General features: G+C 41.1%; 1 protein-coding gene and 1 pseudogene across 1 annotated transcript in view; one reads left to right on the top strand and one right to left on the bottom strand.

The window, feature by feature from the left end:
- LOC126051811 (uncharacterized) overlaps positions 1 to 23,002 on the top strand; it is a 25,864-nt gene extending 2,862 nt beyond the window's left edge. Inside the window, 13 exon segments of the mRNA XM_049831501.1 lie at positions 2,844 to 2,960; positions 3,443 to 3,537; positions 13,863 to 14,013; positions 14,386 to 14,466; positions 14,937 to 15,066; positions 16,625 to 16,674; positions 18,290 to 18,420; positions 18,966 to 19,083; positions 20,245 to 20,364; positions 20,462 to 20,518; positions 21,060 to 21,171; positions 22,010 to 22,091; positions 22,811 to 23,002. Of these exon segments, the coding sequence (XP_049687458.1) occupies positions 2,844 to 2,960; positions 3,443 to 3,537; positions 13,863 to 14,013; positions 14,386 to 14,466; positions 14,937 to 15,066; positions 16,625 to 16,674; positions 18,290 to 18,420; positions 18,966 to 19,083; positions 20,245 to 20,364; positions 20,462 to 20,518; positions 21,060 to 21,171; positions 22,010 to 22,091; positions 22,811 to 22,916 (1,350 nt within the window). The 3' untranslated portion in view covers positions 22,917 to 23,002.
- A 2,335-nt stretch (positions 23,003 to 25,337) lies between these two features.
- Positions 25,338 to 70,429, bottom strand: LOC126051810 (protein ELYS-like; annotated as a pseudogene).
- Positions 70,430 to 72,089: the final 1,660 nt, after the last annotated feature.

Here is a 72,089-nt window from a genome sequence, read left to right as displayed (position 1 = left end):
CAATGCATCCGTGCTTATAATTTATCTCAAGGTTTGTGCAGTTCAATACCACTTACTGGTTTTGATCTTGGTTTTGCTGAGGTGTTGGATTGAACAGTATCATGAGTGTTTGCAGCTGTTTGGTCTCAGTGCCATACCAGGAGGACAGACTTTTTTTCTCTACAACATTTCTGGCGTGGCCTATCAGGGAGGAATGTTTGTAGCAGCAAAGCTCTCTGCAAGTTTGGAGCATGTTGGTCTTCTCACTGGGTGAATATACTAACAAATCGCAAGACTTGCATATGATTGTAAGCTTAAAATGATTATTATGTACATGCTATGTGTTTTCTCTTAAGAAATGTCAGTATGCATCGGTATGGTCTCTCTGACGTGGTCTATACTACTGAGTGCTGGATATACTAACGCAGGTTTATTGCATTCCAGAAGATAGTTTTTGCTTTGGAAGTAGTGTATGATAGTAATGTCTGAAGGGTTATGCATGTATTCAGAAGATTAATTATTCTGCTTTTCAGATGTTTATTCAAATATTTAACAGAAATAGCTGATGGGAGATGGTAGATGCTTTTTTGTGTAGACCTTACTGTATATTTTTTGCAGAGAGGGAAATGTTAGTAGGATAAGAGGTATAAACTACAAGGTCACTCGGATCAGTGTATCCTGTAAACTTTTCCTTATGCTTCATCCCGGTCTGGTTCAGAGAACTCATTAGGTGCCGTTCATTTTAAGACTTGCTTTTGTGTTTTGTTTTTTACTGTTTCTTGAAACATCACTGAAGTTTAGTATCCACTTAATTTTACAAATCATTTGCTTCAGTCACCACATTGTAAAGCTAAAGTAGGTAACAATGTCTGTTAAATCCTACGTTGCAGTGTTATATTGCTTTCTTTTCTTGCAATATGGTGTGTGTGAATATATTTTTCATTATTTTAACTTCCATTGTTTGTATTGTCCAAGCCCATAATGACTTGATCCCCTTTTCATAGTTCCGTATTTTAACATGGAAAATTCTGAGTTCTAGCCAGGAACATTTAATAATTTCAGATATCTGTAGACACGTAGGACACTGCCTTTAGTCTCTAAGATTCACCTTGTAATTCTGATTGTTAACTTTTTTTTTTTAATGAAGAGAAAGATGGTGCGGGCCTATTGACACTGAGGTTGGTTGACTGCCAACCTAAGGGCAGAAACGTGTGCCTTTCTGCTGATTTGCAAGCTCCTTTGTAGTCCCTTGCTGCTGAACCTGTGTCTGTGTATTGCAGTTACATAGTCGTTGCAGAGGTGAGCCTTGTTGTACTAAACAGACAGATTGTCCCTTGTGGGCTCTGAAGAGCAGCCAATTATAAAGGCATCTTTGAGCTGGGGTTAAGCACAAACTGGGTTTAAGAGTTGGCTATCACCTATCTATGTGAGAAGCATTGTCTTTTTAAAGTTCTGATTGAGATAGTATTTTTATAGGATATGTTGGGTGGGTGTATGTCTGTAAATAACACAAACAGTGACACTTCTCAGACATCATGAACATCCTTCCATGCACCTCCTGCAGATTGTAAGTTGATCTTCTCATTGTTTAAGAGAATGTCAGCTTTGTGGTGTTCTTGCAGACAGAATATATGCAACTATTTACTTGGTCACTTCCTACTCTGCTATCAAGAACTAGGTTGTATTGGGATAGTGCTATCTGTGGGGTGCATGGTAGCCTGGGTTTCTCTTCATTGTTTGATTTACAATGTATGTTGTGTGGGTTGGTGTTAATAGGAGAGAATCTATCCCTGATTATCAAATGGAATTTCAAGTAAGGCAGATGCTATTTAATAGTTTTGAATCTGCTTAAGTAAATTTGTTCAACACCAGTAGTGAATAACTTGGAAATCATGCAACCAACTCGGGTCTAAGTTAATATGCTATTCTTTCCAGACTGCCATGCAGATTAGAAATGATAACATAATGGGCTTTCAGCCATTGAAAATGTAACTCAAAACTCAAAATACATCTAGTACTATTGTAATCTAAATTAGCAGGGCTCATTCAGATCTGTTTCAGGGATTATTTGTTTTGCTACTCTGCAGTGTTAGTATAGTATTAATTTTGGCTAGAGTCCTGAAATGTATGATGTCTTTCTGTACAACTCAATGTAAGTGCAAATATCACATGCTTAAATCACAAGATGCTTCACCTTATATACTTAGGTAGTTAGCAAAACACCATCTTTCTATTAATGCTAAGCAACGAGTCTCCTGGAGAATTCAGGAACTCTCAAATAATCTGATAAATCTGAGTTAAATACATTTAGTCACCTAATTCTTACTTCTGTTTTCATTCTGCTTTCATCCAAGCTACTTTACAGTAATTTCTGAACGCTTCCAGGGGAACCATTTTAGGTCTTCTGGGCACTGTTTGGCTAGTATGGTAAATTGGAACTATTCAGATCTTTATGTGAAACCCATAAAGTGGGAAGGGTGCATGCCATAGGGAATTTGTTCATTTGCTTCCTTGATTACCTACAACCATCCAGCCATTACATCTGGGAACCTTATTGGAAGCTCTTCACTGAGGCCATGCAGCGTCTTAGTTGGCAATACCAGCTCTCTGAAACAGTGGAATTAGCCTGGGTGCTGAAAAGCAGGTGATAAATTTTTTTTTTTTTTTTTTTTTTTTTTTTGGCGTGTGTGGCTACTGCTGGAGGCAGGTTCTGATTTCTAGAGCATTATGTCTGTCCTGCCTTGTCTTAGAGAAGTGTTTCCTTCTGTTCAATTTAGGAATCAAAACCTGCTAATGAAAAATCCAGAGGTAGAAGCCCGAAGCCAGCAGAATCCTCTTCACAGTCCTCCAAACATCCTTTCCAGTTGGCCAATATTTATGAGTATTATGATGCAGGGAACCACTGGTGCAAAGACTGCAATACCATCTGCGGGACCACATTTGACTTTTTCACACACACGCATGATAAGAAACACAGACAGGTATGTTGCAGGCTTCCTTCACTAAGTGCATTTCATATCGCTATAAACGTTAACACTAAAATATACATCACAGAACTACATTTTACAAGCGAACCTGAAGTAATAATGAACCCAAGAAGTTGCTTGTCAAATTCTTTTTCCCTAATGTTGGACTTGAGCAGTTTGTACAGGTACCGGTGTGTTCTGACTAGTGTAAATGGGGCCTGTGTCCAGTTCACTCGGAAACTAGCATTTGATATTTGTGTTTCTTATGTTTACCTGTTCTTTGCTATCATTTACATTTTACCCTTTTCACAGGTTATTTTCTCCTTATAAATTGCAAAATGGGAGGGGAAGGAGAGGAAAACATAGTTCCTGTAAATATTTGCAAGTTGATTCTGATGTTCAGTGTTCTGAAAGGATGTTAAAAAGGAAAAAGACAAGTGTACTTGCCTTGCTAGTGTAATATATGAGCCTGTATACCTCTGTCACTGTGCAAATAGACCCTGGATCCTTACAACAGACCTTGGGCTTCGAAGACCCAGAGTGAGACCAAACAAGACTCCATAAAACGCATCGATAACTGTTCCTGCCAAAGGTACGTTAATTTCTTTTAGCTTGGGTGTCATCTCCCTTTGCCCTCCAGCAGGTTCCAGTTGCTCAGAGAAAGGAATTTCAAAACTTTACCTTGTTAGAGGAACACATATAGATGCTGTATTATTAGGTAAAAGACAAATAATTTAATTTCCTGGTTGTTCTTGTGGAAAAAGGTCATGAAGCAAGAATGCAGGAAAACATAGTGTGGTTCCTTCTCTTCTTTTTAGAGTTTAGTTTTTTCTTTTGCATACCACATGACTTTTTCTTTCTCCAGTATAGTTCTGAAGTGATTTTTGCTAACATATTAGAATTCAGAACACGACCACAAGAGCTTGCTGTGTTTGGGCAGAACTTGTGCAATACTCCACACAGTCTTGCAACAGACTCTTCCATTCAATACATTTTTAGTAGATGTGTCCTTGAAAAGTCACTGATAAGTACTTGGTTGTTTCGGAGGATCCACAGGGGACATCACACACAGACCAATGTGATCAAGTGAAGCCCATTTACTACAACTTTTAGCCCAGTTATATACCTTATGCGCTTGTGCATGTGCCTTATACAATACTCTAATGGGTACAATACCCTGTCTCACGCGACGCTATCTTATCCTCTGTTGGCTGTGCAAGCTTCTTCACGAGGTGTCCAGCAGTTACTTATCTCGTTCTTCGGCATCCAGGAGTTGTTTGTCAGGCTCTTCTTATCTTCCTTTTTCCCAGCGTACAAGGACACAGCGTCCTTGTCGGCTTCAGCACTTTGTAAACTTATGCTTCGTTCCCAGCTAACGGCTGGATTGCTCACGTGCCCTCGCCCAGCCAAGAAATCCTCAACAGGGAGATACTAAGGTAAAACGTGAATGCTTCAGCATCCGTACAGCTGGACATTTAAATAAGAGTACGGAAGAAGTCTCAAAACTAGAAACTATTGCATCCATTAGGTTGGAGTCCAATAAACTTAAGAAGATGGGCATTGAAAAAACAGTGGATAAAACAGAGATTACTGATTTTGCTACATGGACTTCTGGTAGTCAGGAAGATAAATTTTGCACACGGATTTCTCAAAAAGATATGCCACAGCTTGGATTGCAGTCCTCAAATGCCTTGTAAGTCAGTCTGTTGAACTATTGAAAAAGTAAACAAACTGGAGATCATAATGTTACCAAAAGAGAAGTGTAGCTCTAGAACATGTGCCATTGGCAGGAATGGAAGGAAAAAGCTACTTGCAGCCAGGAATCTGCAAGTTGGATTACGGGCCAGGTAGATGTGTAGCTGAAGTCATAATTATCAGAGATAACACAGTAAAGATGTCATATCTGTCAAAGAAAAATTCTAGAAAAGGGGCCTCTGATGTGACCAGTGACTTAAATCCAGATCCTGCCAAAGCAAAAGGCTTGTCATCGCTTCCTTTCTACTTTGATCTATAACTGGATGTTTCTATTCCGAGTCCCAGATGTTCCTATACAAGTGTAGGTCTGAAACATCTGTGGGGTAGGACTTAGGCTTGCTCTAATTAGCCTGTTGGACTTGTCTAGCCTACTGTGGTAATATAGTAGGGTTGTAATACATCAAATTACAGTTTCCCACCAGCTGCTAGTAGATGAACTCTGTGTGGCTAATTGAGCTGCTCTGTGAGGTAAAAGTTATTTTTGAGTGTGGCTTCTTCATTTTGGTTGGATGGAGTAACAGGCTGTTACAGTAAAGACCAAATCCTTTATACGTGATGTTAAGCACAAGAACAAAGTATGGGGATTAACATATTAATTTGCTCTTTGAGAGATTTTTTTTTTTTTTTTTTTAAATTCTGAGGTTTGCCAAGAGTTGACTGGACTGACTGGGTTGCTGTGACATAGCGGGTGACTATACCTGGAAGTTCAAAAGAGGGAGTTCAGTCTTTCTGTTTTGGGTGCAGTGTATCAAAATAATACTGTGCATTTTTTCTTAAATACTCTGGCAAGCTCTGACTTTGTGCTTCTACCTGGTTAATAAGGCAGCCTTCTCCCTACTATTCCTCCTCCCCCTGACAGAGTATCAGTACACAGATGTCCTGAAAACTGTGTCTACTAAGACCTGATCTGTAGACTCATGCTTTCTTACACTAGGCCTGATCTTGGCTTGTTTACAGAAAGAGCTAATTCTGGTTTTTTTTCTTGTGCCCGCTTAAGAAGGTAATTTTTCAAGAGAGGATATTGTTTTGCAGATCACTTTTGTAACATTTGTATCGAAGGCTTTGTTTTGTGTGGCAACCTTTTGATACGAGATAAGAAATGACAGAAAAGATGCACTAGTTCAGCAGTAATTATTCAATGTACTGTAAAGCAGTGCTCAAGAATGATACTTTGAAACTGCAGTTGCTCTAGATAGCTATATTGTAAGTAACATATTAAGGAGATAGACGCAGAGAATTTGCCACTGCATGTGATAACATTCTCCAGGATGAAACCTTTGATGATGATATTTTGTGACACAGTCTCTTTGTCAGTAAGCTAATGTGCATGGAAATGCTGAGTTCACTCAGATGTTTTCAGTGTGCTTTTCCTTACAGTTCAGTGCGGGAATCTTATCAGTTTAGATGTTCAGCATTGCAGATGTGATGAGGGTGTGTTTCTCAATATGCACACAGCATAAAGTAAATCTATCGCAGGACATCAGTCATAGCAAAAGTTAATAAACTGTGCTTTTGTTTTACTTGTCAGTTACAAAGGTCCATTGTTAGATGACGGAGCGCTGGCTCAGGCAGTCTCTCGTGGAGCCAGTTCCCCTGAATTCACCAAACTCTGTGCTTGGTTGGTATCTGAGTTACGGCTATTCTGTAAACTAGAGGAAAATGTGCAGGCAACTAACAGTAAGTAGCCATAACTCTAGCACAAACGTGCACTTAATGTATGTTCTTGCATGCCATAAAGATTTGGGCTGACAATTGCCAAATTTGTTGTACCAGGGAGCACTGTCTGTGCGCTGTCAGATTTTGGTTATTTTCCACCTGAAACTTGCCTCATGAACAGCCAGTAGAGATTGAAATAATAGTGAGGCTCAAACAGTCTTTGTTCTGAAATTAGCTTTTTCTTTTAATTGTTCAACCATAGAACTTTTTTTTAAAATTCTTGGATGGATTTAACAAAACATTAGGTTTTTTGGGTTTTTTTAATTAGATCATGAGAATACTTGTATTTCAATGCTCCTGTTTGTAATTTTGATGTAAGAAATACCTACTACTGTTCAAGGAAATGTTCTCATGACTACAGTAACGATATTTTCTTTTTATTTTTGGTTACCTTAACTCTGTGATTACTATGTATTTTTCCCCCTTTATGAAATACTCTGGGAGAAGGAGCCTGAAAATGTTCGTTTGTTTATTATTTTGGCGGAGGAAGCAAACCTTAGTTTTCAAAAAATGTTGGTTTTGGTCAACTGGTCATGACATTCTACAGATTAAATTGGTGTGATAACCTGTACTTCTGAGTATCTAATGTATTAACTTGTAATGCTTTTATGAACTTAACTTTCAGTCTACTCGATGGCCAAAGATTGCTGCATTTCACCTCAATATCTGTTCTTTTCCTCTTTCTCTCTGTTTTTGACATGTCCATCCTTTCTTATTTGAGTGTATTTGACTCCCTAGCTCTGTAACAATACAGCATTTCACCTCTTCTAGCAGTATAAGGTTCCTACTATGTTTTGTGTAAAAATACAATCCAGAAGTACTCTAGCACCTATTTCAAATTCTTTAAACGCAGTGATAGAAACATTTTATCTGTAGTACCATCAAGCCCTACCTTCATTTTGTGGGACTTGAGTTTATAAATAACAGACATTTTGGGTTGAAGTCCCTTTTAAAATGAAGGAAAACTGTTACCTCTCATTGATCGCTATTTTTTGCATAACTTGGCTTAACAAATTCAGATTAGTTTCACTAATTTCTGACACAAATATCAGTCTAAGCTTTGATTTACATGACCTGATTATGAAGTAAGATCATTTGACAAATGTGAGCTTACAGGGAGAAGTGGTAAAAGCGTGAGAGCTCATAAACCATGTTATTTGTGACTTTGTCAGAACTACCTAATACATTTGTAGTGGGAAAAGTTAGTTGATACTTAAAATACCCCTGTAAAATTTGCGATGTTTTTAATGTCACTTCATTGTAGAAGTTGCCAGTGGCTCTCTGTTGTAGCTGGGGAAAGCTGCCAGTGAAACATAATTTTACAATAATGAGGAATATCATGGCTCCAAGTAGGTTGTGCTGTGTCTTTGAGAAACTCAAAGAACACATTTGGCTTCCATTAAAAGCAGGGTTTTAATGTTAAATAGCAACTGGAGCAAAGCATAATTTTTTATAATTTTTTTTTTTAAGTATCCAATTCATTCTACTCACAGCCAAAGATATATGTATTAAGTGTAAAGAAATTACTATTCTTTTCCTTCTAAGGTCCAAATGAAGCAGAAGAATTTCAACTCGAAATGAGTGGGTTGCTGGCTGAAATGAACTGTCCATATGCATCATTAACATCAGGAGATGTGACAAAACGCCTTCATAATCAAAAGAACTGTCTCCTGCTGCTTAGTAAGTTAAAGGGGTGCTTGCAAGCAAATCTGTTTTTGTGCAAGAATCATAGTATTGTTTCTTATACTTAATGATATACTGTTTTGTTTACCACAATGTATAAACAGTTACCTAAAATGATGAATTATTTCCCCCTGTAATTTATACTGTCAGAATGTTATACTTTTGGGTGTAATAAACTTACCAGTCATTCTGTAGCCAGTATAGGATGGAAGATACTCTGAATATTAACATTTTTCACATTCACTAGCAACAGGCCTGTCCTGTTACTTCTCAGGAGGTACTCTGAAGAGGGAATAATTTGAAGACTTCTGCCAGGATTTAGCCACTGAACTTTGTTTAGAAGGGTTGTAAAAAAGACAGCTAACACCAGATGCATCATCGTTTTGGAGTCCCCACCATGATGACTTGCAAGGTGCAATAAGACTTGCATTTTCCTACACTCCGACAACAACTGGAATTGTTGTGAAGAAGAGAAAATGTTTTATCCCAACTCCTAGTTCTTTTGATCATCTCCCTGAGTAAATAGCTTCAATGTTGCTTTCTGCTGATTGAAAATAAATTAGCAGTAGCAATGGTGATGTCTTCCCTTTACTTTTCCACCCAGCAGATCTCAATACCTAAATTGGTTTTATTCCTGCTTAGGAAATGTTAGAGGAGAAGAAATAGTACTTCAGTTTGGAAAAAGTGTGTGATGTTGATTCACATTTAAAAAAAAATAATAAAATTTACAAGTGTCAGAGTTAGAAATTGTAATACTAATTTTAATCTGATCTTAAATTCAACATAATGTTTTATTTGCTTCCTCAGTTGCTGCCAGTTCTTTTAACTTTTCAAAACAGAAATTTAGTTCTGCCCTCAGCTGCGATGTAAGAAATTAATTACAGAGTAGGTTCTAGTATTTCAACAGTAGGAGAGAGATGAGTAGTAAGACTTAATCTGAATTTGTTTTGATAGCATGTTCAAAAATGTCAGGTGAAGTGAGGTAATAATTGCGTTTAAAATATTTTGTAGCTCCAACAGTCTGCCCTTCAGCTTATTCTCTGTAAGCCAAGCCATTTAGTAAATTTGGCTTGCCTGTGACACACAGTTTATTCCAGAGGTCCTCTGTGATGTACATTTTGGTAATAAAAGGCCTTGTCCAGAAGCTGGCAGGAACACTGTGTTTACTGTCAAATATGGAATTGAAATAGATGCCAAACTCCTTTTATGTGTACTGTGATAGTTGCATAGCTTGCTTTACCTACATTAAGCTAACTTATTAGGTATCCTGTTGTACGGGAACCATAAACCCAGATTTTTTTCAGAAGAAACAGAATAACCCTCTTTAATTGAATGCCAGGTTATTTTATATTTTAACAAAATGCAGCACAGTTTATGTCAGTTGGAAGATGTAACAGTATTGCTGCGAGAGGAAAGCGCCAAATAAACATAAATAGTTAGATTGCCTTGGTGTTCAGCATCACTAGAATACAATATTAAGTACTGGCATCAGCAAAAATAAAAAGTACAAGAGTTTCAGGTTGGTTCAGAAAAGGTCTGCAAAAAAGAATCACTATCTGGAGAACATCTGTGTCTTACAGTGATACACTTAAAAATTTCAGTCTTTGTCAGAGGAGGTTGAAGGTAGCTTGAATATAGTCTCTGAATTCTTGAAACAAAATGCTGCTGCTAGTTTCTTTTTCAGGAGGTCCTAATGGGGTGTAAATAATTGAAAGTTGAATATAAGAAAAATCTATATAAAGTACCATTGAAAGAACTTAGAAAGGATTCTTCACTGCTTTGCATATTAAGAATGTTATAATTCATAAGGTGTTCTGTGTCTTTAGCAGAAGACATTCTAGAGATCTAGAAGAAATTCTAGAGATCATTAAAATGCTTTGTTCTTTTCTTAATCTTTTGATCTGTCCCAATTTCATAGGTGGCAAGCTGCTTTTGTATAGCCATGGGTTTATAGCCCTGCTCACAAGTCTGCCTTTATCAGTGCAGTATCTATTTTTCAATCCTTATTTTTAGAAATAATTATTTACGTTACTGTTATGGTCACACAGTATGATTCATGATAAAAGTGTTGTTAAACCTGTGCATTTCTTTCAGTTCAGACCTTGAAGTTGTGACAATCACAAGCAAAGGCTGTGTGCTAAGTTTATATATCACTGTAACCAACACCTAATGCTGAAATTTTGGGTGTGTACCGTGTTCAGAAATTGTCATTTTAATATTTTTTGTTTGTTTGATAAAGGAGTTCTAATGTGGTGGTAGGCTCTTGCAGTTCTGATATTGAAGAGCCCTGCAGGCATTCTAGCTTTTATTTCATCAGTTACTGCCTTCCTTTCTGGAATTATTATAAACCTGAATTCTCAATAGTACTTTTAAAAGCGGGGGGGGTTTTCCACTCTGCATCTTGCCTGGTGAAGTAGAGGAGATTCATCCAACACTTCACTTCTCTCTACTCATTTCCTTGCTTTGTTTCCTAGAGCCTCAAGGAGTGCTTGCTTGTCTAGCTTAAAGTGCACATCCAAGTCTCTCATCCTGCTTACTTCCATGTTCCTAGTCTCCTGTCTTTGCTGGGCGAAGCCCGAGGAAAAGAGCTGTGCTCTGTTGAACTTTGTGATTAATACCGGTTGGAATCATAAGGATTTTTTCCAGGATTTAATTGGTTGTATTAAACCTTTCCCCTGTTTGTTGTGTTCCTAGCATTGAGCTCAGTGCTTGTTAGAAATAGGAGCGTTCTGTGGATACCAAAATTGTAGCCCTGACTCTTTCTAAAACAGTCCATTTGCACACTCATTGGTTGTAAGCGCTTGAGTTCTCGCTGGTTCTAAAATAATTCTAACTCGGCTGTATCTGATGCCGAAATCTAGTTTTTCTTGCCCAGCATACCTCACCTCAGACCTGGAAGCTGCCGGAATGCTGTGTGTGAATGCCCCTCCTTAAAAAGCACAGGAAGGAGGTGGCAGTGAAGTCTTTCAGGAGCTAAAAGGCGTAAGTATTGCTTTAGGCACGTCCAAGCCTCCAGCCAACATAACGATGTTCCAGTTCTTCAGTGGAATTGGAAAAAAAAAGATCCAGAGGAACAAAACTAGAATATTTATGATGTTACTGTTTTGATGGAAAATAGTTCTGCTACCAGGGAGATAGTTACCTCTTGCGAAACTCCAGTGTTTGAACTGTGAAGGAGGGTTAACGTGCTTTACTGAGTATGCCAAGAGTCAGGATCCTGAAAATGCGTTTAAAGGCTTTTTCCATGCCAAGGCACGAGGTCAGGGACTACTGCTATCATTGCCTTACGGGGTGAGGTATTTCTTACTCTGCTGTAGGTTTTAATGTCATCCCCTGTTGCAGAAGACATGGAAACTGCTGAGCTTAAGCCTCAGGAAGAACATTAAGGAGAAACACATTCCAAGAAATACACCTAAACAAATTTTTACAGGAACCTACTGTTTTAAAAATGTTTAGGTTAACAGCTGTTGTAGCTGAAGTCAAGTTTACACCTTTTCCCTAAGGCTTCTTTGGTTCTGTTTATTTTTGTTCCTTTACATATATGTGTTCTCTAGGTTGTTGTGGGGGGTTTTAAAAGAAATTTACTTCTGTCTGAGTAATTTTTATAAAACAGAAAATTGAAGTGTAACGGACTGTCCAGTGCACAGACCAAAGGTGGAGGACAGAAAGTTTTTAAGTTAAGTAAGTTAACTTGCAGAGTAGAGGAGAGAGAAGAGAACCTTTGTGGACTTTAAAGAACAGATATGATTACAAAGCTCCCCAAAATATTTCAGAGAGTTTTTTTGACTAACCTTTTAGTTGCATTGTACTTAAATAAATCCAAGCAACTGAAACTAGTGCTTCACTTCTTTGCAAGAAATCGGTTTGGATTGACTTGGTTAAGAAGAGGAGGATGGTCTTCCAGCAGAAGTCCAACGAGTAGAATGGAAGCAGTTTGTTTTCTGATTTTGGCATTGTCATGGGCATCAAATAGTTAGATAAGAAAACTGTGCTTCCATTTTCTAGAAAAGGTAGAAAATATACATAACAGTGAACAATGCTAGCAAGGTTCGCTGGTGAAAGAGACTCTATAAAAATACAGACTACAAAGTAGATCAAGATCTTTTTAGTCTGGGAATTCTGTTATGCTTTACTAATTGACTTTTACACTGTCTTGCTTTAAAGTCGAATTTGCGTACACCTTGCAAAATCGTTAAGGTTAAATTACCGTTACCTCATTGGTTTATATCCATAGGTGGTTATACTAAAAAAACCCAACTGAACAGTCCTTATAGCTTAATAAAATACATCAGCAATTTCTAACCTACAGGGTTTTTTAGAAATCATATATAGCTGTGGTGCTTGCAGTCTGAACACTTCAGATGTTGGTAGTATCTGAGAAGGAAAAAGAAAATCTGACAACTGAAAAACTTAATTTACTTTGAAGTGAAAGTACATCACAAAGTCGAGCAAAATGTGAAAAATAACATAGAGTGAAAATTTTACTTGTCTGTAAGATGGTCCAAGCTTTTGTCACTGCTACTCCATTTCTTCCCCCTGAAGTCCTCAGAAATTTTAAGATGGGAAAGATAACCTAAGTTGTGCCCAAACTTTTAAAATGCAAGTTAAATTTAAATTTTCATATTGAAGATTTTCTCCTTTGGATTGTAAAGAGGGGTCCTTCTTTAGATTGTGTTACATTTCACATAGTCCCTTTTTGATACAAGTGTGGGGTGTTTTTCTGAACTAAAGAGATGATGTGTAGAATAATACTGCTGTCTTCAAGGGGAGCTGTACCTCATGGAATCTGTCTATTTTAACTGTAGATCTACTCTATAGCCCCTTCTCTTAAATAATTATAACTGAGACTCCCAGAAATATAAAAATACTTGCCTTCCAAAAGAAGTGTGCTTGGTTCTCTGTCCCAGAGAAAACAACTTGATATTGGAGGTTGCTCTGTCAAGGCTGTGACCGTCCAAGAGTCCTCTTCTGTAATTTCAATCTTGAAAAGCTTATTTTTTTTAGCCAATGCTTATATTTTGATACGTCTCCTAACAGCTGAAGGAAGCCCTAGCAAAGGTTCCACCTAATCACGTTGGAAAACCTTTACTGAAGAAACAACTGGGACCAGCTCACTGGGTCAGTAGTTGCAGGTGTTAGAGCCCGTTTCCCTTTTTCAGGTACATAAAGTATTGATCTTGATTCTGTGTGTAATGTTGCAAGATGATTTTTCTCATCTCTTTCTGAAGATAAGACAATTTCTTGCAGTATTTTACCTATATGTTGGTACAGTAAGTGTTCAGCAACTGACAAGATCTTGGGTTCGTTAATCTGTATGTCCAGATGCAGGCAAAAGTTTTCCAAAATAAAGGAGATTTACGGTGGTGGTGCTGACCTGCATGCTTGTGCAGTAGCTTAAGCCTTCCTCTCCTGCTCCTTGCCAGCACTGTCTGTGTGACCTAGCCTTGCTGAGATGGTGTCACATCCCCTCCTGTGGCTTCTTTCCAGCTAACCTGTGGGTCTCCCCATTGGTTCCTCGTCTCTTTCTGTCCTGCTGGAGTAGCCTGCTTCCTTCATAGCCTCTTCTCCAAGAAGCAGTGAGTGTGCAGGTGGAAGGGGGAGAGGCTGTACACCCAGGTGGCAGAGGCACAATCATCTCCAGCTGGGTTTTGTCACCTGCTCTTCTAGAATGATGGTGCCTGGGTTAGATACTGCTGCTGCACCAGCACAAAGCTATGGCTACTGCTGTGAGACTGCGAGTCTCTCTTGTGTCTCTTGCTTAAGGTTGAAGCTCTTCTGCTCCCAACAGTCGGCTTCCTTCAGTGCTTGTATTGAGGCTGAAAGTGGGCCCTGTTCTAAGTTCTTGGCCCCTTTAAAACTTTCGGTGGCGATACTTGCAGCGCGCTTGGAGGGGATCAAAGTACAAGAGCTGGAAGTTGGGTCGTGACGACGTCTTGGAAATTGGGGGTACTTAAGTAGAGAATATGCTGATAACAGGAGCGCAAAAAGCATACCTTGAGATTAGACACGTTGAGTTGGCCTTGGTGGTCTTACCTTTGGAGAGAAACAGGGTGCAGCAGTCTGTGCAGCAAACTGCACCATCAGTGATGAAGGTTGTTGTGCTGCTCCTTCTCCCGAGCCCCCCAAAACCCACAAGTACTATTACATTTTGGCCCCACGTAGCAAACCCAGTACCCACCAAGGGCTTACTTCTCTTGTGGGTGGCTCTGTCAGATGAAGCACGCTGGGTGAGTTGTGGTGGGTGGGTTTTATTTTTTGTAACGTGGGGTGGTCTTTCCTTCTATAGTATAGATTCTTTGGAGAGCCTGTGGTAGAAGCTGGTGTTGAAAACGGTGCGAGCCGCATTGACGTCTGTGGAGAACCCCAGGTACGTGACCGTAGAAAAATGCTACCTTCTATCAAAGAGCTGTTAAAGGGGTATTTGTGTAGTATTTTTCCACTAACGTTGCTGAGCGTGAAGACAAATTTTGCCTCCTGCTCTGCTGGTTTACGATGCATTACTTGTTTTTAAGTACATTAATGTGTATTAGTTGGATAGTTTTCTTACTTGGAGACAAGAGCCTCTCGGGTTCTCTCTGGAAATCCAAAATGCTTGAGTTCTGCTTCGAGTCTGGGTTGTGATTCTACATGGGAATTTTGTGCAGGCCACCTTTCTTTGTACTGCTGTGATACTTTCATGCCGTAAAACAGGAGTAGCATGTATCTGTCTTAAAGATGCTTGTAAGTGTTTTGAAGTATGCGGGGTGCTGTGATAAGACAGTAAAGCGCTGATGGCTCATATTGGGTGTGGCCGAGTACAGAGTTCTGCTTAAAATACTTGTTCTGACTGTGTTTTAGTTTCTGGAAGGAATGTGCCTGAAATACAACGAAAAAGCTGCGGAAAAGGGAGCGTATGTCATTGGAAGCTGTGGCTTTGACTCTATACCAGCTGATATGGGAGTACTGTACACCAGAGACAAGTTGAAAGGTGACTTATTTAAGTGTGACCTTATGCGGAAAAAGAAGTGCAGACCATGCTTTCATCTGGCTTCCCAAAGCAGCAATGCTTATGTGGAGACTCCTTCAGTCTCTCTTTTTGCCTGCCTTTACCAGCTGATCAGTTTCGACCAAACCTGGTAAATAAAAATTGAGAAGTAAATCATATTCCCATTAGCTTGGAGAAGATTGGTCATTAGGTGAAGGAGGGATTCAAGGTAATGCTGCTCGCTGAGAGAACAGAACCTGCAGCTGTCAGCAGCAGGCTGTTGAGCCAGGCTGTGGACATCCCTAGGCAAGGCTCAGCGCACTGCCCCTTGTGCAGTGCGGATCTTGTAGGGAAAAGACAGTGGGGACAGGAAGGCTGCGGGAGAGGGATTGGAAATTAGTGGGTGATCCGGTTTCCTAGGTTTTCTTTCTCTACTGGAAGCCCTGAGAAGCCATTGTCTGAGTGTAAGTAGACAGCCAGTGCCGTGCCGTGCCTTTGTCTTAAAGAGCAGCCAGACAGTAACTGAAAGAGGATAAATATATTTGAGGGAAGATGCGAGATGATTCCATTCTGTGCAAATAGTACTTGCTCCCAATCTCAAATGCGGATACTTCGTTCGTCAGGTCTGACTTGCAGTCGGAAGGGCTGATGAAAGCATCCGAATGTTTTGCTTTTATGTACCGTTAGAAGTGCTATGAAGTGGGATTGCTTTACGTTGGAGCGTGTCATCAGCTTTCAGTTTAATAAAACTCAATCTGGATCTGATTGAAGGGAGAGGAGAGGCGTGGAAATGAGGATCTGGTTGTTCGCGGGGTTATAATTTGATGTCGGATACTTGATTTGAAGAAAGATGTCTTTTATATCTTCCTGTTTGGCCTTTAGGGTATTACCAACTGTCTGTCCAGTTGCTTGCTATATTGACATTTGCCCCCACAAGTACAGTCTTAATGCTCTCAGAAGGAACTGAGCAAAGCAAAACAAAGCGGAATTTGGAGGAGTTGTTTTGTTTTGCTATTCATCACAACTAAGCATGCTTTGCAAAACACAAGCTATGCTAAACTTAAAGGTTTTAGGCTATCTTGTGTGTTTGGAGGTTTGGGGGAGGGGGTTGGGGGGGTGGTTTGTTTGGTTTGGGTTTTTTTGTAGTTAAGGTCTACCAAAATCTGTAAGTCCATCTCAGTTTTCACAGCCTACGTCATCCTTAATTTTGAAACTTGGAGGAAAACTGAATATGGCTCTTAATATTCCTTTCCTTTATTTTTTTTTTTTGGTGTGTATTATTTTTATTATGTCATTAAGTGGATAAGACAAATGAAAAATGTAGCGAGTAAAGCTAATATTGGTGACGCTTCTTGAAGTACTTTACGTAAGAAGTTTGATACTTGCTAACTAAAAGAGCTGTGGAACTTAATCGTAGTTTATTTTACTTTGAGGTAAAGATGTGACTCTGCCTTTTCAACTAACAGTGTCAGTGGCCTGCTGTTTGAGTCTACCAGAGTGTACTCTGGCTTTGTGAACTAATGACTGTATATGCCAAGTCATGTTTTCTCCTCCCTTAAAGGTACCTTAACTGCTGTTGAAAGTTTCCTGAAGGTGAAATCTGGGCCTGAGGTTGGTTGGTTTACGCCTTCTTGGAAACTGAGAGGTATTTGTGGTGACTTCACTGTAGCCCATTAGAATAACTGTTGTTACATTAATTCAGACCAAGGAACAAGCTGGCAGGTCTTTGGTGATGGCTCTAAGAACTTTAGGAGCTAACAGAAGTATGCCGAGCAAACACGCTTTTGTAAGGTTCGTTTGCATAGGCTGTCTACCTAAAGTTTGCTGTGTTAAGCCATTTCAGGAAATAATATTTGCAGAGATGTCGGAAGGATTCATACATAAATAAACTGTAACAGATACATAGTGTGTTGCCAGTAATCCTAGTGTTTGGCCGTTTGGTGGGTTTTTTTGCTTGCTTGCTTGTTTTGTTTGGGGGGTATGTTTCAAGGTACATGTATTAGCATTACAGGCATTAAAGTATAATAATTGCAACAAGGTGTAATGTATGTAATAACTGTAAGGTCATTATTGAAATAATGCAACGATGACCCAAACCAAGACAGTGTTGGTGCCCAGCAATGGAACATACTGCTTCTCCTGTCCTGTCCTGAGCACCCATATTGCCAGATGGGGCCCAAGTCATAGCCTGTTCTTATGAGCATTGGGAGGAGAGGAGGAAGTGCGTGGATTGGGAGAGTAATATCTGTCTGTTAAAGGACAGGGAATAGTAGTTAATGAGAGTGTATAAATCTGTATGTTGGGTATAAAGGTGGTTTAAGTATGTAGGATAAGTTGTAAGTGCTGGTAAGAAGGGATTTAGTAACGAGAATTAAATACAATGGGGCAGTTTTTTATATATATAGAAAAATAAATATAAAATCTTCTCTGTATTAACTTCCGTGGGACCTGAGCATGACACAAATGGTATGGCGTAAGGGGTGGAGATTGCATTGGGTCTGGCTGAGATGGAGTTAATTTTCCCCGTAGCAGCCCTCATCGTGCTGTGCTCTGTACTGGTGCTAGAAAGGTGCTGATAACACACCAGCGTTCTGGCTGCTGCTAAGCAGTGCTCGCACAGCATCAAGGCTGGCTCTCCAATATTTCCCCCCGCCCTCACCCAGTAGTCTGGGGGTGGGCAAGATTCTGGGAGGGGACACAGCCAGGGTAGTGACCCAAACTGACGAAAGGCGTATTCCGTACCATATGATGTCTGCTCGGTGATAAAAGCTACGAGAAAGGAGGAGGGGTGGGGGGCATGTGTTAGTACAAGGTTTGCCTCCTGGAGCAACTGCTCTGTGTCCTGAAGCCCTGCTTCCCGGGAAGTGGCTGGACATCGCCTGCTGATGGGAAGTAGAGAATAAAGCTTTTGTTATCCTTTGCTTCTGCATGCGGCCTTTGCTTTTGCTTTAGTAAACCGCCTTGATCTTGACCTATGAGGGGTTTTTTCCCATATGATTTTCTCCTCTCCCTGTCCTACTGAGGAGGGAAGTGATAGAGCGGCTTGGTGGGCACCTGGCATTCAGCCAAGGTCAATCCACCGCATTTCAATGTACTTTTATGCGTGTAATCGTAATACATCTATGTAATAATGTGTAATATATGTAATAATTGTAAGGTCATTATTAAAATAATACATGAAACCTTCAGATGCTGAATTAACTACGGTTTCATGGTATGTTGCCAGGGCTCTTGTGCACATGATGGGACCTGGAAGTCAGCGGTTTATGGCCTTGCGGATCAAGACAACCTGAGGAAGCTTCGAAAAAAGATAGGATATGCCCCTGTTCCAGTAGTTGGTGCAAAACTTAGAAGCAGGTATAAGAAGCGTAAGACGTGAAACACGCTGTCTTCTAACAGCTCCAGTATTCACTACATAGGTTGGCAACATATTGCTTTGCTAAATACTAAAAAGATGCATTTAGGACTTCAGTGTAATATGAATGGATAGATACTCATCTAGTAGAATTGAAGATAAGTTCAGTTTTACTGATTTGTTCCTATTTTACTGAAAAAAAAGAGAACATGTCCCAGCATTTACGGGCTCTCAAAGTTAACTTGTTCTAAGAGACTTTTGTTGACATGGCAAACTTTTGTGTTTGATTTCAGAAGCGATTGGTAGGAGGAAAAAAGAAATGTGAGGAGAGTATTATTTTGATTATCAAATTCATCCTCGCTGTAGTGCATGGGATTTTGAGTTGAGCCAGGGATAAATTTGGAATGGTTTGCTTTCAGTGGAAGGAGGTGAAGTCATAGAAATGCTTGAGGAAAAAGCCAGTATGGGTAGGGCTGTTATGATCTGTTTCTTTCAGCACGCGTGAACATGTGAACATTTTTTCTGACTTTCTTTTTTCCATTGGCAGAGGACTTGTGTTTTACAATCAGGAATTCAAAGAGTACTCCATTCGATTCATGGGATCTGATGGTTCCGTTGTGAAACGGTCTCAGTGTTACTTGCACACAGAGTTGCAGGAAACACCTGTAAGTTACTGGTTTTGGTATACTATGTCCTTAGTAGCATTTTCAGCGCATCTTTCCTTTATGTGATAACTGTTCTTAGTGCAGATCTGCGTAGTAGGGCTTCTGCAGTTAGGTAAATAGTAACGAACTGCGATGTGCTTCTGCTTCTGTAAAGAAGGAGGCTGGTGCTGTTGGTCTCCTTTGCAAGCTGTTTGACCTGATGTGGTCCAGGTTCTTCTGGGTGCACGGGCCTCTTTCATACTACTCGATGCTCTGCCTGATGAGCTTGCTTATTGCTGCTAGCATAATAGATACGAGAGTCTCTCGTAGGGTTCTTATGCTATCTGATTTCTGGGCCTGTATTTGTAGGGAATGGAAGCCTTGAGTCACGGAAATATTTGAAAGGTAGGCTTCCTTATTTTGGGGAATGATGAATACGTTAAATTCTGTTCCTGTGCAGAGGCTTTTCTTGTTTTAATCAGTGGAGCTTCTAAAAGCATTGTAATTGTAGTCTGTGCAACTATGGTCAGGTCAGGTCAGTGTAGTAAACATTCTGATAAAGAATTCGTATGCTGCTCATTTGTATCTGGAGACGTCTTTGATGCTTGGGTCTCTGGTGTGCAGAGTAAAGGCAAGGTGAAGCGGTGGTCGTGTTTAGTTTTTGTTTTCCATGGTTTCCTGAGAGGAGACCAGCCCCAACAACGTATAGAACAGCTGTGCAGAATCACAGGCATCAGTTAAGAGATGAAGGTGAGACAGTGCTCTGAAAATATACTTGGAAACTACTCATGAGAAAGGCTTCCCATTGCTATTCCAAAATTCTAAAGGAAGGCGTCAGTTTGTCTTAAACTAAAGCAGTAAGGGGAGGAAAGGAAGATCTTGGGAAAGCAGCCTGGAATTGGATACCAAAATGCACCTTTCTTTAAAGTGTTCCACTCTTGTTTACCATGCTCGCTCCCTCGCCATTCTGTAGTTACACTGTCTTCTCATAATGAATTACAAAGTGAAGCATTATTCAGAGAGTTGCTTAGAACCAAGACAATTGTCTAAGGCCCGATTTAAACAGCTATCTATTGTATCAAGCAGTTGCATCCTAATGTGGGGGTAGATTCATTTTTACAAATGAACTGATGCAAAAATTTTAATGTAAATTCTACCACTGGAAATATGGTTTTGCCTCAGGTGCAGTATGGCGCTTATGTGAACATAGGTGGTCTTGGCTCTGTTATCAAGCTGATGTTTGCTGGCATTTTATTTCTTCTTCTTGTGAAGTTGAGCTTTGGAAGAAAACTTCTGACAAAAGTAAGTGTTCAGAACACAAAAGAATTAAGTGTTTGGATATTTTTTCCCCCTCTAGTTTACTGTTGTTTGGTTGGTTTTTTCCCCTGTTCTTATATAGTACCCGGAATTTTTCTCTGCTGGATTCTTCACAAAGAAAGGACCAACCCAGAAACAGGTAGCTGACTGTTTTCCATCACAATTACTGAATAGATTTGTTATGATAATGGTGGAATAGTAATCTAGAGTCAGCTGCTTAGTCCCAAAGAAATAATTTCTAAATGCACATTGTGTGTGCCTGTTCAGTTAGCTTTGAATATTTAAATCATCATGCCTTCTGCTATTAGACATCAGAGTATGTGCAACTCATACCAGGAGAAAATGGGTCATGTTGCTGGGTCTGATGTATTTACAGGGATGGCTCACAGCACTCACATCTGTCAACGGTGATGACAGGGGGAGACTGAGTAGTACAAACCCAGGACTGAAAGCCCTGAGAGAATAAATGGACTTTAGGACAGTAACAGTTCCAACAAAGGGGAAGTGATTACAAATTTAGATGAGATTGTACCTTTTAAGCAATAACTCCCAATAACTCTTCTCATATTTAGATAGATGATAGTATTTGTGGCATAATAGACACCTGTATTTACTACTTGTGCTTGCCTGATAGAAGTGAGTTACTGTTTTGGTGGCCACGTTTGTCTTGTCCACTACAGATGGATGGAACCTCTTTTACAATGACTTTTTTTGGCGAGGGTTACAGTGAGGGGCAAGACCCCCAGTATGGCAAACCAAATGTCAAGATCTGCACTGAAGTGAAAGGACCAGGTATGTATGTCAGTAGCAGCTTACTGCTTTTGCCTTACATTCCCTGCTTGAAAAGAAGTTTATGGTTCCACTGCTACTCACCCTTGAGGAGCGCTTGCAGCATGGACAAAGTCAGCAGCCTTTACAGAGTATTACCTTGGATAGTAGCATTCACAGCCACTTCATTTGCTGCCTTGTCATTCGCTTTCCTTCTGACTTTCCCTGTTCCAATTTTTCATTTTTGCAGAGTAGAGCAGTTAAAGGGAGAGTGCTTTAAGGTTAGTTTTCAGTTGTTGCAGCCTGGACTTACTACTTGTTTATTTCCAGTCCCCTGTGAGTGAACGGAAGCAGATCTGGCATAGTATCATTTCTAGCCATAACATACCTGTGTTCAGGTCATTCCTTTGAGGGGAGGTGACACCTGAAGTCAAGTTTGGAGACAGCAAGAATGTGCATTCAGAAAGGAGTTAATGAAGCATAGCTTCTTTAAATAACTGCTGAATGCAACAGTCTCACAGCAAAAGTCTGAATTTAAGCACAGAATGGGGAAAGCTCTTGCTGTAATGGAGAGCCCTCTCTCACCTGTGAGGTGATTGCTCATGCTTGTTGTGTGGTTATAGGCCTGTAGTTGAAGCAGTATTTGTCCAGATTAGATCTTAAGGACTTCACCAGCTACTTGGGATGGTTACAAGGTAAAAAAGCTGTTCTTAAATGGGGAAGGCTGTTTTGTTGCCAAAGAGATTATTCTTCAGCACGCTGTGGGTAAGAGCGAGATTACATTCTACATTTCAACACGCTGTACATTGTTTGTTTGGGGTTCTTTGTTTTGTTTTTTTTTGTTTGTTTGTTTGTTTGTCAGAGCCTAGCTATGTTGCTATACCAATTGCAATGGTTCAAGCAGCTGTATCTCTTCTGGAGGATGCAGCTTGTCTGCCTAAACGGTAAGTACTTTCCCATGCAGAACAGCTTGATCTCCCCTAAAACTACTATATGTGTATGTTTCTCTTGGAAACTACAGATCTCATAACCCTGTGGATTTTTGTCTTGCCTCACCCAAATGGCTGTGCAAGGGAGATAACTTCACACACTTTGCTTTTGCTTTATTAAACCACCTTGATCTTGACCTATGAGGGGTTTTTTTCCATATGATTTTCTCCTCTCCCTGTCCTACTGAGGAGGGAAGTGACAGAGCTGCTTGGTGGGCACCTGGCATTCAGCCAAGGTCAGTCCACCGCATTTCAGTATACTTCTATGCGTGTAATCGTAATACACCTATGTAATAACGTGTAATATATGTAATAATTGTAAGGTCATTATAAAAATAATACGTGAAACCTTCAGATACTGATTCACAGCCATTTACTCTTCATCTGCCTTTCAGTTTGAAAAGATGTAGTCATACATAGAAATGCTTTTGCTGCATCTGTTGCATCAGTGTCTGCATTTCCAGTTAATGGAATGGTTTCTCTTGAGTTTGCTGGCTGCAGAAACGAACCTATGAATATAACCAGCTTGCTAAATTCTGCACACGCTCTCCTGTGGGAGAGAGTGGCTTTTTCTTTCTCAGGCAGTGAAATACATCCTTGACTTAAAAATAAATAAAAGGTCTCACTCACTCACTGTACCACTACTGTTTTTCTCTTTTGATTTTCATTAACAGGGGTGGTGTATATTCTCCAGGAGCTGCTTTCTCCAAAACAAAACCGATCGATCGCCTCAACAAACGTGGTGTTGAGTTCTCTGTTATTAGCAAGCCTGAACTCTGAAGTCAAAACATAACTGTATGAACTAACCCCTTTCCTGGGTCTAACTCCAATAAAACTCATTTGGCTGTAAAAGCCTAATCATAAAATGGTTTCAGTGTGCTATTGTTTACAGCAGAAACAGAAGAAAAATGGAGTTAAAAGTTACAGTACTATTTGCTATAGCGAGCAAGCCCATGAAGGGGCTTGAGTTTTAGTTCCCAAGCATATTAAATCAGTGACTTATTGGGTACTAGTTCTAGAATTTTCTTTGATCTCTTCTAGCTAAATTTTAAGCTACTACTTAAGAGAACCACTATGGCATCTGCTTCACAATCAGCCACAGCCTTCTTGCTTGGCCCCAGTCTGCAACTATTAAAAGCAGGCAGGCCCTGGATAACAAGTGCCTTAGCAGATGAAACAACTAGTTACTCCTCATGCCTGTTTGGGAGGGGCGCTATTGCTTTGTGGTGTTCTTGCTTTCAAAGCCTTCGTGCCCATAGTGAAATAAAAGAGTAGTTGTTGTTTCTCAGAGCTTAAGGAACAGTTTTGTCTCCTTTTTCCCCCTGGGTTATTATAGAGACCAGGTGACTCTGTACTGTTGTCATAAGGTATGTTGACTTTCATTCTTACTAGCTTGCCTGTAGTGACTTGCACTAAAATAGAAGAGAAAGCACAAAGAGTAGGGTTTGTCAATGAGACCGTCATCAGCAACACGGCAGTTCTTCTCCCCATGGTGGCCAGCGGTGCCAGGGCTGGGAGGCCTGAGTGGCCCTACAAGCTGGTGGTGGTTCAGGGTTTTTCTGGGTGGGGTGTTTGGTGGTGGTGGTTGTTGGGGGTGTTTTTGTTGTTGTAGCTAAGGTCTACCAAAACCTGTTAAGTCCATCTCGGTTTTTACATTCTACATCATCCTTTATTTTGAAACTTGGAGGAAAACGGAATATGGCTCTTAATAGTATTTTCCTTTTGGTTGATTACTTGCATTATGTCATTAACTAGGTAAGACAAATGAAAACTGTAATGAGTAAAGCTAATATTGGTGACCCTTACTGAAGTACTTTACATAAGAAATTTTCCTCCTAAAGTTCTGAAAATTACTCTTTTGAGATAGAAAAAATCTCTTCATCTCCCACAGCTGCATCACATTCACCATCTCTATTACCAGGCAAATCCCATGCAACTGTTGCTCTGTAGTATCACAGCTGTATTGAAGATTGAGATCACAACTATTCTGTTCAGGTAGGCAAAGCCAAAAAGATCAGCACCAAGAAGATTGGTCAGTTATGTCCTTACATGAGAAGAGTCTGATGGCAGTGAATGGAAAGACAGTTTAAGACAAGTAAAATTCCTACAAAAAGCCATCACTGAATTTGATGGAGACTGAGATTGCTTAACTGGCCTCGCTTAGGTTGTCATTCCCTTAAATGGATTAAGAAACATATACATTCTTGCTTGTGGGCACGCAAGTCAAACTCTACAGAGCCATTGAGCACTTAAATAATGAGACGGTTAAGCTACAAATTGCATCTCTAACGGCTTAAGTATATTGAGAAGTCCAATGTTAACTTACTTTGTTCCCTGCAATAAACACGAGTGTATTTCAGAAAGCTATGGGACAATGTGCGTACTGCAGTTAACTTAGAACTAAACTTCCCCTCTTCAAGACTGTTCCCAACGTCCTGCTTCCAAAAGGATTCTACATACGCTTGTGCTGTTGGTGCTCATACAAATCACACACCTACCTCCTCACCTTTCTCTCTCTGTGTATTGAAGTTGCAGTCGTAGTACCAAAATACAAGCAATCAGTCATTCACTAAGAATTCACGATTTAGGCTGGATTGAAACCAAGTTCAACAGCAACGCGCACCACACCAATGACTGCTGTGGGATAAGCCTGCTCTTGGACCTTGCCAGGTCAGAGTCACAGCCAAGGAGTGAGTGACCTGAACGAACAAGCCACATCAGTGACCGTAACTTGCATTTTTCCCACTACCTCACAGATTGGTCATCCGCACAGCACAGTGCATTGGAAAATGCATTGCATTTTAGGAACAGCTTTAATTCAAAAGGAACTGCGGTACATTTATCTCCAGGCATATCAAAGAGACTCATGATCTTGACTGCTTTGGTGAAAACAAGCATTCCTGGAATGGAAACCTGGAAGTTTTGCATAGAAGACAAAAGTACAAAGAGAATAGGAAACAAATGCTGTCTTATTACTTGAAATCCTATTCTCTCTTCATATTTTCAGATTGGCCTAGACTAATAGGTTACAAGGATTGCCTAACAACTCACAAGAAACTATGGACCGGTTTCTGCCTGTAGCTTGTTTTTTTCCCCACCAGAAATCAACACCTAGGCTATTTCTGATTAGTTACATGGGAACCGATGAAATTCCAGGAAATAAATGTATTGCACTGACAACCCTGAGAGTTATCTGCGCCTTTATTTACACACTAGGCATGTTCTTGTAATACGATCCATTACAGATCTTATTATTGCAGCACATTTTGATGGGTTTCTCTCTTCTAGCATCAAAGGACTGCCAGCAGGTCCTTGGGGGAAGGCCTCCTCCCCTGTGCTCTCCTCCAATACTAATCGTCTCTTTCTGCCCCGACGTCCTGTTCCTACTGTAGTCCTGGGTGTGCTTGATTCCTCGTTTGGCTGGGCAGCTCTTTGCTCAGGAGCATCCGTTTTTTCTAGTTTAGCATGTGGGACTCCTCTTATTCTTCTCTCAGGAGTATCAAGGATTCCCACTTTCCCACCTGCACACATGTCTTCCTGAGCAGAGAGAGATTCTGTGTCTGCCAGGAGATTTTGTGCCTGCTTCCTGGCCCTTCTTCCCGGAGTGACGGGAAGTTTGAATTCTGTTTGAGGAAGCGATGATTTAGACAGATCAAGGTCAGAATTTTCTGAATCTTCTGATGAACTCATCTTTCTTCTTCTGCCTCTTTTAGCTGGCACCGGTAAAAGGTGTTGCGCACTAGGCTGCACCTCTTGATCCTTGACAATATTTTGCATAAATTGTAAATTAACGCTTTTCAGTTTTCTTGTACTTCTGCTGGGACTGACTGACGTTTTTATCTTATGACCAGTGTCAATCTGGCCAGTGTCTTGACCTCCCGCTGAACTTTTCCCTCCTCTAGTCCTTTGGGAAGTAGCAGAAGCGATAATGCTACCTTCAGCAACAGAAGTTTCCTCATTAGCCTCTCCCAAGAGTTCAGCTGCAGCTTCCTTTGCTCTCCTTAATCTTCTTCTTGGAGTAGCGGCTACGGACTGTGTAGGGAGGGACAATGTTCGTCCATCAGAAAGACTGCTTTCTACTTTTTCTGCAGTACTTGGTTTAGGCTTCCTGCCTTTCCTAGGAGTAACAGGTATCACAAGCATTTGCTCCTCTTGAGCATTTTCTTCTGTTTGAAGACTAGAAGTCTCAGGCGCTTCTTTTGTTTGCCTGGTATTTCTCCTAGGAGACAGTGCAAACAGACCTGGTTTGCCTGTCTTCAGTAGCTGCTGAGTGCCTGCCGATGGAGCACTTAGACTTCTACTCAGCTGTCCCCTTGTACGTGTTCTAGGAGCGATGCCGTGCTCTACTTGACGTACGCTGGTTTCGTCTTCCACTCCTTCTGGCACAGTTCTTAAGGGAGCTTTTGCCTTCTGGAATCCAGTTACCTTTTTACCTGTGGTTTCATGAATAGATTGTTCTACAACTTCAGATGTAAATTCTTTACTTCTTGTGTCTTTGATTGCATCCAGTAAGTTCTCAGCAATAGCTGCCTTAATGGGTTCAGGCACATACGGGAGCGACTCTGCCATATTTTGAGATGCCTGATAACTAGTTACAGTGGACACCGAGTTGGTAACATGTTCTTGGGTTTCAGTATTTCCTAAACTGTTGACAGGTTTTTCCTCTGTTGTTGTGCCAGCTGCTTTAGAAGCATCTACTAATGTAGGGTCTCCCATCTCTGCTTCACCTTCTTCTCCTTCCAAGACTAAAGTAGAATTACTCTGGGATAGAAAAAGCTCTCCATCTCCCTCAGCTGCATCACATTCGCCATCTCTGTTATCAGGCAAATGACATGCAAGCTGTTGCTCTGTAGTATCATGGCTGTACTGAAGATTGCCTGAGGGATGTAGTTCACTATATGGTGATGTTTCAGGTGCTGCTTCTGAGGTTTGTGCCTTAACCGCACCATCTTCAATAACCTAAAGTTAAAAAATGTCTCTTAATGCATTATCAGTTACCAAACAGACTAACTTCAGGCTGAGCTAGATGAAGCTGAGGACAGTGAAATGCTGCTTTTCCTTTCAGATCGCCACCAAACGTAAAGTTAGAAACATACAAGGTACTCTCTACTACAGATAAAAGTTTATGCGTCTAAGGGACAGAGAACAGAGTATTCCGTGTATACAATCACATGCTCCATTTCTGATACTTCTGTTCCTGACTAACGATTTGCCACCCCCCGTGAACAAAGTGAGCAGTTTTACAATACAAGCTGTATACCCAGCTGGCAGCAATCATCACATTGCAGTACTTTCCGGACTGACTACAAATCCACACAGAGTGACCGACTCTGCATCTAACGAACGGGGCAAAGTACAACGATGTCCCCCAAGCTTAAAGTTTCGGTCATCATAGTTGTCACCGCAACACTTGTAGTCAAACTGGCCAGGTATCACATCGCACAACTCAACACCGCACTTTAAGGAATCACTTGGATTGAAGGAGACAACACATAGATTCTAAGTACCTCCCTCTCAGCCTTTGTAGCTCCCCATACTGAGCAATTATTCTCTCCTGCTAGAGCCACATGAGACACTCAAGCTTTTATGTTGAGAACAAAAGTAGTCTCTGTTATGTATTTCAAGTGACTCAGATGGCCAAGATAATTTAATCAACGCGTGAAGACCTTTGCCCAACCCTCTAAGTTACAGTGCTAGCCGAAGAGGGCAGTAGGAAGAAGCCACTCAGCGGGAGCCTCCATAGAATCTGCTTATTTTCTTGCCTCCTGCCTTGTCAAAAGTTGCTAACGCATCATCTTTTATCGTATTCTTAAACAGTTGTTCAACCCTAAACAAGACCCGAACGACATGCAGGAGACCTCGCATAGGACCATGCTGGTTTCCGCAGCCCAAGGATATGCAAATTTTCAAAGTCCTCAAACACTATTGTAATTAGCCTGGCAGAGAAGGGGAAGATGCGGGCAGATTTCTCCTCCCTAGGCTGGCTCCCCAAGGAGAAAAGGTAAAAAGTGTAATCATTAACAGTCTCCAGGCGATGGCACCCCAAGTACGGAGATGCCCCCCATAGGCGGGCTCGCCGAGGAAAAAAGCTAAAAGCTGTAATTACTAATAGTTTCCGATGGATGGCTCCCGAAGTATGAAGGTGACGGCAATACCGAGTACAAATACCAGACTAGTTTCACGACCACCAGCAATTCTACCCTGTCATAAGCCGGCGTTACGAAGTACAACAGGGTAACTCCAGCCCGGTTCCCACCGGCCATTAACAGCACGGCAGGGAGCACAGACCGCAAGCGAGGTATTAGCGCAAATTTGAGAACAAGTGCATGTAGTTGCGCAACACGCATCTAGCAACGTGCCACGCTTCAAAGCTAAATTCGAGAAACACTAGTCATAGAATCGTAGAATCGTAGAATCATTTAGGTTGGAAAAGACCATCAAGATCATCGAGTCCAACCATTAACCATGCCCACTAAACCATGTCCTGAAGTACCCTGTCCACTCGCTTTTTGAATATCTCCAGGGATGGTGACTCAACCACTTCCCTGGGCAGCACATTTCAATGTTTGACAACCCTCTCAGTCTGCATAAACTTTCCTTTTATGCTTATAAATCTACGACCAAGACAGTAGGAAGTAGTTTGTCCTAAATTCAGTGAAGGTAGACAAGCCAAAAAGACACCTTTACGTATAGCTCAGTAAGAACCAGTCATAACGAAAACAGGAAAACCTTCACTCTACTGCTACAGGAATGGCTGCAGCAGCTTTGTGACCGTCTCACATGCCGGCTCCCTTCTTCCCATCACAAATTTTCCATTTACTCCCATAAGTGCGTGATTTATGTATTCCCAAGTCTATAATCATCTTCTCTAGAGCATTGTCCTAAACCCCAAAGCCGAGACGAGCTACGCAAGCGACTGCCTATTCAAGTTCATCTGAAATCTGGGACACCGAAAAGCATCTTCTGTTGCTTGAGACCAATCTAGTTGTGCTACGCCTACCTTTCAGTTTGTATTTCACTCTAACTATTACTAATTCCTGTGAGAACAACCCTACAGGAAATCGACAGCATACTCTATATGCTACTTAGAGGACATCCACAATGAATCCAAATCACTCCTCGGCCCCAGCAGAAGTGAGAACAATGGGGACAACCTGCGACAACTGAGGAATCTCTGGCTCTGATTTTCAGCCCTTGTGAACAACCTTTTAAAATTCATATTTTACAAAGTTGAGATGTTAAAACCCCCACATTTTCACACACACACAAAAAGAGTTTTAGGTAGCTGGAAATATCTTGACACTGAAATTAACTCATTACTGGGAATTCTCTTTATGTTAATAAGGAACAAATAGCAAAGGACCTAAGCACCCAAATCATTCTGAAAATGAGTTTGGTTCCCACGTCATTTTGTCATTTGGTAAACGGCCTCCGGTATTGAAAAGCTGCGCTCCCCAGCTTTTCTTATTGTCTTCAACATTAAAACTATTTCTTTTTTTAAGTCAAATAAGAAACATTTACATTCTAGCAAACCAAATGAAGGCATGGTGATTTTAAAGAATATTTAGGCGGGTTTTAGCACTCCTACAGCTCTCAAAGGCCCAAGTCTTGGCAGGTTCTATTCTGTGTTCTAGGTACAGCAAATGCATAGGAGAAAAACCTATCTGCCCTTACCCAACGAGGTTTGGACTTGTGTTACCCAGCTAAAGAAACTGAGACGGTTTTGCGTGCCTTCTAATTGTCAGTTAGACAGGACTGTCCTCAATTTGCAAGGTGTTTTCTCTTTTGTAGAAAATGGGAAAATAGTTTACTTACATTAATTTCCTCAGTTTTAGGAAGATTGTTACAAACAGTTACCTCTTCCTGTGGAAAAGGAACGTTTCCTTCATCTTCAGCTGCTTCTGGGTTACGTTCTTCAGGTAAATCCACACACTTCCCCTCAAGGCAATTTTCTGAATGAGTACTGACCACATCCTCGCTGTCAAGGATACGTATCACGGCTGGAAGAGATTTATATGATTTTAACTTAACTGCTCTATAAATGAGATGCGTTTAAGCAACAGGAAGTAACAGAGGGAGCAGGAGCCAAGAATACAGTTCTCCATCCTGCCACATACATCGGGCTTTCCCCAAACGCTAGAAACCAGAACCATCTACCTGGTAGCTAGTTATTCTTCACAGCCGGAATAGTGAGGGATGCATCATCTTTCAAAATAGTAACTCAAGCAGCAGATCCCATAGCACACAAATTAGTAGTGGTGTACAACACCGAAATAAATACTGATCTCTCCTTCTAATATTTTACATTCTACCAGTGTTCTCAGTACCTTTATCCAGAACAGGAACATTGGCTATGCATTTTCTACAAGGACTTTCTCTGAGGAGGGTATTCTTCTCTCTACGGTTTAATGAAAGGTAGCAGTAACATGCTAGTACTACTTCAGTCTGAGACGCCTGTAGCGCTATGGCAAACTGCACGTTTTACTTGAGGCGTTCAGCTACCTTAACTCACATAACATCTCCCACATACTGTTACGTACATTCACCCTCTGCCTGCAGGGATTCAGAAAGCTGTGGGTTTGTTGCAACTGGTATGGCTTTTTCTGCTGATGAAGAGGACATTTTGGACTCCTGCTGGTTTGCTTCACTGCATGAACAGAAAGAGAGAAATCCATCATAAAGCTTCAAAACAAACCTTGAAGAGCTTTACAAATTACTTTCTCACTGTAAAGTCTTCAAGTTTCCAAACAGAAAAAAATTAAGAAAAATTAGAAATTCCTTTACCAACACATCGACATTCAATTCCCGACTCATCTTGTGCAACGAATCAAGTACTTAACATTCTTCCCAGCTATCTCACACTGGATAATAACATAACAACAGAGTTGTATTAAAGAATAATATATTATTTGTCTTCTGTAGAAAGAGTGCAGCTGCCATACTCGAGGTCTAGAAGCAACTGAACAAAAGTGTGTGCCACTGTAAGTTACCACGTGAAATTAAGGGTTATTTCATCGCTAACGTCTCTCACTAAGCAGTTGCAGCTTTTCAAGTACCTGGTGAGAAAACTGCTTCCCTTTCCAGAAACAAATAGATGCTAATTGACCACACACAGAAAATAGAAATTAAGTGTATAAAATACTGCCAGAAAGTATTCAAGCCGCACAATAAACCCACTAAAGTTACAGGAATCTCAGGTGTAATTTTCACCGACATAACATTCCGACAAAAGCAGGGCTTCTCTTCACAGTATCTGCTTAGTAGCCCCCTCAAACTATAGAAAGGTGCATACAGCCTGCTGAATGAAGTCCTCAGCCCACTACTTTGGGGTCTGCAATGATTTGAGAAAAAAGGCTCAAAGTGACAGCTCGTCAATTTCACTTCTATTCACACCACATTAGTTCTGTCCACAGACAGAAAGGGACAGGAAACCTGTTGTATTTAAGAACACAGGAGAGAACCAATACCAGCTCAAAAATCATAGTTTTCAAACACAGGAAAGCCAGCAGTCACACGTTGTGTGAACCTAAAGGTGTCTCGATTTCATAAACTTACCCTTCACTTGCAGTCCCAGAAGTAGCAGCCTCAGCAGCTTGAAACAACCATTTACCATCCTCAGGAAGGGTAAGACGTTCAGCATTTGATTCTTCCACAAATCCTACAAAAACAGACAGATGGGTGACTTCCCTGTTGCACGTAACATCATTTCTTTTAAAATGCTCATATGATTTTCAAGAGAGCCGGCAACGCATTTCACCTAGGATGGTGACCTAACAAAATAACGCTACCAAGACTTCAAATGCACAGAAGGTCTGAATTCTTCTTTCCAGTAAAAGAAGAAGTCTGACGCGTAATTTCCGTCAAGAAAACAGCATGGCCATTGACATTCTGTTTACAAACTCAACTTGATATGTTACTGACCTAATACATAAAAACCTCAGGAAACATCCCTCCTTCTTAAAATCGGGTCATAAGTTTTTCTTATTTCTCTTTGGATATTTAACTCATCCCAGCAATGCTTCTTTCCTCTCTTGATTTCGTTTGCCCTCTTCTACAAGAATGCATCTAAGGTCGTCTCCCGTTCTTTTCTCTAGCGATTGACTGGTGCTGTTGAAACCCAACTGCTTGCTAGCCTGTTTTTCTCTCAACAGGCCAAATTTTAGAAACACCCTCCTCCTTTTCTTCTTTGTTTCTGCCGTCTGCTTCCTGCAGATCCAACAATTACCTTTGCAGACAGTACGCAGGACTGGGATAATTTTGCTAGCTCAGGCCAAACAAGAGCTATACTGACTGCCCTCTAACGCTTCCAGAGTACTGAAATTGTACAGAACTCTTTGTACCATAGTCCGGCAATGACAAACTTTCTTCATAAGGTTATTCTTTAATGATTAGGACCTCATCATTGTTTTTAAGGAAAAGCACCCTTGATTTCTTGTCCAAACACAGGGCAGCTAAAATCAGACAGGCAAATGTTTTGACCTGTCTTACTAGAAACACTCAGACCTGGAGAACCCCAGGTCTGAATTCCCATATACACGGAGCCCCTGTCTGGGCACTCCTCTTATTGAAAAAGAAGAGGAGCTGAGGAACTTCAGGAGCAGCAGTCACTCTCCAGGATCCTCCGGAATCATCTCGGGCTTAGGACTGAATCAGGCTGCATATGATGCACTGATACCGGAGTACACGCTCCCCACTACAAACTGTTTCGAGACCTCGGACGCAGAACTCCGACACTTGCATACCTCTCCCAGGAATAGCAAACTTCTGTTATAAGGAGCTGAGCGGACTGAGCTCTGTTTGTCCAATCCTGACTGTAGCTGTGTTTACACATCTTCTCCCTGTTCCTGCACTACTGTCATTCCCAGCTCTTCATCACTGCTCACCACCTAGTGAGTGACATCTCTTCTAACCTGCCAGCAGACCTGCTCATATGAACACATCCTCAGCAGCCGCACTGGCTTGAATGAGTTGAATGGAGCTGAATTACCAAAGACCAGCTGAAATAGGTTTGGAAAAGGCTGCATAAGCTGTTGAGCCAGCAAAAGGAGCAAGCATAGCTGTAATGAGAAGCAGATACACAAGCAGACTCACTTCCCAAAGAAAACTATTTAACTGAGCACTAACGAGGGGGGTAAAAAAACAAAAGAACAACAAAAAATTACCTATCTAGTCAAAGCACGCCATACGCTAAACGTGCTGTAAAAAAACCTGCAGCCTACAGAAGTACCCCTAAAACAGAACCAGAAGCCTAAGTTTTCAACTTGTACCCCTCTCAAAACTCCCACAAGTCACTGCTGCCTCTCCGCTGCAATTACACACAAGAAGTGCCCGCCAAAAGCAGTATACATTCAGAATGTCCACGAGACCTAAAAAAGGACTCAAAACACAGTGGCAAGTTTAAAAGCCTAGGACAAGGAAGTGCCTGGGACATTTGTGAATGCTCATCATGGACTGTTGCACCCATCCGTAATTTAGCCTTTTGAAGTCATCCGAGAAATGCAGAAGCTTAGGTTATCATACCAGGAAACATACCAGCTGCTTTTCTTAGTTCTGATGAATCTGGTTGTTCCATCGGGAAGGGTTTCTCTTCAACTATTTCACTGTCTTCCTCCTTCTCCAGTTCTTCAAAATCGGCAGTTTCTTCAGTGGAAGAATTAGCTGGATTAACAGCTATAAAGATGACTTCATCTTCAAAATCGCCAGGTGATTTTGCATCATGATACTCCAAAGCAGCTTGGTCTGACCTGGCAGAGAAGTTACTGTTTTCTTTGCTGACATCCATTTTCTCCAAACCATCTCCAGACTCTTCTACTTCAGCACCATCTTCCTCGGGATTGCTCAGAGGAAACAGAGTTGGTTCATCTCTACTTTCCTCCACCACTCCGTGATGATGCTCAGATGAAACTCCAGATGGTGCTTTATTATCTTCCGTCACCTTTATTTTTTAAAAAGAAAGTTCACAATCAAGATCACACATATACTTTTTGTCAAAGCCAGACAAAAAAAAGAACAAATATATACCAATATCTGTCAGTATTACAAGTGTCACCTCAAGCAAGGTGCTACAAAATTAGTTCTCCTTCTAGCGCTATCTTGGCTTTTAAAGCGGAGTGTAAAAACCAATCACACTGTTGACTGCTTATTGAGTTTCCACAGCCTTGGAGAATTAAGATGAAGTGGGCCTTGTAAGTGCGTGCTTACCCTGTCATCTCAAGGCTGTTCATTGGGTTCACTACTGTGTTTTCAAGAAGAGGGAGCTTTGCATACCTAAAATCGTAACTCCAAGATTTCTCTTTTTTTATGCTTGCCTTTTCAGCTTGTATGCACTACTAACATATTTTAGCGTTCACTATGCCTGTGGCGTGGAACAAGGAAATTAATCCGGCCACGCTGCACTATTACTAAGAACTTCCTACAGGAGAGAGAGCCTCTTCTTACAGTTGAGTAGCTCTTTCTAACAGGCAATAACAGGTACGATAAAAACAGGTTAAGACAATTTGTTAGCACAGGTGCGGAAAGCTCCTACAGGTAGATACTAGCACATGCCCCCATCCGTTTGGTACGTTACTCTGGCAACTCCATGACGAGCTGAATCAGGGAAGCCACCCGACAGAACAAAAGGAGGAGCAGAAGGGGGCAACTTCCAGGTGGACAGACTTCATTTGACAACTATACGAATGCTATCGCTGGTGCAAGGCAAGAAGCAAAACCGAGAACTTTAGGGCTAGAGAAGAGACAGCCATACAGCTCTCTTCATCGGCAGTCTATTTTTACCATAACTTAAGGAAACCCAGTCCTTGCAAAAAGAGAGACTGAAAGTAAATGCAGCTCATGACTTTTGTTGCTTTCAGAGGTGTTTCGTTCACAAAGCTTAACGAACCCAAACAACTGACTCAATCTGTATTCCTTACCTTCCTGCCATACCACCGTTTCGAAAGGTATAGCGGGAAGCTGCACACATGCAATCTGGAACAACCACAGCGCCTAGCGATGCTGCAGTAAAAACCACCAAGGTCCCTGGTATTTGTTATGAATATGTTCCTGCAGGCAGGTGATGTTACAGAAGGTCTAACATAACCTTTTTTGACCAAATTCAAGTCTGCCGTTCTGATTTGCTATTCCAGTTCTCAATATAAGGAGTTTTGGAAAACTTGAAAAAACCTAAATCAAATCACAGTCTGTAAAGCCTTTAACTATAAAGATCACTAACTACAGGCCAGCTTACCCCAACAGTCCATTTTGCATTCAAGTTCTCTTCCCTGAAAGATATTCTGTGCTCCTTTGCTTGTAGAGGAGGAGTAACTGATTGTCCTGGAGATGCAGAAGGAGTTGCTAGGGGTGTAGTGTGAAGGCTGGATCTGAGCATAGACTGAGGAGTAAACGCAGGAAAACCAGAAGCAGCTGTGGCCAAAACTTTAGCTCCCTATGAAAAAAAATAATAATTTAAGACCTGCTAAATCTTCAAAAGAGAAGACTTCACTTGTCAAAAGTATTAGTTCAAATTAAACTGACTTTGTACCAGCAGAGAGGACAAAGATTAGCCTCTGCACTGCTCTTTTTCCAAAGGGACAAAAAACTTAATGGTATAAAAACCATGCGTTTTATGTTTCTTATGACTCTTTTGGCTTCTTTCTTCTTTTTTTTTTTCTTTTTTTATTAATGCAACATAAAATGTTAGTGTTCAAATTAATTTTCTGAAGAAACAAGGATGTGGCATCTTCTTGTCTGCAATGCTATCTCCCATCCCAGTAACTTTTGCCATATCTACACTGCTCTTCTACAAGGCATACAGCTTCAAATGCTACCCCAGATACAGCAACTGAAAACACTGCCATGAGAAATGGCAATCGGCAAAGCAACAGCGATACCTTCTTTCTTCTCTGATTAATCAATCCACGCACTGGACTGAATGAAGTGACACTGCTGTAAACATACCTACACATCTTCATCTAGAAGCGTTCAGGTCTCCTTACGTCAGCTCAGAAAAGATTTTACAGTATTGAATGGGTTTAAAAGGAAGAGAATGAAACCAGCTTAACGATATGGACAATAGTTAGTAAGAAGAAAAAGGTTATAATTCAGAGAGATCACTACTATTCTGTTCAGGTAGGCAAAGGCAAAAAGAGCAGCACCAAGAAGATTGATTGGTCAGTTGTTATTTCCTTACATGAGGAGAGTTTGATGGCGGTGAATGGAAAGAGAGTTTAACACAAGCATCAATACGTAGAATCCCTGCAAAAAGCCATCACTGAATTTGACAGAGACTGACATCGCTTAACTGGCATCACTTACGTTGTCATTCCCTTAAGTGGATTAAGAAACGGAAGCATATACATTCTTGCTTGTAGGCATGCAAGTCAAACTCCACAGAGCTATTGAGCACTTAAACAATGAGATGGTTAAGCTACAAATTGCATCTCTAAGGATCTATGTGTACTGAGAAGTCCAATTTATAACCTACACTCGTTTTTATTGCATGGAGCAAAGTATTTCACGAAGCTATGGGACAATGTGCGTACGGCAGTTAACTTAGAACTAAACTTTCCCTCTTCAAGACTGTTCCCAACTTTGTCCTGCTTCCAAAAGGATTCTACGTCCAATAACCACACGCATGCTGAAAATATTCCACAGTCTGAATCCAACAGGGTCTGTGTTAAATACTGTAGTGGTTTCATGTGAAACAAAGTTTACAGGCTTTTGCTTCGGTTGGTTGATCCTGTTTTTTAAAACACAAACCTTAACCACAAGAGGTGTCTCCAGTAAATTCAGCTCTGATGCTCCTGAAAAATTCTTTTGTGAGATGGAACCAAGCATATTTGGTTTCAGCGGGCTGGGTGCCATGAATGAAGTAGAAGCGCTGCATGGTGACTGCCAGCTATCACCCTGTGCTGCAGAACTTGAAGGAACAGGACGAACCACCAAATCCAGCGATCTGTGAAGAGACACAATTGAAACTGTGAACATAAATAAATACCTGAAATAAAATCATGCTGCGCTCAAGACATCTGAGGTGATACTTAACAAAGACATTCAAGGAACAAGAAATACAGGTGAACCCTCACTGCTGGGCTGATGTATCAGGCCCATGAACAAGTTACAGGCCTTCTCTTGTTTTTTCATTATTTCGTGACATGTCACACTGAATTTCCTAAATCCCTGCCATCTGAGGCAAGAGTAATGCAATTTTACGTGGCACAAGTGATGTGTAATTCTCATGTCAGAAGAAAATTCCTCTGCATTTCACTGCTGGGGCCACTTCAAATTCTCCACTTAGTTGTGTCCCCAAGCTGACCTTTTCTTTAACAGGTACAAAGCTAAATTTTGTTAACGGGTGTCCCAACAAATGCATTGGGCAGCTCCGCATCAGGGAGAGGACGTGCTATGACTGGTGGTTCTGTAGCTCTAGGCCTAGAATTAGACGGAAAATGTAACTGACTTTCACTCCCCTCAAGTCCAAACGTACCAGAATTCAAGTTTCACCTTGAATATACCACCGCTAGGAAAATCATCTGACAACTGCTAGCTTCTTTTTTGCTCTTTATAATTCTGCCTGGTTTTGAGTAAAAAAAAAACAAAACAAAAGGCAGAAACGAAGCAGAAACTGGGCCCAAAGTGGTAAAAGATTACTATTTGATCACACAATCAAGTCTACCAAAACCTGTACACCAACAGCTTGTTGGCAACCATGGTTTTCGTTTCAGCTACCTTAAATTCTGTAAACACATTTACTGTAATGTAAATAGATGTATTTGCACAAATGAGATTATCATAGCAGAAGAACTCTCGCTCCAAGTATTACTTACGATGAATTGATTCTCAAATGTTATATCTTGTAGGTGCAAAAAAGCCAAAGGAAGCTTTATTCAGGTGCCCCTTCCCTCCAAAACACTAACATAATTCAAGTGGATTTCTCTCTCTCTCTCTCTCTCTCTCTCCAGACACGCAGCTCAAGACTAAACTTTCTTAAAAGGCTGCTTACCTATCACGGCGTGAGCAACTGGTTTTCTGCTCATTTCCTACCCCTACTTCTCCACTTTTGGACAATATATTACTGATGAATGTTGCACTTGTATGCACATTTCCTGCATTTGCTTGTTTTGTTACTGTTGATAACGGCTTTGGTCTTGTGACTGTAAAGCAAGAGGGGAAAAAATATCAGCCTTGTGTGATCAAAGTCGTAGTCAGTTGTCCATTGTATTTCCCTCCCCTAAAAATTACCTTCTCTTGAGACCGATGAAGGCAAGTGGTAAGGCTTGGCTCTCTCTCTGGCCAGCTTCCTTTGAACTCTAGGAAGGATCTTGCCACACTGGTCCAATCTAGAACTTCTGGCAACTGCTCTCTCTCTCAAGCGAGGCTCACCATCATTCTGATGAACAAAAAGCATAAAGCAGGAAGGTAACTGATTACAAGAAGTTCATTGCACACAACTAAAGTATTAGCTCAAATTAAACTGACTTTGTACCAGCAGAGAGGACAAAGATTAGCCTCTGCACTGCTCTTTTTCCAAAGGGACAAAAAACTTAATGGTATAAAACCCATGCGTTTTATGTTTCTTATGACTCTTTTGGCTTCTTTCTTCTTCTTTTTTTTTTTAATTAATGCAACATAAAATGTTAGTGTTCAAATTAATTTTCTGAAGAAACAAGGATATGGCATCTTCTTGTCTGCAATGCTATCTCCCATCCCAGTAACTTTTGCCATATCTACACTGCTCTTCTACAAGGCATACAGCTTCAAATGCTACCCCAGATACAGCAACTGAAAACACTGCCATGAGAAATGGCAATCGGCAAAGCAACAGCGATACCTTCTTTCTTCTCTGATTAATCAATCCACGCACTGGACTGAATGAAGTGACACTGCTGTAAACATACCTACACATCTTCATCTAGAAGCGTTCAGGTCTCCTTACGTCAGCTCAGAAAAGATTTTACAGTATTGAATGGGTTTAAAAGGAAGAGAATGAAACCAGCTTAACGATATGGACAATAGTTAGTAAGAAGAAAAAGGTTATAATTCAGAGAGATCACTACTATTCTGTTCAGGTAGGCAAAGGCAAAAAGAGCAGCACCAAGAAGATTGATTGGTCAGTTGTTATTTCCTTACATGAGGAGAGTTTGATGGCGGTGAATGGAAAGAGAGTTTAACACAAGCATCAATACGTAGAATCCCTGCAAAAAGCCATCACTGAATTTGACAGAGACTGACATCGCTTAACTGGCATCACTTACGTTGTCATTCCCTTAAGTGGATTAAGAAACGGAAGCATATACATTCTTGCTTGTAGGCATGCAAGTCAAACTCCACAGAGCTATTGAGCACTTAAACAATGAGATGGTTAAGCTACAAATTGCATCTCTAAGGATCTATGTGTACTGAGAAGTCCAATTTATAACCTACACTCGTTTTTATTGCATGGAGCAAAGTATTTCACGAAGCTATGGGACAATGTGCGTACGGCAGTTAACTTAGAACTAAACTTTCCCTCTTCAAGACTGTTCCCAACTTTGTCCTGCTTCCAAAAGGATTCTACGTCCAATAACCACACGCATGCTGAAAATATTCCACAGTCTGAATCCAACAGGGTCTGTGTTAAATACTGTGGTGGTTTCATGTGAAACAAAGTTTACAGGCTTTTGGTTCGGTTGGTTGATCCTGTTTTTTAAAACACAAACCTTAACCACAAGAGGTGTCTCCAGTAAATTCAGCTCTGATGCTCCTGAAAAATTCTTTTGGGAGATGGAACCAAGCATATTTGGTTTCAGCGGGCTGGGTGCCATGAATGAAGTAGAAGCGCTGCATGGTGACTGCCAGCTATCACCCTGTGCTGCAGAACTTGAAGGAACAGGACGAACCACCAAATCCAGCGATCTGTGAAGAGACACAATTGAAACTGTGAACATAAATAAATACCTGAAATAAAATCATGCTGCGCTCAAGACATCTGAGGTGATACTTAACAAAGACATTCAAGGAACAAGAAATACAGGTGAACCCTCACTGCTGGGCTGATGTATCAGGCCCATGAACAAGTTACAGGCCTTCTCTTGTTTTTTCATTATTTCGTGACATGTCACACTGAATTTCCTAAATCCCTGCCATCTGAGGCAAGAGTAATGCAATTTTACGTGGCACAAGTGATGTGTAATTCTCATGTCAGAAGAAAATTCCTCTGCATTTCACTGCTGGGGCCACTTCAAATTCTCCACTTAGTTGTGTCCCCAAGCTGACCTTTTCTTTAACAGGTACAAAGCTAAATTTTGTTAACGGGTGTCCCAACAAATGCATCGGGCAGCTCCGCATCAGGGAGAGGACGTGCTATGACTGGTGGTTCTGTAGCTCTAGGCCTAGAATTAGACGGAAAATGTAACTGACTTTCACTCCCCTCAAGTCCAAACGTACCAGAATTCAAGTTTCACCTTGAATATACCACCTCTAGGAAAATCATCTGACAACTGCTAGCTTCTTTTTTGCTCTTTATAATTCTGCCTGGTTTTGAGTAAAAAAAAACAAAACAAAAGGCAGAAACGAAGCAGAAACTGGGCCCAAAGTGGTAAAAGATTACTATTTGATCACACAATCAAGTCTACCAAAACCTGTACACCAACAGCTTGTTGGCAACCATGGTTTTCGTTTCAGCTACCTTAAATTCTGTAAACACATTTACTGTAATGTAAATAGATGTATTTGCACAAATGAGATTATCATAGCAGAAGAACTCTCGCTCCAAGTATTACTTACGATGAATTGATTCTCAAATGTTATATCTTGTAGGTGCAAAAAAGCCAAAGGAAGCTTTATTCAGGTGCCCCTTCCCTCCAAAACACTAACATAATTCAAGTGGATTTCTCTCTCTCTCTCTCTCTCTCTCTCCAGACACGCAGCTCAAGACTAAACTTTCTTAAAAGGCTGCTTACCTATCACGGCGTGAGCAACTGGTTTTCTGCTCATTTCCTACCCCTACTTCTCCACTTTTGGACAATATATTACTGATGAATGTTGCACTTGTATGCACATTTCCTGCATTTGCTTGTTTTGTTACTGTTGATAACGGCTTTGGTCTTGCGACTGTAAAGCAAGAGGGGAAAAAATATCAGCCTTGTGTGATCAAAGTCGTGGTCAGTTGTCCATTGTATTTCCCTCCCCTAAAAATTACCTTCTCTTGAGACCGATGAAGGCAAGTGGTAAGGCTTGGCTCTCTCTCTGGCCAGCTTCCTTTGAACTCTAGGAAGGATCTTGCCACACTGGTCCAATCTAGAACTTCTGGCAACTGCTCTCTCTCTCAAGCGAGGCTCACCATCATTCTGATGAACAAAAAGCATAAAGCAGGAAGGTAACTGATTACAAGAAGTTCATTGCACACAACTAAAGTATTAGCTCAAATTAAACTGACTTTGTACCAGCAGAGAGGACAAAGATTAGCCTCTGCACTGCTCTTTTTCCAAAGGGACAAAAAACTTAATGGTATAAAACCCATGCGTTTTATGTTTCTTATGACTCTTTTGGCTTCTTTCTTCTTCTTTTTTTTTTTAATTAATGCAACATAAAATGTTAGTGTTCAAATTAATTTTCTGAAGAAACAAGGATATGGCATCTTCTTGTCTGCAATGCTATCTCCCATCCCAGTAACTTTTGCCATATCTACACTGCTCTTCTAAAAGGCATACAGCTTCAAATGCTACCCCAGATACAGCAACTGAAAACACTGCCATGAGAAATGGCAATCGGCAAAGCAACAGCGATACCTTCTTTCTTCTCTGATTAATCAATCCACGCACTGGACTGAATGAAGTGACACTGCTGTAAACATACCTACACATCTTCATCTAGAAGCGTTCAGGTCTCCTTACGTCAGCTCAGAAAAGATTTTACAGTATTGAATGGGTTTAAAAGGAAGAGAATGAAACCAGCTTAACGATATGGACAATAGTTAGTAAGAAGAAAAAGGTTATAATTCAGAGAGATCACTACTATTCTGTTCAGGTAGGCAAAGGCAAAAAGAGCAGCACCAAGAAGATTGATTGGTCAGTTGTTATTTCCTTACATGAGGAGAGTTTGATGGCGGTGAATGGAAAGAGAGTTTAACACAAGCATCAATACGTAGAATCCCTGCAAAAAGCCATCACTGAATTTGACAGAGACTGACATCGCTTAACTGGCATCACTTACGTTGTCATTCCCTTAAGTGGATTAAGAAACGGAAGCATATACATTCTTGCTTGTAGGCATGCAAGTCAAACTCCACAGAGCTATTGAGCACTTAAACAATGAGATGGTTAAGCTACAAATTGCATCTCTAAGGATCTATGTGTACTGAGAAGTCCAATTTATAACCTACACTCGTTTTTATTGCATGGAGCAAAGTATTTCACGAAGCTATGGGACAATGTGCGTACGGCAGTTAACTTAGAACTAAACTTTCCCTCTTCAAGACTGTTCCCAACTTTGTCCTGCTTCCAAAAGGATTCTACGTCCAATAACCACACGCATGCTGAAAATATTCCACAGTCTGAATCCAACAGGGTCTGTGTTAAATACTGTGGTGGTTTCATGTGAAACAAAGTTTACAGGCTTTTGCTTCGGTTGGTTGATCCTGTTTTTTAAAACACAAACCTTAACCACAAGAGGTGTCTCCAGTAAATTCAGCTCTGATGCTCCTGAAAAATTCTTTTGTGAGATGGAACCAAGCATATTTGGTTTCAGTGGGCTGGGTGCCATGAATGAAATAGAAGCGCTGCATGGTGACTGCCAGCTATCACCCTGTGCTGCAGAACTTGAAGGAACAGGACGAACCACCAAATCCAGCGATCTGTGAAGAGACACAATTGAAACCGTGAACATAAATAAATACCTGAAATAAAATCATGCTGCGCTCAAGACATCTGAGGTGATACTTAACAAAGACATTCAAGGAACAAGAAATACAGGTGAACCCTCACTGCTGGGCTGATGTATCAGGCCCATGAACAAGTTACAGGCCTTCTCTTGTTTTTTCATTATTTCGTGACATGTCACACTGAATTTCCTAAATCCCTGCCATCTGAGGCAAGAGTAATGCAATTTTACGTGGCACAAGTGATGTGTAATTCTCATGTCAGAAGAAAATTCCTCTGCATTTCACTGCTGGGGCCACTTCAAATTCTCCACTTAGTTGTGTCCCCAAGCTGACCTTTTCTTTAACAGGTACAAAGCTAAATTTTGTTAACGGGTGTCCCAACAAATGCATCGGGCAGCTCCGCATCAGGGAGAGGACGTGCTATGACTGGTGGTTCTGTAGCTCTAGGCCTAGAATTAGACGGAAAATGTAACTGACTTTCACTCCCCTCAAGTCCAAACGTACCAGAATTCAAGTTTCACCTTGAATATACCACCGCTAGGAAAATCATCTGACAACTGCTAGCTTCTTTTTTGCTCTTTATAATTCTGCCTGGTTTTGAGTAAAAAAAAACAAAACAAAAGGCAGAAACGAAGCAGAAACTGGGCCCAAAGTGGTAAAAGATTACTATTTGATCACACAATCAAGTCTACCAAAACCTGTACACCAACAGCTTGTTGGCAACCATGGTTTTCGTTTCAGCTACCTTAAATTCTGTAAACACATTTACTGTAATGTAAATAGATGTATTTGCACAAATGAGATTATCATAGCAGAAGAACTCTCGCTCCAAGTATTACTTACGATGCATTGATTCTCAAATGTTATATCTTGTAGGTGCAAAAAAGCCAAAGGAAGCTTTATTCAGGTGCCCCTTCCCTCCAAAACACTAACATAATTCAAGTGGATTTCTCTCTCTCTCTCTCTCTCTCTCTCCAGACACGCAGCTCAAGACTAAACTTTCTTAAAAGGCTGCTTACCTATCACGGCGTGAGCAACTGGTTTTCTGCTCATTTCCTACCCCTACTTCTCCACTTTTGGACAATATATTACTGATGAATGTTGCACTTGTATGCACATTTCCTGCATTTGCTTGTTTTGTTACTGTTGATAACGGCTTTGGTCTTGCGACTGTAAAGCAAGAGGGGAAAAAATATCAGCCTTGTGTGATCAAAGTCGTGGTCAGTTGTCCATTGTATTTCCCTCCCCTAAAAATTACCTTCTCTTGAGACCGATGAAGGCAAGTGGTAAGGCTTGGCTCTCTCTCTGGCCAGCTTCCTTTGAACTCTAGGAAGGATCTTGCCACACTGGTCCAATCTAGAACTTCTGGCAACTGCTCTCTCTCTCAAGCGAGGCTCACCATCATTCTGATGAACAAAAAGCATAAAGCAGGAAGGTAACTGATTACAAGAAGTTCATTGCACACAACTAAAGTATTAGCTCAAATTAAACTGACTTTGTACCAGCAGAGAGGACAAAGATTAGCCTCTGCACTGCTCTTTTTCCAAAGGGACAAAAAACTTAATGGTATAAAACCCATGCGTTTTATGTTTCTTATGACTCTTTTGGCTTCTTTCTTCTTCTTTTTTTTTTTAATTAATGCAACATAAAATGTTAGTGTTCAAATTAATTTTCTGAAGAAACAAGGATATGGCATCTTCTTGTCTGCAATGCTATCTCCCATCCCAGTAACTTTTGCCATATCTACACTGCTCTTCTAAAAGGCATACAGCTTCAAATGCTACCCCAGATACAGCAACTGAAAACACTGCCATGAGAAATGGCAATCGGCAAAGCAACAGCGATACCTTCTTTCTTCTCTGATTAATCAATCCACGCACTGGACTGAATGAAGTGACACTGCTGTAAACATACCTACACATCTTCATCTAGAAGCGTTCAGGTCTCCTTACGTCAGCTCAGAAAAGATTTTACAGTATTGAATGGGTTTAAAAGGAAGAGAATGAAACCAGCTTAACGATATGGACAATAGTTAGTAAGAAGAAAAAGGTTATAATTCAGAGAGATCACTACTATTCTGTTCAGGTAGGCAAAGGCAAAAAGAGCAGCACCAAGAAGATTGATTGGTCAGTTGTTATTTCCTTACATGAGGAGAGTTTGATGGCGGTGAATGGAAAGAGAGTTTAACACAAGCATCAATACGTAGAATCCCTGCAAAAAGCCATCACTGAATTTGACAGAGACTGACATCGCTTAACTGGCATCACTTACGTTGTCATTCCCTTAAGTGGATTAAGAAACGGAAGCATATACATTCTTGCTTGTAGGCATGCAAGTCAAACTCCACAGAGCTATTGAGCACTTAAACAATGAGATGGTTAAGCTACAAATTGCATCTCTAAGGATCTATGTGTACTGAGAAGTCCAATTTATAACCTACACTCGTTTTTATTGCATGGAGCAAAGTATTTCACGAAGCTATGGGACAATGTGCGTACGGCAGTTAACTTAGAACTAAACTTTCCCTCTTCAAGACTGTTCCCAACTTTGTCCTGCTTCCAAAAGGATTCTACGTCCAATAACCACACGCATGCTGAAAATATTCCACAGTCTGAATCCAACAGGGTCTGTGTTAAATACTGTGGTGGTTTCATGTGAAACAAAGTTTACAGGCTTTTGCTTCGGTTGGTTGATCCTGTTTTTTAAAACACAAACCTTAACCACAAGAGGTGTCTCCAGTAAATTCAGCTCTGATGCTCCTGAAAAATTCTTTTGGGAGATGGAACCAAGCATATTTGGTTTCAGCGGGCTGGGTGCCATGAATGAAGTAGAAGCGCTGCATGGTGACTGCCAGCTATCACCCTGTGCTGCAGAACTTGAAGGAACAGGACGAACCACCAAATCCAGCGATCTGTGAAGAGACACAATTGAAACTGTGAACATAAATAAATACCTGAAATAAAATCATGCTGCGCTCAAGACATCTGAGGTGATACTTAACAAAGACATTCAAGGAACAAGAAATACAGGTGAACCCTCACTGCTGGGCTGATGTATCAGGCCCATGAACAAGTTACAGGCCTTCTCTTGTTTTTTCATTATTTCGTGACATGTCACACTGAATTTCCTAAATCCCTGCCATCTGAGGCAAGAGTAATGCAATTTTACGTGGCACAAGTGATGTGTAATTCTCATGTCAGAAGAAAATTCCTCTGCATTTCACTGCTGGGGCCACTTCAAATTCTCCACTTAGTTGTGTCCCCAAGCTGACCTTTTCTTTAACAGGTACAAAGCTAAATTTTGTTAACGGGTGTCCCAACAAATGCATCGGGCAGCTCCGCATCAGGGAGAGGACGTGCTATGACTGGTGGTTCTGTAGCTCTAGGCCTAGAATTAGACGGAAAATGTAACTGACTTTCACTCCCCTCAAGTCCAAACGTACCAGAATTCAAGTTTCACCTTGAATATACCACCTCTAGGAAAATCATCTGACAACTGCTAGCTTCTTTTTTGCTCTTTATAATTCTGCCTGGTTTTGAGTAAAAAAAAACAAAACAAAAGGCAGAAACGAAGCAGAAACTGGGCCCAAAGTGGTAAAAGATTACTATTTGATCACACAATCAAGTCTACCAAAACCTGTACACCAACAGCTTGTTGGCAACCATGGTTTTCGTTTCAGCTACCTTAAATTCTGTAAACACATTTACTGTAATGTAAATAGATGTATTTGCACAAATGAGATTATTATAGCAGAAGAACTCTCGCTCCAAGTATTACTTACGATGAATTGATTCTTAAATGTTATATCTTGTAGGTGCAAAAAAGCCAAAGGAAGCTTTATTCAGGTGCCCCTTCCCTCCAAAACACTAACATAATTCAAGTGGATTTCTCTCTCTCTCTCTCTCTCTCTCTCTCCAGACACGCAGCTCAAGACTAAACTTTCTTAAAAGGCTGCTTACCTATCACGGCGTGAGCAACTGGTTTTCTGCTCATTTCCTACCCCTACTTCTCCACTTTTGGACAATATATTACTGATGAACGTTGCTCTTGTACGCACATTTCCTGCATTTGCTTGTTTTGTTACTGTTGATAACGGCTTTGGTCTTGCGACTGTAAAGCAAGAGGGGAAAAAATATCAGCCTTGTGTGATCAAAGTCGTGGTCAGTTGTCCATTGTATTTCCCTCCCCTAAAAATTACCTTCTCTTGAGACCGATGAAGGCAAGTGGTAAGGCTTGGCTCTCTCTCTGGCCAGCTTCCTTTGAACTCTAGGAAGGATCTTGCCACACTGGTCCAATCTAGAACTTCTGGCAACTGCTCTCTCTCTCAAGCGAGGCTCACCATCATTCTGATGAACAAAAAGCATAAAGCAAGAAGGCAACTGATTACAAGAAGTTCATTGCACACAACTATCTCTGCTATTTCTAATTAGTGAATACATTTCCTCCACAGATACTGTACAATACCGCCACTGCACAGAGGAGCAGCAAGTTCTACTCCTCGGCACACACCAATTCCACCCGGTAATTTCAGCAAAGGGCAAGGCAGACTAGGATAAGAACAGAACCTACAACTTCTGGTTGAAACAATTCCGGCACTCGGCAGAACCTTACTCCGATCCTCTTGTTCTCACCTGCAATTTTCAAATGCCTTACGAAATAGCAGGCTTTCCCTTGTTTTTCCTGTAACACCAATGTCCGAGATGACTGAATATTCAGGACAACTGCAAATTACAGTGGACGCAATGATGTGAATATTAAAACAGGTAAGAAAAGGCTACCTACACACACCTTCTGCCTGAAGTAAAGTTTTCAAATGCAGGACCTAAACCTTCCAAGACCACTTTATAAGTGCGATCCACTGGAAAACTATGGTTCCGGAAAACAGAACATGTATCACAGATTCATAACAGAAGTTCGCCAAACGCAAAATTTGTTCTGGCTGTTTTGAGAAATAGAAGTTAGATAGGAATTTCTGTCATCAAAGGGGTAAACCAGAAGTTGCGGATTCGCAGAGCTCATGCTATACCTGGAGGAAATAAAAAGAAAACCAAACCAGCACACAGATTTTACCTGTGGATTGGCATCCAGACTGCTGTCAGCTAGAAAAATAAAGTTGTGTGCAAGATTCAAGAGATGACATACAACATACTCTTCAGGCCACAGAAAGGAGTGACACAAACAGCGTTCAGCATTCTAAACCATTATTCCTTAGATGCAAACAAACTATGTTAAGTGGAGTTGACAATGGTCTGCAACACTTAATTTATAACTTCACGCAGTAGCTTTGGAGTAGTGAAATATTTTGTTCAACTTTTAGGTTCAGCTGTAACGGAAAGTGTAGAAACTTATTCCTAGTATTTCAAAGAATGGTATAGAAAACAAAGCATTGATTTTTATTTTATTTACTACCAAAAATGGTTAGTAACACCCAACAGAAACCTGCACACTTGACAGAACTTTCATGCTTACCGTAAGATTAACGTTCATTGAACGATTCGACTGCAGCGCTGGGATATAGTTGGCACGCTGCACATGGTGGTCTAAAGGAAATCTAGGATTCCGAACAGCAGCGTCGCTCTGTAAAATCTTCTCCAAACACTCCTATGCGAAATAACACATTTCAAAAATCTGTTATGATTCTGCCTCTTCTCTTTTCAAAGAGACCATTAAGATTTTTGTCGTGTCCACACTTACTTGTTCAGTGCCTGTGAAAGGTAGCTTCAGTAAGTCTTCCATTAGTCCCATCTCCTGACAGATTTCATACACGTGTTTTAACAGCTCTTCGATGTTTAACCTGGTGGCATGTTGCTGCAACAGACCCCAGGCCTCCACCACACACCTGTAATTAAATTTTTTGAGACGTAAAGGCTTATTACTAGTATAACCAAAAAGATGCCCCCAAACTACTGTCTTCAGAGTTTAAAGGGAATTTAGGGGATGGTGATTCGTATTATTTGTTCTCCACCTTTCACAATATTTGAATGCCAAAACGGTGGGACAGGTTTCTTTACCTATTGGACAACAACACAGCGAGGAAAAGCCGCACTTCACTGCTGCTTGGCATTGCTGGCTTCATCATCTGTAGGTATCTGAGGGCTCGCCTATGCTCTCCTTGGCACATCAGGGATTGAATAATTCTCCTGTGCTGCCATGACACAGTTTTGATTGTAGCTGGATGAAAGAGCAGGGCCAGTGAATTCTGTAGAGGTTAGAGGTCAGGTGTATTACGATATGCACATGCACGCACACCACAAGAACATTCAAAAGTACCTTAAGTAAGGGTGGACGTGTCTTAAATAAACTGAGATGACTAACTACTGTAAATAAAAATTCTCAAGTATTTGCAAAAAAGAAATCCAGTTAGCCGTACAGAACAAAGCGAGTGTTTTAAAAGGAGTAGTTCACACTTTTCCAGAGTAACCAAATCTCTGTGTACAAACACCACTTTTTATAAATACATTACCAAATAATAAGCTGTTCTCCCAGACAAACAGATATATTAACTTCGTGACAGGCAAAGAACAACCTTCAGCATCAGAAAGAACATGAATTAGGTTGAACAGTCACTTCTGCAGTCTTCTGCCTCAAACCTTGCTGCTATGATCGTCGTTTTAGTATTTAAAGTACCTAAAACACTGTCTTTGAGAAAGCGCTCCATCGGTCTGCTGAAAACAACCTAAATGGATGGCTTTGAAAATTCAAGTATCAAGCATTATTAAAGTTGATTTCTTCTTTGTTTTAATCAATTTCCTGTCAAAGTGGCTAAAAGAAAATTTCAGATTATAACTTATTGCTGAACATGTCGTAGCAGTATGACAAAAGGGCTTCTAATGTTGTAGCACCTGTTATTAGCTAAGCACCGATTTTTTTAAAATCATTTTACAGATTACAGCTTTGGACTGTAGGGGATGTCTAACTGAACTGTAACGTACTTACTTCGTAATCATTGTGATCTAGAAGCCAAAAGCCTTCAACAAGCTTAACAAGTCCCCAGGGGATAGCAAAGGCAGTTGGGAAGGAGTCGATTGAAGTCTCTGTTTTATTCGGAAAGGAATGCATGATATCTAGCAGCAAGTAAATTGTCTGACATCAAGTATCTAGTTAAGGCTAATAAATTTGGAAGACCAAACATTTATCACATCACATTTTGAAAAACACAGTGAAATCAGAATATACAAGTGGTAGGAAGCAGAAAATACTGCCGTATTAGTCTGGCCATTTTGAGCTATTATAACCTGAGGACGGTCAGGTCCTAACCACAAAACTGCATTCTGAATAAATAGCCAGAAAGAAATACTCTTTGATTTCTGTAAGGCATTCAGAAAGGTTAACTTTAGATACTTAAATACTTCCGTTGTTACAAACTCAGGCTCCCTCTTTAGTCACTGGAGCTACCAGCTGGACATTCAAAACACCTGAACATCCAATGCTTAATTATTAAAGCAAACAATTTCTACCGTTGGTTTTTTCCCTCATTTCCAGAGTATATAGGACAATGGAAATTAAGGTGTCCTTACAAGAGAACCTAGCACTGAATGATTGACACTGGATTTAAAACAGTATGCGGATCACTCATCAGTAGTGTCATTTTCTCTTTCTGACATCCGTTTTTAGGGACATATTCTAACAAGACAGCTCTGGGGTACAACCCTTTTTAAACCCCTTGCTCTCTAGGCTCCCCTCTCGGGTTAGGCAGCAAACAACAAAAAGTAATTCTGTAGATTTCAGCAGCTTAAAAATTAAGTTTCTGCCCAATGACTTTTCTCTTCTCTCTCTTTCTTATTCCGTGTGCCTGCACTTCTAACAGAACAAAAGCAAGCACTGCTATCTGGGCAGGAAGACAGAAGACTTGGGCAAAAATCAGGTACCGGTTAGAAATCCTTCTGCTCTCAAGCAGCACGTATTACTGCATCATCCTAGTAAGCAGTCATTTGCTACAGACACGGGTGCTTTAAAAAATTAAAAACTGTGCTAAGTTTTGAGAAAAACCAAGGGAGATTTTTAGCTTTAACATTTCTTAGTAAACCTGTTTTCGCATGTCAGAAAAGACTTTGCAACAAATAAATCATAAAGAATCCACAGTACAAAGAAATAAAACAACGCTCCTGTCCACATCTCCATTCTAAACTAAACGTGTTCACTTGCACTGTGTTGGAAGCATAAATTCAAAAACGTTATTAAACGCGCAGGTGACAAACATTTAAGAACATTTATGTGCGTATACTGAAGGTGTAGTAAAAATAACGAGAAAGGATACAATTGCATGTTTGTAGCTTTCTTCAATGCCTTCTAGCAAATAGAGATCCAGCAGTGCCTGAAAATGAAAAATCAAAAGTTTTTTAAAAACTCCTGTCTTTCATGAATCATTGGCTTTTGGGTGGGGCTTTGGGGGGTTCGTTGCTGTTTTCAGTGAACATAACACTCACGTGTAAACTAGCAGGTGGGTATTTCCCAGTTCCTCCTTCATCTCTCCGCCACAACTTCTCAACTTGGTCTCCTAACTGGGAAACCATTCCATCAATCATCAAGCAGTCAGAATCCCATTTTCCTCTGGAACAAAAGGTAGCAAGGATTTGGAGAGTCAAACACTAATTCCAGCCTCTCAGTGTAACAGATCTCCTCCAGTCAAACCAAACAAAAAAAAGCTCCCACGAGGCAAAGAAAGTGACAAACACACAAAGGCATGATTATGACTTGAAACGGCACATGAAAGGAATGTCTGAGTCAGATGAAAGATCTTTGTTAGATCATACTGAATTATTAGAGGACTTCCAAACAGACATCCTGGAAAGCTCCCCTAAAGGGACCTTTTCGTTTTCAGGTTTTCTCTTTTGTTGTCTTGTAGTACAAAGGAAGTGTGAACTAAGTTTTTTATGTGCCAGAAATAACCACTCTCCTACTGTCTAACAGAGGAAACGCAACAGTGTCAAAATACCAGGACTATTCTTTAACGCAAGTCTAATGCCTCCCGTTGGAGTGTTCCAATACACAGCTGTGAGAAGAAGACAACACCACGGAAAGTTCAGATTTTGTTCTCAGCATCTCACTTTTGTTACTGAAAAAAGTTGTTTTCAGAAAGCTGAGCATACAGGTGAAGTTTAGTGTCATCTTAAGCAGCATTTATGTTTCTATGCACATCCCCATTATGTTTCTATGCACAGACCATTACAACCACGGATGGGTGAACCTTTAAAAATTGCTTTCTTCACAAGTCCATCGCAATCTTTGGCTGACTGGGACACTACCCTTTCATTTCCCCATCATAAGAAGCAGAAAGAGCACACTGGAGGTTGTATGCTTCTAAGGAACACCTGAGCCGGTATGTAAGTTACTTGAGAAGTAAGCTAAGTAAGATGAACTTTAAAGTCAATAGCTACTACGCCGCAGCTTGCACCTTAACTCATCTTGCAGCATCCTCTTCTTGTTCGCGGTGCCATAGCCTAAGCTTCTTTGAGCTCTTTATTTAGTTTTCAGCACAATTTCCAAAGAAAAATCTATTATCGTCCAATCCAAGGCGTATCACCTATATGCTAGTGAGCTAGCGCAGCAAAGAGAGTTCACGTTCGGCAAGTGACTTTTATCCAACAGCCAGTAGAGTGCTAGGTGTGCCAACTACATCAAACTCTGACTATCTCATTAAATCACACAAATGTACTTGTGATTTAGGCCAATACAGTTATTACCATCGCTCGCTAGTCAATAAACGAGATGAGGTTTGTTTTGTTTTTAAAACTTGCTTTCTTCTCTGTCCAAAGCACCTGTTCTGTGAACGCCGTGCTTTGCTGAACGGGAGATCGCTGACCCTCTCCTGAACACATGACCTTTTTCAGTAGTACCAAATGATACAGATTGGCTGCCGGATTAAGCACGCTACCAAGAAACGACGATGCCAACAAGTGGTACTAAGCAGAGGTATATACAAATATTGTAACACAGGAAAGTAACCTCCGTGTTCAAGAGAACGCATGCATCACTGAAGTGAAGAGGATTGCTGGCAACTGCATTAAGCAGAGCAAATACCAACTGTTGATAGCAAAGCCACTCACTGCCACTTCTCATTTCACAGTGGAAGTGTTCTCAAGTTCTCCTGTAAGGCTTACCTTGATAAACGCTCAAGTTTCTGTCGATGACCAGTGTAGTAGCTCTGAATCAGAGGGTAATTGTAGAAAGGTCTACCCAAACGCGCATCATCATCTACAGGCAATAAAGTAAAAGCAAGTTAAAGAAGCAATATCACATTTTGAAACTAAAACGTTTGACTAAAAGACAGACGATCATATGAGCTAAGCATCAAGAAGCACACAGGCAAGCCTCCAACTTTGAAAGAAGCCGATCCTCTTTCTGCCTTTGCTAAAGGAGTGGTAAGACACAAGACTCAACTCCTTCTTCTCTCAAGTGCCATTTCAAGTTTACAATTGAGGTAGCATTTAGAACACGTACTGTAAGCGGAAGCTCACTACAGAAAGGATAATTCTCAAAGGGAATGGTTTCTTAAACATGTCCTGTGAGCATTTGTGAGACAATGAAGGCTGACAATAGACTTTATAATCCACCCAAATAAAGAAGTCTTGCTGAGGTGTATTTTTTCCTCAAGCAATGAATAAAAAGTTCCAAACACGCAGGTAATGCCTTTGCTGTAAAAACAAGCATTCCCGTATTTGTTGTGTAACAGTAATTTGTTTAAAATCCCAAGTCTTTCAAGCTGTGGACACAAGCAACTCCTTCAAGTCAGAGGCTTATTGCTCTTTCTAAGGAACATCCAGGAAAGAAACTGCTTGCATTATTCTACACTATGCATTTGAAAAAAACAGGAGAATCTCCGTTTCACCAACAGAACTTCAGCACTGACAAAACATTTACAAAAACACGGCTAAGCATGTGTTCATCGGAATCACTTACTGGATAGTCTCCCGGTTACAAATGTATTACAGTTTATGCTTACCTAAACCCTCTGGAAGGAGACTGGATCGACAGAACCAGATGACCACTCGTGCATACAAAGAAAGGAGGCCAGTTACCACCTGCTTGTTTGTCAAGTCAGTAAAACCTGAAAAAAAGGCGTAAGATGATTTTTGTTATCCAATTCCTTTCATTTTTACAAAACCCCCTTCATCATCCCAAATAGAAAGAATCAAAGGAACGCGGTAGAAATCGTGGTCTTTGCATTTCTCACTCTGTAGCACCTTCTTATTTGAAGAAAAAAACCCACATTCACCACCAAAACAAAAAAGCAACCCCTACAAAGAACCAGATCCACTAAAGGTTAAAAGAAAAAAACCCTCAAGCCAGAACTATTAAATACACTCACAAATAAGACACTTGTTCTTCACGTAGCGGGGATTTTTACCGTAGCAAAGGGATAGTCTTCTTTTCCCCTCAATATGCCAAGGACAAGTGATAACATAAAAAGCTACAGAAACTCAAGTAACTTATTTCACAAGTTACTCATTTGTGCTTCCTTTGTATTTTCTAGCAATTTGCAGTACAATATTCGCATGCAATTATAAATTGCTAGCTAAGAATTAAAAGGAATCATTTGCAGCGCTACCACATCCGGTTGCTGGAATCTCCACCCAGCTGCTTACACAGCTTCTTGCTGAATGTAGCCTCCCCTACCCACTTGCATGAACTCCACAACCAACTATTTCCCTGAAATCAACGCATATTAAGTGGTAGTCCCAACTTCTCAGATTTAAGCCCCTTCTCCCAGCTAAATTTGGCTGTCTTCCAATCATCAAAACCAACAGAAGCTCATCTTTCCACACTTACAACTCAAGCATAATTCCAAATCTTAGTAAAAGGTACCAAAGTTTTCATAGATACGATTACAAACCTTTTCCAGTAAGCTCTTGTGCTTCTGTTAGAAAACGGGTTAAGACCACGCTAAGGTTGCTCAAAAGCAACTGGCAGTGCTGAAGAGACTGTAACGTCTGCGGGTCAACAAAGTTGCGAGAGCCATCAAACAGCGGAACACCTTTTCAAGAATAAATATTACATCATTAGCCTGCAGAGCAATTTCAGAGTTTCAAAGTACGCTTAAAGAACCCCGTGCGGTACCATATACCGCCACATTCCTGAATACGCTCAACTAGAAAGAACCATTTTATGTTTGCAGAATGACTACACTAGTACTCACATATTTGGTCAAACTCATCTTTTGCATAGATCACTTTGTTCCATGTCCACTCAAGAACAAACCGTAAATTAGCAGCAGAACTTGGCTGCGCTTTAAAAAAAGAAAACAAAAAAGAAATGAATCGACAATTGCAAACTAGAAAAATAGATAACATAAGAACAACGTAAGAAATATTACCTTCAGATGCCCAGTGTTTAATGCATCCAGTCAGAAGTTCTAAAGAACCTGTCTGGACAGCAGCTGACAATACCGCTTCTAACTGCTCCTCCTAAACGTAACCGACAAAATAAACTGAGAATCTTACATGTTTTCAATATCTGAACCAGCAACAGCAAGCGTTTGTTTCTAACTGTACACTCATTCAGGCATCACACAGTCCGCTAGTACACACACAGCTAATTCCACGTTCCTTTTCTTGACTCTAGCCACAGGCTGCACTGCTTGTTGGTCTGAGAAACACGTTAAACTCTTCCTCTAACATTGCAACTTACTGAAGGCTGATTCTAACCTTTATTTGCATGCCTCTGCAGCATAGTCTCAGTTTACCGAGTTCCAATTAACTGTTTCCGGTAACATCCTCTGCTAATACCCGTCACGCATTTTGCACGTAGAAGTTTGCCATCAGGAATGCGTGAAGGGGACAGAGCAAAGACAACAGTGCAACGCTTGCACGGAAACAGTGAAGCTAAGGTCAAGCAGCTTCCTAGACTCTGAAGACATGAAGCAGTTCAGACACCCAAAACTTTATCATTTTCTAAAATGACAGAAAAAGACGTGAAACATTTAAATTCTAATAGGTTTAAATTTTAGGCTGCTCAAATACTGTATTATAATGCAGTGGTAATCCTTGAGCAGGATAATGCACAGCTATGCACAGACGTGCGATTATTAAGTAGCAGCTAATTTCAGCTGGTGTTGTGATACTTCTTTCAGGTGAAATGAGCCTTCATAAAATTTTACTTTTTTCTTTTTGTTTTTTTCTTTGTTTGTTTTTTTTTTAATGTGTTTTTTTTAAAGACATTCAAAAGTAGCTTTCCCTTCTAGGCAAAATCATTACATTCAAAGCAATTTCTACCCATTAGAATACACATATGATATGTCCATCTTTTTCTGAAAATGGGTTTCAGACGAGGAAACACACCAGATACTACTTATGGTGGCAAACAAAACTCCAAACCCAGCTTCTTGACCCTAACTCTGAAATTTGTTTTAGTAACTTTCAAAAGAAATCCCTGCTCAAATGCATAACAAGTCTCTGAATGATATGGCCACAATTCAGCAAAGGTTATTAAAACGCGTCTTGATTTCCCAAGCTATTTCCAGACCGGAGCTGACATCAGAACATCCCATTTGAATGCAAGAGTCTACGTCAGGCTTGCAAAATAAGCAGTCTGTGGGCTAGGGCAGCTTGCCAAGAAACTTATTTTAGCTACCACACTGTGCAGAAGTGTTATTTGCCTTAACGCATTTCCACAAATCTGGTGAACAATCCAGTAGACAGGAAGATGAGGGCAGTGAGAAGACCGCTCTCCCCTTCCTACCAATGGCTCCACTGTGTGACGACCAGCTAGCTAATCGTTTAGCTTGGATCCTGCCTGGGTGAAGAGGGGCTGTTCATCACAAAGGCTCCGTCTCTCATGAAACTCTTCAGATGAGAGAGAAAGGTTGGTGCACTGCAAATGGAAAACCTGTGACGAGGGGGGTGGAGTCCCTATGGGGGGACAAAGCAGAGAGAAGATAGTGGGTGTCATGAGATAAAGGCGATGCAGGTGTTGCAGCAACAAGGGGGCACTCTAAGCAGAGTAAATTGGGCTACGAGGCTACAGAGGTGAAGATCTGCTTTGAGAGGCTGCAGGAAAGCCTACTGATGAAGGGAAGATGAGGGGGAGCGGTGATGAAGTTGTCGGGCAGAGCTGACAAGAGTAATTGTTTACCACAGCCCAATTCCTTGGAAGCAAGTGATCACGTCTAGTGCAGCAAGCTGATGTTTGCAACAGCTCGCATCCGAGTGAGACACCCCCATAGTCAGCTACTGCATGAACATAATGCTTTGAGAAACCGATGGGGTGAAGGTTGTTGTGAGGGAAAGATGCTTTATGTTGCGCATGACCAGCACTGCCTGCACGCTTCCTTGTGCCCATCTGTGGCACGGAATTAAGAGATGGGTCTCTCAACGCAGATCTCTTAGGGCTGCCCCCACTCAAACTCGGTAGTTTGGATTGAAGAATACTGTAACTTCTGCTAACTCAAGTCAACACCTGCATTTCAATGCAACTTGCGAATAATAGGAAAATCAGATTATCATGTCTTGTAGCCTCTACAGCCCTGTCAGACAAGATGGATGTATTTCCCCCTTGATTCCCTGATACGCACTCACCTGACTCAAACTGGATGGCTGGACATCAACGCGTCTTGGAGGCAGCAAGCCAGCTACAAGACACCTCTTGTAGCTATCATGAATGGCTTCACTTCTTAAAGGACCACATTTCTTTAAAAAATTCAAGGCCTGAAACATTAATCAAAAACTACGGATTAAGACAGCAGTGTTATCCAGTCACTAAGGTTCTGAATAATCGCTAAGAGAAATAATACAAATGTTCGCTTAAATTGTTAGAAAGCTTGCATCGGTAAGCACTACTAGGTAGAGTCTTAAAGACGGCAGCCAAACTAACCGCTACGGTTTATAAAAAATATCCTGTAAAACAAAAGGTCAGCCCTTGCAATGCTTAATTAAGTATTCTCTAGCTTCTCTGTCAATACACAGACCTTTTTTGACCCTGAACACTGACACAAAATATATTCTGTATAAGCTAAAGCTAGCACACAACTCCAAATCACGCTTTGGAGGACCCTTTCTGTGCTTGTTTGTGCACAAGTCGATTTATGTTGGAAACACTTAGTGAGCTGAAATTTAATTCAAAATTATTTGTCACAAGCTGTGCAGTGGCTTGGAAGTTTCAGTTTGGCCAAGTGCGGGAGAAAAAAAAATCATTTTTCTCAAACAGTTAAGTAATATTTCATTTTCTCCATTCTGCCCTCCTTTTTCAAGTTAATCAGGCATCAAAACCCTAACTCAAGACTATGGACGCAGTTCCACTGATGGGTAATGCAGAAGTAACAGCTTTCCCCAACTTCCACAACATTTTTGTTCTTGCTCCTACAACAGCAACGTTGTATTCCGCTCTAGACATTCAATCCCTCAGCGTGCTTCAACAGGAGACAGTGGTAGTTTTACAGTCCCAAGAGTGCACCTAAAATGTTACCATTTGCATAAAACTGGCAGGACACAATTGCCGTCATGCGTGTGGATGGGCAGGATGGGCATAAAATGATCTCCGACACTGAAAGCAGTGCAATAGAAAACAGAGGAAAGGTTCATCTCTTGCCATTCTCAATAAAGATACAGTAAAAGATCACCTCCTTCTGGAAGCCGATGCAAGTCATATGAACAACTCCGGAGTTCAGCAAGCACGTACCACCTGCAGAGACAATGAACGTTTGACAGCCTTCCATACTCTCGCACTTAGCTTATGACCAGTTTACGTTTTGTAAATAGCAGTATCTGGAAAGCTGTAACTGAGTACCCATTTTCTTCGTCAGATCACTTCCAAACTTATTTTTTTGAAAATAATTACTGCGTGTAGAAATTTTATCTCTAGTGCTAGCGAGGTGCTCTGCTCTGAGCTTCAGTTCAACCTCATTTCATTTGATGACCATCACCACTTCACAGGCTACATTACAAAAGCACCAAAACCCAAACCTCAGCAGACTGTCAGGTATGTGTCACAGCATTAAACACCTTGTTAGTACAACGTAATCAAGGGTTGAGCTTGTGAGGGTTTGGGGCTTTTTGGTTTCGGATGGGTTTTGAGTGACAAACAATGAACAGGAGAACCAATAAATGGCATTTGACCTCACTTTAAGCTTATCACTATCAAAAGCAGTGAAATACCTACCAAAATTGTAGGAGCTTGGATGAAAAAACTGCTCAGGTAGTGGATGAGAAAGAGGAACTCCCCGACTTAGACTCCGCTCGTGTACCAGAATATCCAAAAGGGGGTTTGGAGAAGTCATGCTTATTACAGTATCCAGTGACCACAACGCAAAATAGGGGCAATGATGAAGGAGTTCTTCTGGCCTGAAAGCAAGCAAGTGCATGAGCTAAACACCGACTTTCAAATGATTGATTTGTAGGGATATTGAAAACAACTTAATAAAAATATACCTTAGTGAATCTGGCATGTGAGCATGATACCAGCAATTAATGTCAAATACACCCAAGTAAGCAGATGGTTTTCCCTGACCACATGTATTCACTTGCCAGCTGAAGACTGATACACTGGTGTCAGGCGATACTACTGTAAAAGACAAGACATTGTTTCTTGTTTGTAGAAAATAACGCTATAGCTGATATGTTTAAAACACCACTTCCTATTTTGGCTTAATTCTGTTATATCACTCACGAAGCACAACACTCACTGAGAATAACAAAAAAATGTACGGAATAGCAAACATCTCTGTGACAGGTTTCAGTCATACTGCCCCCTCTTCTTGTATCACTCAGCAGGCACTACTAATTTCCAGATTGGACTCAATTACAGGTTTTAAGAATAGCTCCTTTCCAGCACATTCAGAATGAACGAACACAATTATCACACAAAACAAATACAAAAACCCCAAACCCAACAAATGGGAAATTGGAATAAAGATTTTAACATAAAACATTCACAATGTTATACTCCACTTCTCTCAATAAGTGGAATGGTTTGTCTTCTCTGGGGAGAACGCATTCTCCAGATGGAAGCAAAGGATGTGGTATATCATTTACCCTAGTAGAGTAAGGAAGAGGGCGACAGTTTGTTTGGCAAAATGTTTCTCTGTTCTCTGCTGAATTCATCATTACGTTTAGGGATCCTCACACACTTTACTACGTTTCATTGTGAACACCTGTGCCGCTTCCGTTTTGTAGCTGCTGCAAGTGCCTTTGAAGATACCAATTAATTTCATAATTCAGAAGACAGCTTCGTTGCTAGCCTCAACCCACATCCAACAGCAGCTCCTGTGTGCCTAGAACTTCACTTGAACAGATTCTGAATAAGAGCTAATTAGAAACCATCAGAGAAATTACAGGTATTTCTCCATGCCTCATGCTTCATAAAAAGGAGACAGAAAGGGGCTTTGTTGTTCTTATTTTGGTTTGGGTTTTTTTTTGTCGGGTGTGGTGGAGTGGTGGTGTGTGTTTGTTTTTAACAAGCTTTTAGGAGGCACTCTCCTCAGAAACGTGACACGAGTGGAGAAAATCCAAAGGGGTTTTTGTTAGATTTGGACACACTGTTGACAGAGGGTGGCATCACAAAAGAGATGCAAGTTGCCGCTTCAGGACTAAGTCAAAGATGATAAACAGAAGTAGCCTAGAAAGATCATGCAAGTGTCTTCTTTGTAAACATCATACATCAGTAAAGGCCAGTAAGAAGAGAGGGAAGGTGAATAATGCAGTCAAAACAAAGGGCCATGAAAGTTATCACTGCAGCGGGCTCAAAAATATGGTCAGAGCATAAGAGAAGTTGTAAACCCAGAGATGGACATTTAATTATTGCAAGATAATGAAAGACGTCGTAGGAGTTTTAACTGTGCATATGGACAAGGAAAGCTATTGCTTTAAGAACTTGCAGGTGTAGGAACCTATTAGATTTAGAGAGGAAGAAATGGACAGGCAGATCATAGAATCATAGAGTTGCTTAGGTTGGAAAAGACCTTTATGCTCATTGAGCCCAACCCTAAACCCAACTGCCAAGTCCGCCACCAAACCACGTCCCTAAGCGCCACGTCTCCCTGTCTTTTACATACCTCCAGGGATGGCGACTCACCCCCGGGCAGCCTGTTCCAATGCTTCGTAACCCAGTCAGTGAAGAAATTTTTCCTAATATCCAACCTGAACCTCCCCAGGCGCAACTTGAGGCCATTTCCTCTCGTCCTATCACTTGCTACCTGGGAGAAGAGACCAACACTACACCTCGCTACAACCTCCTTTCAGGTACTCGTAGGGAGCGGTAAGGTCTCCCCTCAGCCTCCTCTTCTCCAGGCTAAACAACCCCAGTTCCCTCAGCTGCCCCCCGTAAGACTTGTTCTCCAGACCCTTCACCAGCTCTGTTGCCCTTCTTTGGATGCACTCCAGCACCTCAATGTCTTTCTTGTAGCGAGGGGCCCAAAGCCAGGCAGCTTTCCAGCCACTCCTTCCCAAGCCTGTAGTGTTGCATGGGGTTCTTGTGACCCAAGAGCAGGACCTGGCACTTAGCCTTGATGAACCTCATACAGTTGGCCTTGGCCCATTGAGCCAGCCTGTCCAGATCCCTCCACAGAGCCTCTGTAGACCCTCAAGCAGATCAACACTCCCACCCAACTTGGTGTCATCTGCAAACTTACTGAGGGTGCACTCAATCCCCTCGTCCAGATCATTGACAGAGATATTAAACAGAACTGGCCCCAATACCCAGCCCTGGGGAACACCACTTGTGACCGGCCACCAGCTGGATGCAGATGCAGACATAGGTTGGAACAGGGAAAGAAAAATTCAGGTAACACTCCTAAGCAATGGGGAGCATCATCTTATTGTTCAAAGATGACAGCTGGAGGAATAAAACGACTGGCAAGCATCATGCAGGTGACTCCACCATACATTGCTATAGCATGTCAGCAAGCATAAAATACAACTTATTTTTTCCTTTGAAGAAGTCCCATATAACTTAAGCACCCATTTTAAATAAGCCCAACAAGCTAGTCTGTAAAGGTATTCAAGACTCACAGACTGGGGTACAGAACAGCATTCATTGCTTAGATTCCAAAACTACTTATTTTAGAATAACCAAACAGGGACATTAGAACAAACCTGCATTAACGCTATCCTCTCCGTCGACACATTTGGGAAGTTTTTCTACAGTCTGACAGCTAAGTAATTTAATATCGCTGGCCCGCCCGCTCAAGGGAAAGACTCCACCTGTGAGACCTAAACTGTATCTTTCGACACAGTATTCCAGACCCTGGGGAAAAAATAAAAGGAGAGAGAAAAGGTCATTTTGAGATAAAAACATTACAACTAAATACGAAAGAATGTGGATATGTATAATATAATATGCCTATTGTACTGTATATTTCCCACGAGCTTATTTCTGACGGCAAATAGAAACTATACCTGGCATGCAAGAGAATGAAGCGTCAAATAGTAACGGGCTTTGCACATTTTCAAAATTTAGCATTTCCCTAGCTAAAATTTGCTCTGAAGTATGCACAGTTCATTCTACTTTATCAAGTAACTTTGGAAATAACAGACATGTGCAGAGTAGATAGGAAAAATCTAAACCATCTCTTCGAAAAACTAGCATGAAGCCTAAGCAAAGAATCCCATTTTTATTGCAGAAGGAATAATCACCAAACACAGTTTATCATAAAAGATGTCCTGAAAAGGTCCACCATGCCAAAAGACCCTTTCGTCGGATAAAGTACTACAACTCCATCAACCTCTTAGAGATGAATTTTAACCGCTAGAAATTTCAACTTTTATTCATCTAGGAAGAGCCAGTCCCTCCCAAAGTTAGGGCTGAGGGGAAGGGAAAAAAGATATCAAACCATTCCTGCCTAAGACAACTTCTGAAGCAAAACAGTGTATTTTAAGCTCTCCACTGGGGCAAGCAAATCTAAGTTAAGGAACTCCACTGCATGGAAGATGTTAAATAATGACTTTATTGACCCGTAAAATCTGAAGACAGTTTTCAAATGAGATGCACTTGTCAGACTCTGATGTGGAAGTGGAGGCTGTATACTCTATCCACCTGCAAGCATCACGTAGGACAAACGTAAAGGTGCGCTCCACGACCGTGCCTGGATGCACTAGATTTCAAGCTTTCTTTCAAGCTTCTGTGCACCCTCTTCAACGAACAAGGGTCAACAGGAGATTCCTCCTCCTTTACTCAAATTTGGCCTGGCAACTGGGAACAACTCTGAAATTTTCTGCCACGGAAGACGGACAAGAAACTTGACTCAGCCAGTCACGCAGGCAGACAGTCACGTAGTACTGACCAATCTGTGACTACAGGGAAGTATTCCGACACTCCAAGTGTCCTCTGTAGAACACAGATCCTGTACTAATGCTTCTTTTATGTTTTTTTTCCGGGGGGGGGGGGGGGGGGGGGAGTTGTTTGGGGCGGGGTTTGGCAGTAGGTGTTAGCAAGACTTGGTATGAAGCTACATGTGTTAAGTGGCTCATCTGGAAGCTAGCTGAAGAACCTGACTTTTCCCCCCAGAGGTCCAGCTGTTTAGTTCTCTCTTCAACTACCTTGTGAGATTGGTTCCTGTTTCAACCTTGCACAACGCTCATCACAGGAACGCAGGAACAGCAGGGGAGTAAAATATCTCAAAGCCAGAAACTGGTGCCTGACACCTCTTAGAAGCCTGTGAATGTATTACTGGTTGCACCGTCTGTAGAGGGTTAAAAGTCTTACACTAACGACACCACAGCCTTCTCAGGTCACAAACGCAAACCACATAATTTAATCACTTTGTGTGCTTTTTTTAAAACTGGAGTTTTTAGTAGACCCATTTTTCAAAGCTGCTGAAACATTTCAACCCTCTGAGGTGAAATCTGACACTCGTCACACCTTATTCAGGAAAATAAGATGACCGAGACAAAGCATTGCCAAATAGTAAAAGGTCCCCCATTTTAACATTAAAGCCTTGAGACAGAACAAAGTAGCCACGTGAGGAATGGATATCGACGTCTGGGTGTTCTTCCAAAGCAGCACACAGTACAAGGTATTGTCTTTGCCACTGCTAAGACTGTAGCTACAAATAACTTTTACAAGAGGATAAAGCAAAGCAGAAGTTCAAAAGTGAAACTGGAGAACGATTAAAGCATCTTTCTCCAGTCGACCTGCCCAAGTGCTTAGAGCACTACAAGAGATGCAGCAGTATAAAACATGCCCAAGAAGACTCAGCAAAAGATTGGGTTTTCAGTCACCGCTGAATTTTGATGGTAAAAATCACCCCTGACAACTTAACTGATACTCACATAGACAAAATCACTATTTTCATCTTTTCACATACATGCACGCCTTACCTCATACATGACTTGTCCTGGGGCCAAGCGTTTTCTGTCACCAAATGCTAACTGCAACAGACGTAAACTCACAACGTCACCTTCACTGAAAAAGGTAGAAATTATGACATTTGATTACAAAGCTGCTTCAGAGGCCTTGTTAACATTTTATTAGATCTAGACTGGTGTTTTCTTGCTGAAAAGAAAAACACCACTTCCCAAACCATCAGATAACTGGTCATGTGTAGCCGCTATAACACCAAGGAGGACATTTGGACACTAACAGCTTCAGGGGCAAATGCTAACCACACAATCTGAAAGCTTTAATATGTTGTATGGACTACAAATTGCTGCTTTAAAGTCAAACTTAAGAAGACTGCCACTCTGTGAACAGCTGAGCTGATTAAATAGCTTGCTGATGCTGAAAGAGAGAGATCTTTCTCCCCTTCCCTTCCCTTCCCACCAAAGTTCCAGCCCCTCTCTTGCATACACACACTGCACCCTTCCACATACGGATTTGGGTCATTAGCCCAGCAGGAAACCATTGACTTTGCTGCTGAACAGTGATCGGTCTCTGCCAGGTGAGCTGACCTGGCTCACAAAGGCTCCAAAGACCGCGCAAGTTGGCACAAGGTAATCCGCAATACTGTCACCTCCCTCCTTTAGGGGCAGCCGGCTGTCACATTGGCACGTTTAGCGCTCGGGATCTGCAGCCCCAACTACTTGTAATGGTATTTTAATCCCATGGTGCGAGTACCAAACAAATCGTGAAGCAGTCCTCAAGAAACAAAGGAAATCGTTTCAGAATGCAAGCACAAAAATATAGCCACTGTTGCTCTGCCTTCTTTCAGAAGGTAGGCACTAGTAGGTCCCTCTTCACATCTGTTAAATCCTTTAAAAATTGCATTGTAAGCTTAACACCTTCCATACCTGAGAGAATCTCCTGCACAGCTACATAAACAAAACAAATATACATGTATCAACTGTATGTGAACAAAGATACAAAAAAATTTAAATGCATTCCATGGCTTATCGTAACTTTTTATTCACCTTTCTTGTGTAGACTGAACAGCCCACAAGTAGCAACAATGGCGAGGATCATTCTCAGGCTCCTGAAAAGTAACAGCATAGACAGGAATCCTTCCTCCTTCAAGCTGAGAGTGGTGCCTATGTGTTTGGGGGGGGCGGGGGGGGGGGAAGAAGAAAGAAAAAAAATGAAAAAAAGAAAAAGGAAAAGGGGAAAAGGTAGGAAATAAAACCCCTGTGAGCCTACGATGGGCCCTAACTGTTTGTGGAAGGGTAGAAGCATCTTCTGAGAAAAGAGCTTATCCTTCCATGGTTATCCTCAAAGTACAGAAGGTCACACTTCCATCTCAAGACAGGTGAGTCAGGGAAGCGACTGCTTTTTATGCAACAGTCAAGAGCTGAGGAAATTACTGTCCATCAAGTGCAATAACCTGGGTTTATATCCTTCTCTGCCTAGGGAGGAAGAACATAAATGATTACTTCAGCTGCCAGGCAAAAGATTGTTCCTCCTGTTCCAGCCGACTTCAATATTGAACTTAAAATGCAGCCTATCTTCTGAACAAATCTAGGACAGTGCCAAACACAAGTACTTTCTCATTTCTTCACTCGGATGCTACGTAAAGCATTTTTCCTCCAGACTTCTGAACCTTACGTGTATCTTCACAATCTATTCTTGCCACCCAATTAGTCCTCCACTGTCTATTTATGCATCCAACAGTTTCTGGTGAGTCACTGCACGCTTGCTTAAGCCAATCCCTATCTGAATTTGGTCACATATTTCACGTGCGATTGCTCTTTGGCAGATATAAAATCGTCTCTTAATTTTTCTATTGCTTATAGATTTACATGCCCCTTATCCTCATCTCCAAGTGTTCCAAGCAAATTTTCATTCACACACAACGTTGCCTCCTAGTTTGGACAAGGCTGACATGTAGGAAAGAATATCTTGTCAGGCACAGATCAGCTATTGATATTTCGTGTCTCACTAGTTTCATCCTGGACACTTTAAAGAATATTACCACCAAACCCACATTATTAACATACTTAAGCTTCACAATGTATGCCCTAATTGCAGTAACTGGTTCTGCAAAATCATTCCGAAAATCTGGTTCATCAAAATACACACATTTCCTGGCTTCACTGAACACTACTGATCGGACAAAGCGTCTTAGAAAAATGAGCTCTACCGCATCCTAAACTGCTTGACGTAACCCAAAGAAGCATGCTTTCCACAATCCCTCGAGCCACAGGCACAAGAAGGAAAACAATCCTAGTCCACTGGGGAGAAGGCGGTCCATTTAATCCATGTTTGACTTTTCATAGTTATTTCAGAAGAGGATTTCTAAACATTCCAAGATTATACCCAAAATTTCAGTCCCTAAAATGTTCTCTTTCGTGAACATGCTTCCGTAAGCAAACAATTGAGACCCCTGCACCTCCAGGCATGGCCAGGTGTAAAGGCCTACTTACTCCCTCTTCAAAGTTTTCATATTCCACAGTGACAGGCAGCCATCTGAAAAACCCACAACGAGCTGATTGCTTCTGCTTATGTAGTACAGGGTTGATATTGCTGTTCCTGAAGGATTTTGTAGTTGAAAGCAGAGATGTCTCCCTTCTCTGGTCACAGCTTCTCTTCTTTGTGGAACTTCAGCAGGAATTCTAGTGGCAACTTCTAGACCTACACACACAAAACCACGCCATGAATTAATGTGTTAGGCCATTTAGGCTGCATTTTGAACACTGATGTGACAACACATCTCATCCAATTCTACCGCCCCGGGCAAAATACCCATTTATGCAACGCTTTCTTTTGCATGTTTCCAAAGAACAGAGGAACTCTCTGATCGGACAGGTATTCTCAATCGTATTATAAAACCAGGTAAAAGCGTAACCTTCGTAGACAAATTCTTCCTGGACTCTATAATAATCACGCGTTTGGGCCTCATGATGAAGCTGTCTGAAGCGACACCAACTCCTGAAGCCACTCTTGTAATAGCCAAAACAGCGCATGCAATCCGAATATGCAAATTAGAGAATCCCGTCATCCAAAGGCACGATTTTTGACAAGTCGGATTCATTTTAACAAGCAAGCCTAAAATTTGCCCCAAGTCAATTCACAGAAGCAGAAGAACATTCCCAAGAAATAGGGCGCCTCTGACACCACTTCCTCTCAGGCAGCTGCATTGACAAAACGTGGTAAAATTCCTACACCTCACCGGCAAGCATCATAGTGACATACGGATCTTGGTGGCAGGGGGGCATTTATCACATTAGAAGGAGTATTAAGTCACTCCCGTTTTTAAGCAGGTCAGGACTACACCAAGTCAAACCGCCACCTGTAATCAGCAGTCAGAAATGCCTGCACACTAGTGTCTTCCAAGTGGGATGCATATTGTTTATACACAAGTTTTCTCACTCTCAAATTCAAGTTTAAAAACTGCAGGCTTACCCGAGGCTTGTGTTTCATTCTGATTGCAAGAGAAATCCAAACAAAGGTCCACCAGAAGTAGATGACCAACATCTGTAGCCACTGCTGCCACTCCAAAGAACCATCGCAGACTCTGATGTAGGTGCCGAGTGCTCACGCTGGGTCCTCCGTGATTAGTTATGGGTTCTATAGCAGTTACCTACAGGAAAACTGCAAGCTAGCATTTAAGCTCTTTGACAAGCTAAACAGAAATCATTCAAAAGTCAAGCCAGAATTAGCACATCAGAAACAAGAAAGTAACTACAGAGGACCATAAGACTTAAAACCAAAGCATTGTTTCCAGTTATATCAAGAAAAAAACAATATAGTGAATCTTGATGTTCTATTAACTTGCACTGATCCTTGTTTACATTCAGATAATGAGACTAGGGGACATTACATCATTGGACTTCCTGGGTTATAGAAGACAGAAAAAAAGGAGTAACATTCCACCAGCCTCTCCCATCTACACAAACACAATATTCAATAAGCAGAGATTCAAGGACGGCAAGCTGAAAGTCAATCTTTCGACAGTCCATCAGTAACTCCCTAACGGCTCTTCTTTCCTATCCTAAGTCAACATAAAAATCTGTTCTGCTCTAAAGCCACCTGCTTGCTAGTCCGAGATTCTGGGGAATGTGTCTAAGTCATTTACAGCACAACTATGGAAGTTTCAGATATTTTAAAGACACTATTTCTATCATATATAGAAATCAAGCATTTAGGAAATGTATGTTACAAACACTGGGAACAGGGGGTTTTGGTTTTTTTCTTTTTCACTCTGGCCAAAAAAAGATAGTTCTCAATGCCTTTTTGTGGCAGTGGAGAATTAGGTAACTATGTGCTCTACCATAAACCCAGAAAACTTGTTTTACCATCAGTAAGCTCAAAAGATAATGGTACCATTAAGCCCAAGAGTTCGCACCAAGGCTCTCTCGACTGGATACTCTCAAGTGACAGTCTGCACTAATGCAAGATAGAAGAAATACCGCCTGCAAAGAGACGCTCCAAAGCTTCTCCTGAAACAGGATTACGCAGCACCTGACAACGCAAAAGCTTCGTTCCTCCGATTAAAGAGTACGTACCCTTCCTGGGAGAACAACTGCTTTAACCACTCTCGATATTCCAAGGTCGTACAGACAGAGAACACTTCCCTCTGCTTCTTCCAACCCAACCAGCAGTCCCGTTCTCTTCTGCCAGGAAAAATCCTTCACCACACGAATGGTGGGAGGCTTTTTCTTTACTCCACGGAAATGGTAAGCAGAGCGCCGCTCTCCCGTCACATAGTTCACTACCTCCAGTTGAGGACCACACGCCAACCATGCCAAGCCACTTCTCCCTGTAAGAGAAAAGAAAGCTAACTAAAGCAAATTTCCAACACAAGATTGCAAACAACGGAAAAATTGCAGCCACTGCCCCTTTCCTTCAATTAAAGTACCCCAAAGGGAAGACCGACTTCCCTAGTTGTGGTCAATTATTTAAAATCACCCATGGAGATCCGCCAGCACTACCTCTTAATGTTAACAACCTCATTATTTTGCACTTCTACTTGTCATTCCCGCACTGAAGGATTTTGACTGTTTGGGATGAAGATGACAACATATTGATCTAGAGTCTTCATCCCATATTCGGCTTGTTTTGGCTAGAAATCGTCTAAATACATACGGGAATACGAGTCTTAAAGCATACTTCAAAGTTAACAAATCTAAACCAATTCATTTCTAGTTTATTAATTTTACTTGACACACGCCTGCTTGGGGCAGGGATTTGGATGGCAGCAAGAAATTATTGTAAAATGGGCACTGCATGAGTAAATCTAATCTTTTACATGGGCTGATGACAGAAAGAATTTAACACATTTTCTTTCACTGAACAAACTCGGAGGAAGTATTAACTCAATTACTGCACTTTCAGTCAGGTAGATGGATTCCACCTGGTCTAACAGAAGCCTAGACAACCAGACAGGTACCCAGCTAGCTCTACTTGCGGATCGCCTAGAAAGTCAACTACCTAATCTGCTTAGCCACTTTCAGCAGCTCTCCCTGGGTACTCATCTGCACCCTGTTAAATACGTTGGAAATATGGCTGCAGCGCTTAACAGTGTTATTCTCTTCCTTTGCTGTTTGTATTCACACTAGGAAAAGACAAAGCCTCTGTAACGGGGGGGGTGCCTCTGTAACGGGGGGGTGCCTCTGTAACGTTGTAGAAGAACTAGTTCAGCATGTGGTGTTACGATGGTCATAGAGCTTGAGCTGGTACAAATAAATAGGGCCCAAAACAACACTATTACTTTTTTGAAAACTGCCTTTTATTTAATTAAAAATTGAGTGACCACGACATTGAGGAAGGCCTGCTGACTCAGCATGCTTAAGTAAATTATTTGAGTAGCACAAGACTGGTGAAGGTTGCTGTAATTTCAAAGTTTAACTCTACTAGTTGTAAAGTTTTAACATCAGCATTTTTAATAGTTAAAACTTCCTTCCTTGCTGTTCTCTCGAAACCTGATGCATCTTAACAGCACCAGCCTGACACAGTCGATACTGTGACCCTGTGCTTCAGGTAACCTCCAGGCAACAAGAACTTCAGACCGAGACCAAATTTAAAGGAGAATGCTCACCTCCAGAAAACTTCCCGCGCAGCACAGAACCTAGGGTTATCTCATCTTCCCCAAGTGCCTGAGTAGTCACCTCTGGAAACTGCAGCAGACTGCTCGTTACCTGAGCAGATAGGTGTTGCATTCTTCACTGTAAATAAAGAAAAAAATGCAAAAATAGACTCATGTCAGCCATAACTGAGATTTGCTTTCTGAGATTGACAGAAGTTTCATCAGTATGCCGCAAATAATCCCTATACAGCTCCTGTAGCTCTTTTCCTTCAAAAAATGGCACTCAGGACAGTTTTTGATCTCACAGCAGAGCAAAAGGACAATGCTTTTACTTTTCTAATGCCTATGAGATCACCAACAAAAAGTGACACAGGGGTATTGATAAGGTCAATAACAGGAAAAAAACCAATACACCGAGTTCAAGTCTACTCAGATATGTAAGTCTGTAGTAAGATGCGGTCCGAGAAAAAGCGTATTTCAATTAGCGCTGCAGTAAGAGGTATCAGGTTCCATTTGTCCTTGCTCTTGATTTTGTACTTCATTATTTATTGCCAATTGTCTTCTAGTAGATTTCAGGCATCATTTGTGTCTTGTTCACTTCTTGTGTGTTTATTTTGAACTTTAAGGAATACTAAGTCCTTAACTACTTTCACTCTCAAACTCTTCCAGATAATGTACTGTTGATGTTTCCACATCACAAGCAATACAGACTTTCATAGCTCATCAGCTGGAAAGTAGTTTTCCGTACACTTATCACCTGAACGTAACACAGCACCTTAAAACACGGATTCTTTTCTACACTTAAATCCCCATATTCCTTATTCCAGTCCTTTCCTTCCTATTGCCAGTCCTTATCACATCTCTGCAGTATTTTACAAAAACTTCGAGGCCTTTCAGTTTCCACACCTCTATCGGTGCTCCACAGACAGTTCACATTTCACCATGTCAAGACAGATTTGGGGGGGACACACACACTTAAAAGCTCAGGTGACTTACAAGATTGAATAGGAGGCTAAAGAAGAGATATGCCACACACGTGGAAATACAAACTACTTTAGCTCACTACGTCTTGCAAGTTCTATGGGTTATCGAAAAAGCCTCCGGAAGACAAGACAGGTTCAAGCATCTCTTCAAATAGCACTGCTTTCTCCATGGAGTCTCAGAAGGAAGATATTCTACGTAGCTCGCTGTTCCTGGGCGTTACACGTGCCGACCAATTCGGGCATCAAACAGAACCCTTACCCTATGCCACAAACCAGTACAGCCAGCCACTTCAATGGGCACACAAAGCCCACTGCATTAACTGTAGCACACACGTTCTCCCGCAAACAAAGTTTTATGGTTGCTCCTTGCAGCGTGCACTAATAACCTATTTTCCTTACGGCATAGGAGGTTACAGCTAGTTCTGAAGACCAGACTCTGGGAGCAACACAAAGTTATTCAAGGGAAACGCTTATAAATAATACCATTTACACAAATTGTACTTCTGTGGAGAAAGGTTATGCTCTAAAGCCTGGGCACTGGAATCTACTATATTTCAGGCCACAAGCACTCTACCTGAGAACACGTTCCAGTATCTTCTGCCAGCATGAAAACAACGAGCGCGTGAAACACAGGCAGTGTGAGCCAGGGTCCCGCACTAAGCGCAAGTCAACCCTCGGAAAAAAAGGTTGCCGATGGCAAAGCCAGTATCGCAGGGTGCTGCTGCAGCCAGCCAGCCTGACCGCCCTGCCAGCATTCACAACTAGCACAGGTCAAGTTCCAAGTGGGACAACTCATTTGCAGCACTTTTCTC

Source organism: Accipiter gentilis, chromosome 28, assembly GCF_929443795.1.
Source record: "Accipiter gentilis chromosome 28, bAccGen1.1, whole genome shotgun sequence".
Taxonomy (NCBI): domain Eukaryota; kingdom Metazoa; phylum Chordata; class Aves; order Accipitriformes; family Accipitridae; genus Astur; species Astur gentilis.
This window is presented reverse-complemented; position numbering and strand designations above follow the sequence as displayed.